This window comes from Myzus persicae, unplaced genomic scaffold (assembly GCF_001856785.1).
Source record: "Myzus persicae strain clone G006 unplaced genomic scaffold, MPER_G0061.0, whole genome shotgun sequence".
NCBI lineage: Eukaryota > Metazoa > Arthropoda > Insecta > Hemiptera > Aphididae > Myzus > Myzus persicae.
In genome coordinates this window covers 262,317-318,174 of record NW_019102926.1, presented here as the reverse complement: position 1 = coordinate 318,174, position 55,858 = coordinate 262,317, and the positions used below count along the sequence as shown (strand labels likewise).

The following is a 55,858-nucleotide window of genomic DNA, read 5'->3' as shown; positions in this document are numbered from 1 at the left end:
ATTATTAATAATTTGGATTTTCAAAAATAAAACCATTTTTAATAAAATGTAAAATATTAGTTGATACTTGATAATAAAATTTGTGACAATAATTGCTCAGGGGATAATACAATATTATATATTTAATGGAAGCTCATTCAACTCAATAAAAAAATTAATCAGGGTTTCTTTGGTCCACATAAATCTAGCACCCCCATAAATTTAGCCCAAATTGCGCCTATGGTGAGCACCTCCTTAAAATGAGAATTTTGGAAAACCTTACTTAGTGCATCTTTATAATATAGTGATCGGAGATACCTTGAACATTTCAAAAGGTCAAGACGTCAAGTGTTTAGCTATCATCGTTATTAGGCTCTACGTTGATTAGTCTTTCAGTCAGGACATGTCCGATTATACATAATTTGCCACTGTGGGTTGGCAGTATTATTAAGGGGTGAGTGATCAAAAACATAGAAGTCACTTCTGCTACATGAGTTTACGCTCACCTATATACAGAATATAAATATTGTCTAAATATTACTGCATAAAGATGTTAAGTGGCAAAAACGATAGAGCGCATAAGACACGATAATATGACAAAATTTTATTTGTTGACTCATAAATGTATTTTTTGTCACACCTGCACCGAAAGTTAAATTTTCGTTTTTTCGATGTCTGTTGAAACTTTGGTAAGCTACTTTTTTCCGGCCAGTGGGTGGTAAAGTGAGAATCCCATAGTGCTAGCCGCCAGGTCGTAAAATGGAAAACCTCAAAAGTTTTGGGCATATTCGTTGCACAACCAGACACCGAAAGATATACCACAGTAATTACAAAAATAAGCTTTTCATTATATATTAGGCTAAAATGCACTTTACCACCCAATGCAAATTTTTCAATTTTTTTTTTTTGGAACTTTTTTATATGAATGATCAGAATTTGTCAGTCATCGGACTTAGTTTTGAAGTTATGGAATTTGAAAATGATCAATTTTTGCGATTTTTACTCGTGAGCCCAACACTACGTTTATCACGTCTTTCACGTATTTTTTCTTTCTTTTCTTGAAACTTACGTTCATCAATGAGTATTGTTTATTTTTAAGTCTAGGTTGTTGTGGTTACCTAACCGCGTTGGTTACGCATGGCAACGCAAGTTATCCGAGAGGTCCGTAGAACCCCGGATATTGCGACCGGAGCCGGTAGGCGAAGAAAGCCACTATACATATACCTACTTATGTTACTTTAACTGACAATCAAGTCTGATGGCCGTCATATACAATAATATTCCCGGGAATTTGAACATCACTAGACTGTCCGGCTAACAAATACTGATTACATCACCATTATTTATTTTTTAACTCGTTGAAGTACATAAGTATAAAACATAAGTATAAAAAAAAAAAATCAATATTCGTAATACTCAGTAAACTAGAGTGATGTGTGAATGTGTAAAAAAACCGAAATTGATAACATCCAAAGGTCATACCTAACTTTAAAACAAAGTCCTACCGACAAATTCTGATTGCACCATTGTACTTAAATATTTGATATATGTAAGTTCCAAAAAAGAACAATTTGCATTGATTGGTAAAGTTCCATATCTTATATTCATATTTTAACCTCCTTGCGACCTTGCATGACGCGTAAACATTTTTCTTTCATCCTTCGCCGTGATCGAATAATCGATGAACACAGGCGAGTGACAAAAAATAGTGTGAATGGCTCGTGCAGGAAGGTAATTTTAGTCTTGGGCGAAGGAGGTACTCAGATTTCTAATTTGGAGAAATTGAATTTGATTCCAATCAGATTTAGAATCCACAAAATGTATTTTGTAGTTTGTTCGCCGACTGCCGAGATAATATGTGGTTGTAAACAAAACATCATTATTAAACTCTTCCACTCAGAATAAAAAAGTGTTGGGAGATGGGACAATAAATCATCACCTTGATAAATGAAGTATCCGCTACCAGGGTAAGGTTTCGGGTAGGTATTTTATTAAAAAAAAAATTAATATTCAATTAAAACTAAAATTTTTTGTATTAAATACATTCGTAACAATTTTCTACATACAAACTACTTACTACTGACTACTGACTACTGACTGAGTGACTTTGGGCCACCGGATATGCCTCTATTTTGGAAAGTGTAAGTTCTGATTCAGAATTTACTTGGACAACACACAGTCACTGAGTCACTTACAATGTTTTATCTAAAATAACATGTACCTATGCTATTAATAATAATAAAAAAAAACATACATTAGTGAGGTAATTATTCGAATAGTTAGGTAGGTACCTAGGTACCTACCTACTGGCTACTACAAGGTTGATGCTACTGCTACATAACCATTAACCACATAAGAATTATAAAATAGGTGTTAGGTAGGTAAGAATGCACAGTCATCACTCACCATCATGACATACCTATTGACTGATGAATTACATCATAAGGGTGTGTTTTACAGGCTACTACAGATAGTAAATTACAAATATTTTTTTACAACGGTATCTACCTACCTATATAATAGTATAGTGAGAATAATATTTTGGTGAAATAAATGATTATTAGGTATGTAGATATTTATTGATATACTTCAAGCCAATGAAGCAAATGTGCTGAGACAACAGAATTATAATTTGACAGTAGTAACAGTTAATAATAACAGTTAAATTTAAATAATGGAAGTTATATAAGAACATATAATAAAACAAAAGACGAATGAAGACACGCCATCACGTATTATATATTTATGGGTCCCGTACTTGACCGCGAAGCACACACGACACACCACTATTTCTCTCACCACTTTCATATACTGCAGCTACAATATTATGTTGTTTCAGCTCATTGGCTTCATGGGCCTATACTACTTATTATTTTGACTAACAAGTGACTACTAAGTACTAATATGTTATCAATTCCTACCATATGTAATATACTTCCGTATACCTACTATAGCATACTACAACTTATTTCCATGTATGCTTATATTTTCTTCTGTATCTTTCTAGTGATTCTACTCTCTGCATAAGCTGAACAAATAGCACGGAACTTGCTTAAATTTAAAACACGTTCAATCAAATCACGCCACTTCTATAGAAAATACAATTTAATGAACCAATATGTTAAATGTATCCTATATAGCCAATGGCGCACATAAGGGGGTGCTTAGCACTCTCAAGTCCTTAATTAGTACCCCCAGATTATTTTGAGTTAAAAATATTGTTTAAAGTGTAATTTTTAGTCTATAAGAAATAAGAATGAGTTTATTCCAGTTAGTATTGACAATGCACTAATGCCACTGGCATATATTTCTTGTTTATGTATGTTAAGTATATTTAAATTAAATACAACAAATAAAAAAACAAAATTAATGAAAGTACCTAGTGAAAATATGGATGACCTGATTGCATCCCTTGTTCATCGAAAACTAACTGTAATAGTCGTTGTAATAATTGTTTATAATTATAATATGTCGTCCAAAAAAAGATTCTTTATTGAAAATGAAGTTCACTACTTCGAATTACCTATAATGTAATAATTTATAATTGAATTTAAAATGAAGTTAATTTATGCCTGGTATGAATAACCTTATAGCTGTATGGGGGGCGAGGGAGCGAAGCACCCCCAAGGGTCACTTTGGGGTAAAACATTTGAACACTCCCAAGTTTAAGACTGAATGTGCGCCTATTTGCGGCTATAAGTATTCTTACTGTCACTATATGACCTGTATAAATTGGAAATATTGTATTCTTACTTTACACGGATTATAGTCATTTTCAGTTATTTTCAATAATGTTTCCAAAATAATTGGTTGTAAAATCACTGAATTCAATTCACAGTCTCCAAATACATGACGTATCAAAGTTAATATGGCGTCATTGACTAATTCATCATTTTTAGTGTAATTTTGTAGAACAGTTCCATACTTATACATTATGTCGGCAGTAGCAAATCTAGTATAGTTAGATAATATTAGATATAATTACATAACTTCTATACTGATAACTGACTATACTGAATGATCAATTTAATACAACAATTTAATGTAATAAATAGGTGATCATTATTTCAAAAACTATTAAAGTTATCGAAAAAATATGTACATAATTTTAAGACCTTAAAAAACTTTAATAAATATTTTTATTAATTTTTAATGTTATAATTTGTTTACTTTTTGTAACGAAAACGGGCATTTTTATTTCCTTTTTCTTAAGCAGACTATTTTTTGGAGTACTTCGATTACTAAAAATTGAATTTTAGACGTGTAGTTATGAGTTAAATCTTATAAGTTTTTAAAGTATATATATATTACCTATATAGATGGAGTGGAGTGATATAGGTATCCCGCAAAATATTGGTCCACTACTACTATTGATCTTTGGGTTATATAAAGTTAAATACCTCTGATAAGTTATAACTTATAAACTAATTCCCCGAAGTTTGATTTATAGGTTGAAATACTCCGAATAATATTCTAATTCTGAATATGAAATTAAAATGCATTTTTTATTTAAAATATTAAGAACTTAGTAGAAGTAAGACTTTTATTATACTGTTAGTATTTTCTGAAATAATGAGTGTCTTATGTTAAGCGAATCTCCAATACAGTAATTATTATGATTCTAGATTCATATAATATTTAATGTATGAGGTTACCTTTTGAAATGTTCAGTAGTATCATTTGAAGTCCAATAATCTAAATTATCTAACAATAATATCAACTTGTGATTTGTAATTATTAAATCTAGCAAGTATTCAAATGTCTGTAAGTCACTATTATAGAAATGAATTAGCATTGAGAATAATGACTTGATATCTTCTTTCCAAGTTGTAGATTCTGGTGAGTTATTACCTGAATACAAATAATAATTTTTAAGAAATTGACAAATTTACACAACATAATATTATAATAAGCAAATAAAATACATTCATTACTATAGTGCAGGTATCGAACACTACAGTATAAACCATCGGAGTAAATAATAATACGAACTGCGAAATGTAATAATGGAAAAACAATTACCCTACGGTTTCAAACTCTAAACCTTAGTTTAGTATAGTTATTTTTATTCTTACTATTTTATAATCATAATATTTTTATCATCCATCTGCCGATGTTTACCTATGTAACTAAGTAAGCAACTTCGGTACATGAATGTGTAGTAGCTGTTTCAAATTTAGTCTAGTCTCGATAACTCGAATCTCAAGAGGAATAAAAACAAATTCGACCAATGTATTTTTCGAGTTCTATACCTCAACAGCTAATACATAATTTAAAACATTCCAAGGTGCAAGATAAAAATTCCAGTTATTGAGACTCGACTATATATTATAAATTTATAAACCTAAAATATTTTATGGTGAATGTGCGCCGCCAGCTAATTCTGTCACATCAATGGTGTGTATCAAATTTGACATGGAGGCAAATTGATTAAATTAAATTGTACAATGTACATGTTATCATTCACTAGTGGTCAGTGGATAGCAAATTATTACAAATTTTAATATTGCATTATTAATAATTACTATAGAAGGTAAAATATGTTGGTAGTATCAATATTCTATTGACTATTTTTTGGTTTTGGTAAATGATGACCCCGGGGTCACTTTGACAACCCATTGTTTGATCAAAATCAAACGAAATCGTGTTCTCAAAAAGGTAAAAAGTACGGAATCATCCTTTATCGCTATAGAAAATGGTAATATACCAACATATTTCAAGTATCTTTATAGTTATTCATTTTTTAAAACAAATAATCAAAACTAGGGTATCCGGCAAAAATTCTTAAGAAGTATACCTATCAAAAACTAGTCACCAGGTTTAATACTAAAAATAGTTATTGTTACAAAAATAAAATAATATTGAAGTATTATGATTTGTAATATTTATATATTCAACTTACATTCAAGATCTTGTAATAGATCTATGTTGGTTAATGGCGTAACAGATATTTTTCGATATAATTCGATAGTCTCAACTACTTCTTTAATGGCCATGACTACCTTTCAGATGCACGAAAATAAATTTTAAAATAAAATAAATTAAAGATACGTAAAAATATATGCTAATACGTACTAAATACAATTGTCGGACATATATTTGAACATCATCAGATTTTTGCTGTTCTGCCATCGATAGTTGTTTTGCAATTTTATAACCTTCGTAAGCCATATTTTTAATCATTTTTATTGAAACAATCCCTCTATAATAAAATATTTGTACAATTAATATTTTAATGTTCTAAAATATTTATCAAGTATTCAAGTATATACATTAATCTACCTGATCATTTTCAATTCAATTCTGTTCAACTTGCAAAATCTACAAAGATATATTAAAAGCCAGAAAAAATGTGACAAATCAATGTTGTGCTGTGTATTAGATATTAGTATACTATAAACTTCATCAACTAATGTACTGAATCCATTTTGTAGAAAATGAATAGCGAATTTTCGAAGTTGAAGAAAGACTATGTTTCTATCCATACTTTCCTCATCGCGAGTTGGTAATGTTTTTAACCTTAACATTTAATTTTATAAGTTAAATTATATAAGTCCTAAAATAAAATTTAAAAATATATTTTAAATTGTATATTACTCACATATTTTTTGGCAATTTTTTTGTGTATTTTTTTTTTCGTAATGTGTCTGTATTTTTGTTGACAGCGTCAACTATAGTGGCATTATGACGAGTTCCATCATCGGATTTAAGTTTATGTGGTATTTCTCTAGGTTGTATTTCAGAAGTATTTACTTCTCTTTCTGTGTTACTGGAGTCACTGAAATAGTTGAGTTTTTATAACAAATAACAATCAAACATACATTTGTTTTTACTTTATTAAAAGCTTATAACTACACTGAACCTTAGGCCATAGGTCGTCTAAGTAAATTCGTATTACTTTAACCACCTGTTTATTATTTTCAATGTAAATCAAATCAAACTGTCCTATGTTTGTGGTCTTACATTTTTTTTTTCAATAACCATTTTTATTCTTTACTATTAATGATTGCTATTTTCGTCACAAGTGCACCACCTTATTAGTATTCATTTTGAAGTTTCATTTATACATTATATTGATACTTAAAATATCTCTTACTTTAGTTGGAAAATTCCTTATTTTTTATGGTACAACCCCTTTTGTAATCTTTATGCTTAGATATTTTCATGTTAGTTTTTACCCTTATTTACCGCTGTATATCTACAGCTTGGTCCTGGTACATACATTTTAAATTGTATCAATTTAATAAATCTTAGTTAATTTTACCTTTGTAAATTACATATCGATTCTCTGAACAAAAATTGTCTTTCAACTTCATCTTTTACAGCATGTATTCTTAAATTATATCCTAGATCGTCTAAAATAATGTGTCCTTGTTGTTTCATGTAATTGAATTCACGAAGATTATCCTTGAATGAAACATGAAAGTGAATATTTTTAGAAAAATATTAAAACCAGTACAGATAATAAATATACCTAGAATGAAAATTGTACCTATTTTGCTGTTGTACCGTACATGCTGAGATACTGAAATATGGTTTAAGTTGTATGTTTTATTAAATCTTATTTTGAAGGCGTTATCAATTGATGTTATTTTCAAGGCTGGGCAAGTTAATGATATTTTTTAACTCAGTTAAGTTAAGTTAAATTAAAATCTAAATCAAGTTAATAGTTAAAAGTTAATTCAAAATGTTCTATCAATTAAACTAAGTTAAGAGTTAACCAAAATGTAATATTAACTTTTTAACTCAAGTTAAGTTAAAAAAGTTTTTTTGTTTTCATATAGGAAAAATTAAAATATTCGTACCCAAAATTGTTCATGTTATTACACCAAAGAACTATTATTATTTTATGTGTTCAAAAAGCTAACAGTACTATACAGAAAATGTAGACTGATACCAGATTGTACAAACTCGAAAATGGTCGCGTTAGTTTAACCTAACCGCGTCTTTATATTTTAGTCGAAGTCGAAGTATAGGCGAGTACAATACTGAGTAGCGTATTTATTTTTATACTCATATAGTGATTACTGAATACTGAATACTTATTAGTAGTTATTACTAATACACGATAATTAGCGGTAGGCCTGTATGGGTTGTTAGATTATCAATGAGACAAGAACACGAACCGCGATTAAGATATTTTTCATTTTTTCATGGTGAGTCGTGACACAGACTAATTTTAATATTATAATAAAACCTGGAAATTACAGTATTAGTAGTTGTAACAGATATGTAATAATATGTATCGATATCGAATATGGAAACACTAATTATTACTGATTTTTTCACACCTTTTTACTTTCTTTTATTTTGAAGGCGTTATCAATTGATGTTATTCTTATTTTTATATAACGAATATTTTTTAAGCCGTTCACATTATATTTATTTTCTTACATAATTATTATAGATATCCGTATTTAATTCAAAATAATATAAGGTGCAAATAATTTTTCATCAAAAACGGAATAAAAATATAAATTATGTATAGGCTCTAGCTACCGTACAGTAAGTGTCAAGTGTATCTTTATTAAGTAAGTTCATTAATTTCTGTAATGTATGTGGAATTGAACTCAATGACAAATCGTTGCATTATTGTAAAAACACTAAAATCAAAAGTTTTGCGAAAAAAAACTGTCAGTCTATATTACTAAATATATTTTATGATATATTTGTATCATTATTAAAATAATTTATTTTTATTTTTTGATATCTTAGTTTCGCCGAAAACATTACATTTTAACATACTTTGTATTCAATATTCAAACCTTAGCTAGGCACGTATACGGACTTAATACTACAAAATACTACGCTTGTGTAAACAAAAGTCGATATTATGTATTTTTGATATTTTTAGTTTTTAAATCAAAAACTTATGTGGAACCTTGTATAACATTTTCAAGCTTCTTGACACAGTATAATATTTTTATTGAAAAAAACTTAAAGAAACTGATCATTCTGAATTTCTTAAAATAACTCAAAAGTAATTGAGTCAATATTTTGAATATTTGATCACGTATAGAAAATTCTAATACAACTTTTAGTAAAAATGTCAAGTATCTAATAATATTTGTTTTTGATTTACATCAAAAAACAACATTTTACGGAATAATGGTTGTGCTTAAAATTTTTTTTATTCATTCTTTTTTTTTGGTTTTCCGATTATTTTGTAAAGTTCTAGGGTCCAAGGACCAACTATATACAATGTGGTACCAAAAACCAACGCCAAATTTGAAAATCGAAACATTTTTACTGCCCCAAAATATGATAAAAAATAGAAGAAAAAACATTTAATTGTAAAATCAATACATTAACGCTCCGCTCAGAATCCAAAAATGATAATTTGTAGTGAGTAAAAACGCGATATACTTATATTTTAACGAGAATCGTCCATATCGTTCATAAAATGATAATGGTTTATGATTTATGGCCAGTGTTGTGGAGGCACATTAAAGTATTCAGTACATATACTATCTTAAAACTGGAAATACAAGTTATTACTGGATAATATGATGCCATATTGTTTTTACTATAATTGATAATAATTGTATTCATCTTTGCAGCAACTTCGTCATTTTGGAAAACCAGAGCAATTAATTCAATGACTTGTGCTGCCCATTTTCTTCTCAACGAATTATGAATCAAAACCATAAGTGTCTATAAATATTCAAAAATAAACAAGTTAAAATAGTTAATATTTGTATACATTTCAAATACCTTGTAGATAATATTACAAAGTTAATGAGAGATTTCACATAATTTAAATTGCTTGTAATATTGTACTCGCACGGTATCCCAACACTCGGTTAGGTACAAATGAACATTTAATCAACAATTATGTACAAATGAAATAACAATCATTGGTACCATTTTGGAGTCCATAAGTCGATTGCACAAAAAGTGGGGTGCTGGTGTAACGTTACGTTAGTACCGCTGAGGAAATACATTTTTTTGGGTGGTTGGGGTGGAGGGGGTGTACAAATGTTTATATTAGCAAAATACTAGATTTTCACAACAGTTTTTTACTTAACCAGTATTAAAATAAACTTCTAATATATTATCATCATTTTAAACAACTGCATTAACAATTACCTCTCCAAATTGTTCACAAAAAAGAATCAATAACATTCTCCTTTGGCACTGGTCGTCATCTACGATAAGAATATTTCTTATTAAAAGTAAACAATCACTTATAATTGGTACAGCATAAATACTGAAACAGCCGAGGGGTTTGGACAACTGAAAAAAACACAGCATAATAATAAATATTTTTTTTTTAAAATGTATTAAGGCTTTAACAACAAAGGTTTTTAGACTACATTAAATGAATGTAAACAAATAAACATTAAATCTTAATAAATATTGTAAATAAAGAAAATGAGAAACTAGGTGAATAAAAGGTTTTTAATGTATGTTTCAGTATCGAGTGAGTCAAAATACAACGAAAAATAGGTCAAATGGTAATCATACCGTTTGCTGTACCTATACCTATGTTCATTGCTCGACTATAGTGAGTGCCGGCATATGGCATAATATGTCACAGGTATGTTCTTTTATACTCAGACACTAATGAGTAGTAAGAACATATTGAGAAAATAGAGACAATTGAATTTAAAAGGAACCATTGTACTCGTATATTAATATAATATTATGAAAAACGATTCCTCTTTAAGGATATTTTGTTATTATATTGCTATGTGCAAAATGTTACTGTGTAAATTTTTGTACTGATACAGCCGTACAGAATAATAATATACGTGATGGCGAAAAATATTTAGCCCCTATGAATAATGTTTTTTTTTAATCACAACAAAATAACAAAAACCGTTTGGGGAAAAACCGTGCAATGCAATCGAACTTGTTTTAATCATAAGGAATATTTTGACTTTTCGCTAATTTTTTTATTATTTCAGTTAAAAAACTTATGAAAAACCACTATCAAAGTTGATACTTGGAGCAGTTTTACAGTTTAACATCAGCTCCAAAATGCGAAGACTCATAACAAAAATTCATCACATTCATTGTATTACCGATGCATTCGTAGCTCCACTTAGAATCTAAAAATAATTATTATGATGGATATATTTACTTCTTCAATATATTTTTTTATAATCTGTATAATACGTTTAATGGATCTTGAGTCAGTCCACCAGATTTTACTTTTCAGTAACAACTGTTTTAATTTAATTACATTTGAATGCTCAAATCTATTGACATGCTGTTTGGTATCCAGTATTATACATTCTATTGGAGTTATAAGATTAGTTAAAACTCTGCAAAAATTGATTTAAGACATATTGAAAAATAATTATAATACATATAATAGAAAATTACATACTTAATTAGCACGGATAATATTTTGCTGTCATTAACTGCGACTAACATTGGTATTAGGTCCTAAATATAAATTTATAGAAGTTAATATTGAAACATTTGTAATGTTATAGGTTACTAGGTTCTATACTTATAATCTATTATTTTTGGTAACCCTTAAACTTATCATTCATGATAGGTTGAAAACCATTGGGATATTATATCGACTAGGGACCGGCCGAATACAGTGTCTTATGCGGGAGCGTTTTGAGTGAGTTTTACTGTATTTGTATACCTCTTTACTGGCTTTGCATAATTTTTTTTTGTTTTTTTTTTTGTTACGCGTCGATATACCTTAGCGTTTCATATCATTTATTTATTAATTTTTCTATTTTTTAGTATTTAAAAAAAAATATTTTGTGCTAATGTGTTTCATTTCAAAAAATGTTCAATGTAATTCGAAAATATTATAATTGATCGACGACTAAAATAAGAATGATAACAAAAACAATATTATCTATGGCAAATAGATTTATTTTGTTATGATATTATTTATACCACGAACTTAGCCGTAAGAATATGAGTGTGTGGCGGTTCTCTCTAGATAATAGCTACGGATTTAGATCTAAAGCTGTGGTAATAGCCAAAACTCAAAAGTGCATAGATTGCCAGTCTGGGCAATAATGCAATATTAAAAATGTTGGCCTAGACACTTCTTGGTAAATAACTACTCGGCTTGTAGCACAGAACAATAATATATTAATTATGCTTTTAGACTGTAGTCCAGCGAGAAAACTCGCCGTTTTTACGCATGTTATTATTATTTACTCAGAGGTCTGGGAGGCTCCCTCGAAGATACCCTAACCTTCGCTCGTAGGTTGTTTTGAGACTTTATAATATTAGCTACTCGTTATATTGTGATAATAAGAAAGCTCATAAATAATATAATTGACAATATATATTAAATAAATGATACAATAATATCCTATAGTTTTTGTCCCCACTTACCCCCCCCCCCTAATGATTGTTGAAATGATGCCCCTGTGGTAGGTATCTATACTATAATATTATTTTTCATTATAACACTGATAACTTAAAAAAATTTATTTTTTTTTTATCTATAATCTACATTCTTAATTCTCGCCATAGTGTTGGTTTAATCATATTTGTATTATTTATATTTTTTTACATAAATTAGTATTCAATTTTATAAAATTCTACATTTCTAATATTTTCTATACCCAAAATAGTATTTTGTATTTTTGTTAATGACGTTAACAATATTTTTTTTATAATCATTATATTAATAATAATGTACACACTTTTTTTAGTACTTCTGAAGATCCAATAAGCTGCCTAAAATTGATGGAACTTTCTCCTGTTTTAATTAATTGCTTATATATATGCCAAAGTATTACTGAAAAAAAACATTACAAATTATAATTATGTAGGTTGTTTTATGTACATGAAAAAGGATACAAACAAGTGGTTGAAATTGTTATTTATTATGATTTAAATAATATACAAACTCATTGTACCAGTTCATAGCAGGAACAGTTTTTTTGAAGGGGGGAGGGGTAAAATTAAATCAAATGTTTGTATCAATACATCTAGTTCAGGTTTGCATGTTATAATGAATTTATATACAATTTTAAATTAAATATTTTTACAGTATAGAGTCTAGCAGTCTTTTTTTTTCGCAACGATCAATATCTGGATTGATTTAAATTTGTTATGTATCTACACTTAAAAGAGCTAGACCTTTAAGGCGTTCCTGGCCAAGTAAGTTTCTTAAACATTTTTTTAATCTTATCATGGTAGAAAATGTGCGTTCTGATATCGAAGTCGAAACTAGCAATAAAGCTAAGAATTTCAAAAGACAATATATAATATTTGGAAAAAATGCAGTTACATTTAGTATTATTATACTTCATTTGAATTTAAATTAAACCGAATCTAGCTAAGTTCGGACGCTATTTTTCAAGTTTGTCAGTCTATTTTTTCCTCTTCCTCAATTTAATTTCTGTTGGCAGTATACTTCGAAATCCGGAAATTCTGTATCTATTTTTTTAAGTCATCAGGCACTTATTGATGTTTTATAAGCATCTAGGTACTAAATCACTAAAAACTTATTCCATTCTTCTAATAAGTAAAAAACACATTTTTTTTTGTATATACAGTTTTTAATATTCCATGTTATTATTATTGATCAAATGCTTATATTACTACGTAATTCGAAAGAAAATAATTATAATTCAATATTATATTAAACTTACTGTAACAATTATCAGAAGGTAAATAATCGTTAGCAATGCATATTCGTAATTGATTAAGTAAGTTTTCTGTATTATGATGCTTCAATGAATCCTCCATTTCGATTATTTTCTTCGGTAAGACAGATGATAGTTATTCTAAGAAACAACATTATGATATATCAGAATAGCATTTTTTAGAAATATGAATTTAAATTCATAATAGTTTGACAAATTTTTAGAGCATCTTATCTATACTTAAGATTCGGAAAGTTATTTAAAATGTTTGGTATTATAATGATACCTACTATAAGCTACTCTGCCCAAGCATATGGTAGGTTTATTATACTTATCTTATGTACACAACTTAAATGAATAATATAACAAAGTTAACACATAATGATAGATATCTATAGAAATCCATTATATTACATTTTAGTATTTTACTGAGAAAAGGTTCGTTGGTCTTTTGGTCGCCGGGGGGAGGGAGTTGGGGGGAGATCGTATACCCCTTGTTAAGCATTAATGGAGGACACTACCAATGCATTTGTTGTCTCCGCCTTACGGCTTACACACGTATGAAATAGCAATTTTTTCGTTCACTAGTTTCAATAGTGTGTTATTCGTTTTCATATTAGACTGAATTGACCTACTATCAAACTTTTAGATAAGAACATTAAATGTGCTTAGGCGAATTTTCGATATTTTTAATTTTGAGCAAAATACACGGGTATGTGAAATATCACCAATTAGAAATGCTCATATCTCAGTTGAAAATTGAAATCGAATGAAAGCCGGCGCTTAAGCACAAATTTTGTTCTTACCTACAAGTTTGATGAATAAGTCCATTCGATCTAATATTTAAACTAACAGCACACTATTGAAATAAGGAAACGAACATTTGATATGTTTTAAAGTAAATTGCTTTCAAATAACATTGAAAATATTTTATAAAAATATATAGATGTGGACGCATAAAAATAATAACATAAAATATACCTATACAGAGTATATATGCGTATAAGTTATATAACTTATAAAGCTTATTGAAAACAATCAATATAATATAGGTACCATAATATGATGCACAATAGCCATGTGATTTTGATTTTGTTTTTTTTTCAGTTAGCCTTAGTTAACCTAAGGGTTGATGTACATGTTATACAATATACCTATAAGTTATTACCGTTATAGGTATTATATTATACTATAGTATTGTAGTTTAATTATAATTGTGTTAACTTTTCAACTTTTGAGTCAATATCTCCTTACTGTATAGAATTTGTAGAAGCGAGCGCATCAGCAATATTTTATCGACAAATTAAATGAATGTATTGGGCTGTATGGTGTACGTGTAACCTGGGTAACTCTAAATGAACTGGGACGCACTCGGACTATTCCAAAAATATGATTTTTTTTTTTAAGAACGCACTCGGGATATTAAATAATTAATAAGGGTAATTTTAGGACGTGTTCGGAAAACTACTCTGTAGCACGGTGTGAATAAATATAAATAAGCATTAGTTTAAAATGAATCTAAATATTTTGAAAATGTATTTAATTTATCCTCTAACTAATTTTGAGTAAAAATGTCATCACTGTTCCTTCATTTATTTATTTGTCTTTCTCGATTATTTTGAAAAGTACATTTTTATTTTTTAAGGCCATTTTTACTTTAAATCCATCTATAGTGCCAACTAGATCTAATTCGCTATCAGAAATCGTCTTCAAAGACCAAAGTTGAAAATCTAAGTACTTTTTCTGCTCCAAATGATGATGACAGACACAAAAACACACACATCATTGAAAATTGAACGTATTTTACCGTAAAATCCGTAAAATATATTTTATGTTGTACAGTAGTATCTACAATTGTTTTAAAATCGGCTTGGTTTTTAGAATGTGATAACTTTATTTTTGGCGATTATTGGGGTGTGAATAATAAAAAATTGAAAACAATATAATATTTATATGTTTATTGTTGAAAGAGATACATTTAATCAGTAGGTAGCTAGGTAAAGAAAACAATAGGTACTACAATAGATATTTTTATTTTAAATTAAAAAATGTACTGACGTTTAACAGTAAACCGTCGGCATTATATAATATTGTACCTTTTTACTGAAGTCACAATATTATTAAAACATAAACACAATTAAAATAGCTTCATCCTCAATATATAGGTATAGATATCGGTATTCAGTTTTAAATTTAAATTTTAATCATAATGTTAATGTTAATGAACAATATTGAACATACATGGATATAATTAATATTTATTTATAAAACCGTTTGTATTATTGAACCCTTCCCTTTCATAATATTTGTTATTACAACATGACTACAATATTGAAATGGCTTCACTGTTTAAATATAGATGCTTTTACATTAATATTTAATTCAATCGTTTAATTGAACAGTGAACACCGTAGTCACCTTACATTACCTATGTGGCTGTATTGTGTGAACTGTGAAGCCATTTCAACTGTAGTCACGTTGCGATAAGAAATATTAGGAAAAGTGTGGTCCCGAAGTGGGGCTCTGAGGGGTGTCCTACGCCCCAAGCATACAATATGTACATGTCAGTTGGCACATTGATACATTAAGTATTTGAGTTGGCACTCGGCAAATTATGATTTATTTTTTAAAGTTTTTAAATAGTTTTGTAAATTCTCAAAGTGCAAATATGGCATAGTAATATATTGTAATTTATAATAATATGAAGACATATAAGTTAATTTTCCGATTGCCAACTGTCCAACACAAATACTATAATAATATTTAAGTACCTAGCAATGTGCATATTATATAATATTATAACAGTATGTCAGTATAAAAGTTTTCCTATACATTCCTATAATCATTGAATTATTTTTAATAATACTGCTACGCTAACTGATGAGAAACTATTTCTAGTGAAACTTACCGAAACATCTATACATTACACAATATAACATGACAAAAAGTTCTAATACAATATATCAGAAACCTTATAGTAAATTTTCAAGCTTTTGACCCGACAAATACAATTTAAATAAAAAAAATCTAAACAAATTGAGGGCTGAAAATGCCAGTAAAAATCTCAAAGCGATAGGATAAAATTCAGTCTTATACTTGGGAATGCTAAAATGTTTTACCCCAAAGTCACCCACGGGGAGCTTGGCCGTTCGTCTCCTATACGGCTATATGTTGTACACACCATACATAAATTAATTTCATTTTAAATAATATAATTAATTACTACGTTGAAAAAAATAGTTTTTTTTATAGAAGGCATACAAAAATTACTACAGTGATAGACAGCACAAAAAACCTAATAAAAATAAAATAATTTTTAAGTGCAATTCAAACAAAAATGCCCACTTGTCCAACTTTTTATGGGTTATTTATCGGACTCAATGACATTATTTTTGGATACGATGGTCAAAAAAGCATAAATAATTTTGTTAATTTTAGCATCTAAGATTTGAACTTTTGATACAAATTTCCTCATGTTGTTACTAGAAATTAGAAAAAAAAATTCAACATAAAATCAAAATAATTTTTATAAATAATTCAAATAAAAGTTCAAATTTTTACGATATTGCTTATTCAAATTTCAAATGTATAGGTGCATAACGTTGATTTTTATCCTCGACCGATTTTGTTATTATTCGTGATCAAAAATTTTATTATAGAGACTATGACTATAATACCTATCTACTTAAAATATCTTATAATGTTGTATATACAATGAAATTTTCAAAATATGTTAAGACTATTTATAAGTTATATAGTACCTATAGAGGTTGTTCACTGTTCACTGTGTTCAACGATGGTGGTAACATGAAATATTTCGAACGCATGACACTGAATTTCATTTGAGGTTTTTTATAGTATAAAAGACTTAGGGCTCAAAAAAATGTCCACGTATGCTCAAAAAAACAAATTGTTTTTGTGTCGTACACCCATCCCCTTTTAAATTTGGATTTTGATTAATTAATTTTTTTTAAGCATCTTTGACTTGTAAAGTTATTTTTTATCTTAAAAATTAACTTCCTCATTTATAGTCATACAATTTTCAATATTATCTTATGAAATAAATAAAATAGTAATTACCAATGAACTCCTTGCTCTTGGATAAATGTAATTAATATCGGTACCTATTAAATTATTGAAATATGTGTGTAATCGTCGAACTGTGAAGAATGACTACTTCCCATTGAATAACACTGAATTAATAGGTTCAACCATGTTCGCCTATCTAAAATTAGACTTCATACATCGTATCCATACTTACTCTGCAGTTGACTTATTACACCTAAAACACGTTTTTGTCCAATGTGATTGTTGGTATAATTTTCACTCGAAAACGTGACGTTACATAATGATTTAAGACAAGTGCGTGCACGCGCGGGTGTCGGGTGCACATACATCACACGAAGTGTCGACCTGAGATCTAAAGGGCCTAAAAGCCAAGAGGCCTCTCAAGAGTACTCGTTTACCATTTTTTTTCCAGATTTTGTGTAGTAAGAAAGAAAATAGTTAAATATAAACAATAATTACAAGCTTTGAATCCCAAAAGCTGTCAAGAATTTATTCAATGAAAAAAAAAAATAATAATTACAGTATGCGTATATTTAAGTATGATAAATTTAAACGAATATTATACAGCAACAAAATTGATTGTTTGTTTGTTTGGGGTAATTTCTGGAACTACTTGACCGATTTTCAAAACTTTTTTACTATCAGAAAGCTACACTAACCCAAGAATCTAAGTGGCCCTTCATTTTAGATATTCTGACAATGACATATGTTTTTTTTTTGTTTGTTTTTTAACATATGGGGTGATAAATATGTTCCGATTTTTGCAATCAGCATTTTTTCGGAGAAAAGGGAAGTTGGGTTTTTTAACAGGTCAAAATGTAAAATTCCCAGTATTCTTTAAACCAATATAAAAAATAAAAACCTTTTTAATTTGCACACAAAACTAATCGATTTTATTTTTTAGTGCAACTCAAAAACTAACAATAGTAGACACTTGACAATTTCACGTAATGTTTATATTCTCAATTTCTATATATAGTAATATTTTTGAAATGTTTATACTTATTTGAGCTATTTATTGCAAATTTTGAAATTTGTTTTAAATGATCGCTGATAAAAACACTTTCAATTTGTAAAGAAGCTTGAAAATGTAACGAAATATCATTAATATCTTCATCTTATAAGATGCTTTAATAACTGATTAGAAATATTAAAGATACATATTCACGATTATTTGTTATATGCATTTTAATTTTTAAGTTCAAATTTAACAAAATTCATCAAAATCCCGAAAAATTATAAATTAATTTTTATTTAGAAATTCATAATAATTTTTCTTTTCAAAGCTCACATTGGAAATTTTAATAGAAGATTCCCCACACGTTTTTCTACTTTAATAAAAAAAAAAATCAACAGGAAAGTTATGCTATTTATGGCCATGAGATATTTTCGATTTTTGTTAATAACTTTTAGTACAAACACTATAGTATACATACTTTATGGTGGCCAGTAGAATTTGGAATTATGGATTCAGTGGTCCGTGAGATCCAATCGTCCAAAAGTTGGCGACTGATTAATGATTATATGCTTTATAACTACATTATATTTTAATAATTCATTGAGAGGATGAAGCCACAACTGAGTGTGTTATCTCTGTCTTACAAATGTACTACATAGCAAAATCTGTTTGGCGCAGAATAAAACCACTCAGTATGTAATTCTAGTAGAGGCACTAAAAATGTAGACAATATAGGTAGAAGACAATAGTTTCTGTGTCGTAGCGTTTTTATTCGTTTGATATCATTAATAAGTAAAAAGTTATAATACTTTTAAGAACCTGATATTTTTACGTTTTCCAAACTTAAATAATTGATGATATATTGATGTCATCGAAAAAATAAAAAACTCTACGACACAGTCGAAATTATCTTCCATTCATGGTGACAATTTGGTTTCTTAGTTAGGTATTTCTGTAATTGTCTCGGTCCTTTTCCGTGCGAGTCAGTTTTTTTTTTGTCCTCCATTAATTGTAAGACGGAGATAATACATGCGGGAGCGGAGTCCCTTCAATTATCACATGATCAAATCATATTATAATTTAATTTAATCCTCTCTAATTTTTCAGGAATTTAATCTATTTTGTAGTATTACTATAAAGTAACTTGACACTTGATCTAGTAAAATCCAGGAGTCTCCAATCATTTTAAATCAAGGGTTGTACGAAAATTTAAATTCTTTGTGGTCAAAAACATAAATTAACCGAAATATTCAGTAATTCCATTTATAATTTTCAGTTTTATAGAAAATGGAAACACAATAAATAAATTCTAGAGCTTAACAATAATTATTGTATTGGTCGTCGCTATTAAGATTTAAGGGCAATTTAAATGTGTACCTATTTGACCAGAACTTAAATGTGTTTTGTAGTTAAGTGTAACAATAAACAATTAAAATAATAAATAAATATATACCTAAGTGTAATATTCCTAGGATGTATTAATGTACGATGTTCGGAAGCGAATTTATACATTTTTAGTAATAAGTTTTTGGTAAATTGTATAGTACTATTGTAATATTGTATAGTATATTTATAAACCTCTTAACAAAACTAAATCATCCAAGATATTATCTACGTAGCAAGTCAAAAAAGAATAGAGATATCCTTTCTATGGATACCTAGACACTGTGGAATATACGAGAATGAACTAGCAGATCAAGAAGTATTCAAAGCAGCCTCATCTACCGACACCCAAATTTTAAATCTAAGTACTTTCATTGATTTAAAAAAACTCACTCAGAAGATTCTATACCATAAATGGCAAAATCACTGGACCAAACAAAACACCGAATCAAATACAATAAAAAACAATATCCAAGTAAAAAACTAAATTATAGAATATTTTTAATACCTAACCTAACAAATTTTATATTCGATTTTGAGCGATGATGAATGTATTGATTTTGAAATGTGTGTTTTTTTTTGTGTCTGTGTACTCGATAAGTAGTCAAAATAATATTCCGATCAGTAAGATTTAGTTTAAGATTCAGTATCTTTTCCGGTGGGAAAGTGAATCTAGTTGGTGCATTCAGGAGGTTGAAATATAAAATTCCCAGTAGTTTTCAAAAGCGCTGGCAAAAACAAAAATACTACGATAAGACAAAGATTATTATTTGTTGCTGCAGTAGACATTAGGAACTATAGTGTGGTGACGATTTATCATGAAGGGCAATATATTTTTTCGTCAGTACCCGGTGTAAAGAAGTTTCATTCCCCAAACCATGTGAACACACCTATAGTAGTACCTACCTAGGCATCTTTCAACTTGCATCAATAATATTAATAGCTGTTATTAATTTTTATATTTTATACACTTCCCAAAAGAAAATATTGAGTTTTAAATGGTACAGTAGATGTTGATAATTTTGCAGCTATACATGATGCACATATATAGAAGAAATCAAATCAACGGAGCTCTAAACTAGGCTTATGCTTGAGCCCTAAAATACGTTTTTAATGCAAACGTAAATGTGAGAAGGGGTAAACATATGAATAGTATCAACGTATGCATTATTATTGTATTACCATTTTATTAAAATGAATGCATTTTTTAAATTATTTATTAATACAAATTCAATATTTACAATATTAAATTAATTCTCTTGTTGGACATAGCAACATTATTAAGAGTTTGGTTGTCTCTACATTAATTAATAATACCTATGTTCTATATTGCAAAATCTTAGACCATTAATTGCAACATTGTTGATCTAATCCATGTTGTTAATCAATGCAAAATTTTTCAACGCTATTGCAGTTTTAAATACTTATATTTTATAATAATTTTACAACAGACAAGAATTGTGTCTTGTCAATGATTGTTTAAAGCTTTATTAAATTTTTTCATGTATTTGGAACATTAAGCGTAAGAAAAAAACATTATTCTCAAAGTTCAATTAAAAAAAAATACATTGCACATTGTACAATGCATGTATTATACATGGCTTTTCAGGAGACCAATTTGAGTATTTAATATTATATGTTTTGCTATAAAAACTCAAATTAATTAATTATATTATGATATAATTATTAATGTTATTATGGTTGTACCTTTCAAATGATTGTGGTGTATGATATTAAATTAAATGTAAAATCTATTAAAATAATATTTCTGTGTGACAAGCAAATTTAAAAAATAAGTTTAACTAAATATAATATTATTCATTATCAAACTATAACCATAATTAATTAATTGAACACATAATATGAACTATTATAGAACATATATAAATGAACTAAGTACTTAACGCCAATTACAAAAAAAAATATTATTTTTAATTGACCTAGTAGCTCATAAGTAATTAATAAATATGAATAATACACAGTCGATGAATTTGCTGTAATTTGGATACAATAAAAACATATAGAACTTTGGTAATGTATGTTTATCATTCTTCTTTTCGGTTTAAATTTGTCAACAACAGTATCAAACAAGTAATTAATTCCACATGAATTTTTCAATGCCGCTTAGTTTGAATTTATCAATTACTTACATATACCTGAAATTAGTTATAAGAAAACTATAGTTATATGTAATGTATTATTGTGTGAATTAAGCATTACTCTGTAGTTTTTGCACAACGAGTTTTCTGCAATAGACACAAATCACTAGTGGCAGCTTTACGGCCAGATGACCAATTCAAGTCATATAGGTTCAAAATTAAATCTACAGTAAACAATTCTGGAACGCAACGTATCAAATTTGGCAACTAGAAATAGAATGTACAAGTTACAAATTTATAATTAACGTAAAAGACATTAAAACATTCAGAATTTCTAACCAGAGTGGGTGGCAAATGCCTGAGAATAATCTGCGATGATCCTCGTCCACACATAACAAGTTGTTCAAGCAATCTCAACACAAAGTGGGTTTCTCGGCACAATTGTTCATGTCTTGAAGCAACTACAGCAATACGACGAAAAAGAGCCACAAGCGCTTTCAACAACACTCCATTTATTCCAGTACCACTAGGATCACAATCTCCATTATCCAAGCGCATTATTTTATTTGGTGGCCATGAATTGTCAATGTCCTAGAAATAAATAAATTAAAAAAAAATTCTGGTTTATTGAACATGCATTATTCTTACAATATCCATGTTGTTTGTTGTTTTATGAACATCGTTTTTCACTATACTGTTTTGCTGTAATTCAACCGATGCGTAAATGCAATATGAACACAATTTAGCCAGTGCTGTCTGTTGAGGCTCAATTAGTTCAATATTTCTGTAAGAATTACATTTTAAATGACTTTCAAATTTTTTTATAACATACAAAACTTACATATCTGGATTAAACAGGTACTGAGGCATCAGTTCTAGTAATGCAAGTGTACAGAACTCAATATCAAAATGAAAAATGGCAAACAATAAATCAACAGCTTTTTCTAATTCATCGCGGTACTGTAACTTCATCATTTCCTGCAGAAAATGCATTGGTCAATTGTATAAAATTATAAAGGTAAATATATTATTTCTTCTATAAAATAATATTAACCTTGATTAAATTGTTGACAAACCAATCTGATCCAGCTGTGAATAATGTTGTTTTTAATTTTTGAGCATTTTTCACATTTAACCAACCTTCTTCCAGAATACTCTCCCAAATGGGTATAAGTTGTTCAAGGATTGAGTCTTTTGATATAATACTACAAAAATTAAATAAAAAAATTTAATGTTATTAGGATGGAGAAAAATGTATGTTACCTATGAGAAGGTTTGGATGGCATTGTAGGTGGATTCAAATCTTGCTGCATTTTACGTATAATTTGACACATCAATACTTGACGGCTAAAAATTACCAATTTGTATGTAATAATGGACATTTTAACATTTATTATTTTTACCATTTAGAGTAGTTGTCTTGACTTTCTTCAGTGTCAGGAAGAACATTTAATAACTGTTGTACCATATTTAATGGCTTGAGCAAAGCATCTTGATGCAATACCTAAATCATTAAGTTATATTATAATAAAATATATTATAATTTATAATATATTAAATTATGTAAAATACATACCTGCATGTAAGAACAGAGCCATGCTGCTGCACAAATAGGCAAACAAAACATTGATGAACGCATTGAATCTAAAATACGCTTAACATCATTACTGCTTAATGTAGAATTTTCCCAAGCAACTAGAACATCGTGTGTGGCGCCAATTATAGATATGCAAATTTGGTCCCAACTTGTATCACTAAAAATATTTTACAATTTAATTAAATATAATTTAATATTTTGAAAATTTAAATTTAATTTTCGAACCAATTTATTAAATCTTCTCCATTATCAATAGCAGTTAATAGAGCTTCGACTTTACTTGGGTCACATTCACCCATAATAGTTTCATGAGATTTAGGATTTCCGAGTTCAACCATACACTGTCGACACCATTTCTCAAAAAATGTATCGTTACCACCATCAAGGAAAATTGACTATAAAAAAAAAAAGTTTATTCTTAATTTTTCCATTTATGCTAGGTTATAATATTTACTTGATATCCATATTTTTGAGTTATAAAACAGAGCATCAAGAATGTCATGTCAAACAATACTGCATTAGTGCGTACAGACTTAGCACCATCTTGTAAATTAATTTGCTTGCTGAATTCATTAAATTTTATCACTTTAGAGACAAACATGCGCAGTTTACCCTCAACTGAAGCTGCTGCCAGGATTAACTCTAAACTGTTACCAGATAGTACTTGACTGAGCACACTAACTAAAGCTTCCTAAAAATAAACAAACATTAGTATTATTAAGGAATAAATCAATAGTAATAAGTAATGTCTTACTTGAATTTTAGAGTAGTCAGAATCTAAAGTCCTAAGCATTCTTTGTAAAGTAGGTTCAGTTCTCATAATAATGGTCAAAACGTTTGAGGGGGGATTTGGGCTGCTAAGTGTTGAAACTACACTGGCTCTAAATAATAAAAATGATTAAAATTTTACATTGTTCAATTAAAAAATTGAAAATGAATACCTCCTAGCAATTATTGAACTACATTGATTTTCAGTGACAAAATCTAGTTTTACTAATTCGTTGAGTAAAAGTTCTATACAACTGCACGCTGTATGCGAGTCGATGAAATCTAGCAATGGAAACATCTCCAAAAGCATCTCAAAACCTTGAATTACTTCTTCAGACGCTTTGAAACTTTTGGAGTCTTCACACAGATGCTTTATGATGTGTGGCAGTTTTATGAATGTAAATGCACCCCATTGTGGTCCATGATCTTCTTTACTCAAGGAATCACGCAAACACATAAGACACGCCCGAATTAGTTCACAGTACAATCGAGGATTACTGTAACCCTTTAAAATTAAAGAATAATAGTTATTATAAAGTGCTTATTTTTATTACTACTAGTAGTACAAACTTTAATTTGACGAATCATTTTTAATTTATCCACTAATACTTGAGTCTCGGTCGTAGGGTTCAACATCACTCTAATGGCTAACAATGGTTGTAATACATAAGTAATTGGTTCATTGTAAGTTGTTACTGATTCCATTGCTGTAAGTTTTGTTGAATTTTTAAAGTCAATGTTGCATAATTGTCTGTGAAAGAAATAAAAGAATTAATAGATCTAATAATTTTGTTTTCATAATATATATATAATAAAATAAAAATGTAAAATACATCAAAACATTGTGCACGTGTGGTATATTTGTGTCCATTGAATTTTGCACATCTTGACTAATTTCTTGACACTTATTCACAATGACCAAGTATAGTTCTAGATTGACAAAAATTATTATTTATTTATTTTGAAGCAAGATGTATATTATTGTATACAGTACTATATTATCAGTTACTAATAATTATTATATAGTGACTTACCAGCATCGTCATGTTTGGCCAAATAAAGCATGGCAAATATAAAGTCATTGTTTAATAGATACTCTAAAATTTGAATAGATTTATTTGCAATACGATCTTCCAGACGATTGGTGGTACCGTCTTTAGGTACATGTCCACTACGAACACATGTCAACAGCCAATCAACCAATGATAATAGCGCTACAGCTAGTACACTCTCTTCTGGTTTCCCTCGACATGTTATGCCATGCTAAGAAAAAAAATTCAAAATTCAAATTCAAAATCTTAAATCAAGTACATTAATATGTAGATGTTGTGCATACAAGTGTAGATTCAAGAAAATCAAGCAAAATAATAACACATGATCTTTTTTGAAACTTATCATATTTGCTAATGCGCTGGAGAATAGCTGCATAAGATACGAGCTAAAAAAAAAATAAAAATATTAATACTGCTGCTTGATTAATATTTATAATTAACCTACTTGACAGTTTAGTGAATGTCTCAAATAAGAAAGTACAAGTTCGTTGGGATAAGAACCAACTAGCGCTTGTGATAATATTATGTCGGCCAAATTATAGACATCTCCACTAACTCCTCTGGGCAGAACCTGAATAACACATAAGTATTGGATTAAACTATTGAATAATTAGTATTGAGATATTAGATTATTGATAATTTAATTTCATATTTTTCTATAAAATTGCATTTAAAGAACCTATAGGGGATAAACAAAAATCAAATAATTTATATAAAGTGTAAATCGTAGATGGGTGTTCATTTTTTTCTTACTGCATTTAGTACTGGGTGAATATATATTTTATAGATGTACTAAGTACTATGATCAATAAAGTATAACTTTAAATGGACAGTTTTTTTTTTTAAATACACAGAGTACCTATTTAATGAGAAACATAAAACTGTATATCAATTCAAGTTGAAGTAGATTTCAGAAAATAAAACATTCAAAATTTAAATATACATTTAAGCAGTTAGCACTATTCAATATTTGTAATATTATTTGTTTTTTATATTAAAATATTTAATTCAAAATTGCTTAAAAGCTGTTATCATATTTTAGTTAATTTTTATTTGCTGTTTATTTTTTGCACAATATTACTAAATTGTTATTTATATTTCCACATTTTCTGATTTATAAAACTGTGTTAAACTGGGTAACTCAAGGTAGAATATTTATAGGTGTAAGTATGTCTTTATTTTATAAATGTCACACAGTTTAAAGGGTTTAGTAAATAACTAAAGAACTGAAAATGATACCTTGGAAGTTATTTATTTGGAAACAAAATGTTTTGTAGCAATAAAAAGTTTTCATAAACATGGGCACTCTGTACGTAATTTTATTATTATGATAAAAAAATATTTAACAAAATTCAATTAAAAAAAAAAAAAAATTTGATAATAATAATTAAAAAATATATATAAGTTACACACATATTTAAGCAGAAGGAAGTGTGATCACTGGATGGTTCCTTCCCTCACACTATTCATGTTTTTTTTTTAATACAAAGTAGCACATATTCTTATTATGCCTTTGAGTATAGATGGTATATTTTCTAAAAAATTTTTTTTAAATTTTTAGGATTGTTAAGAATTTGAATAAGTATAATAGAACACTACCCATTCCCTTGTGTCAGTCTTACACATGTACAACATACCAAATTTCCATTAATTTGTTTCAATAGTGTACTGTTGGTTTTGGTAATAGACTAATTGACTAATTATCAAACATTTAGGCAAGAATATTTTCAAGAATTTTCAAGTAAGGTATGGTTATGTGAAATCTCACAAATTAAAGACTATTATATCTGGGTTTAAAATTAAAATATTGAAAAATCTCTGACGCTTAAGCACAGATAATATTCTTACTTAAAAGTTTGATGATAGGTAAATTCACTCTAGTATCAAAACAAACAGTACACTATTCAAAAAAGTGAAAATAAATTTGGTTGTAAGATGTACACAACAAACACATAGGTAGCGTTGTTTTAATCTCATAAACATAGCTATTATAAAATATTATACTATGTAATAATATGTTAATTAAATAAAACAATTTATTGAGACTTAAGATATGCATTTATTTATTGTTGTTAGTTACAATTGATTGCTTAAATCTATTTTAATATCTTCTATTAAACAATATTACTAAATGATAGCCAAAACCAGTATCTATTTAATGAAACAAAAAAAAAAAAATACATAAGTTACACATTTTTATCAAACTTAATTTTTTCATAACGTTCATAGACAATGGGTAAGGTATTGGCAAAGCTTCCAGGATCAGTTAATGAGCCAGATTTTCCAACTGGTATTTCTGTAGTGTATAATTCTCTACGGCAAACTTCTCTCAGTACATAATCCCATTCTGATTCTTTATACAAACGTGTATCATGTATACGCATCATGACACCATCTACACGTAAAAAATATCGCAACAAAGCAAAAAAACCACTAGGCATACATCGAATTTTCACAGAACATACAGCAACACCATTATCATGTAATTCATCTTCAAATAAAGTCAAGTCTGAGTAGAAAAGTATCTCTTCTTGAACTTTGAGTTTCTCCATATTTATACGCTCATCAGTGGCTTCAGCAACAGAATATCCAAATAATGTGCCTTCATAGTATGTTGAATATGTCCAATCGAACATGTTAACATCTTTATCTACAAGACCACTATCGAGTCTAGATTCTTTCCATTCTTTTGAACAAGCAATTTTCACAGGTGCTCTACAAGGATCAACATCCCTGAGTGAATCCAAGGCGCAAAATCGTATTCCAGATTGACCATCATATTTTATTTCTAAAATATTATTAGGAAATACCATTTCAGGTAAATGATGAAGCTGCAATTCAATAGAAAAGCGACAGAAGTCACAACAAGATAACGATGGTACTTGATTACGTGACGAACATCCTGATCCTAGTATATGACTTTTGGAAGATATAATTGTCCATTTGTTGGTTTCAAATTGTTCACATTTGGCAGTCATTTTGAGTGGAAGTTATAACACCTGATTAACAAAACGGTTTAATCACTGTCACTTCACTGTAGATAATAGTTAATATAATAACAAATAAAAATAAATGGATACTTAAATAACTAAAAATTAAAGTTAGTACATATGAGTGGATTTGTAAACAATTGCATATTTTTTTTTAAATTTCTCAACAATTTATACAATTCACACTTATAAGAAACCATTGAAAAATGTTTGCTAGGTAAATTTATGAGTAAAATTTAATAATTTATTCTTAGTTTGGACAATTTAAACAGATATCTAGGTATATTATGTAGTTTAAGAACTAAAACAGTTAAATTTATTTATTTTTATGTTTTAGATACACAACACAAGTCATGATGTTATATATTTTTTCAGCTGATGGCTATTACACAAATAATGAAATTAATTTTACTACATACACATGTTACAAACGGAAAATTAACTATACCTGGACCACACAACCCCATCAGCAATTTACTCTACTACTCATAAATACTACCAGTATTGTATTTAAACAGTTAAATTTGTCGAAAAAGGAGGTTTCTTAAAAAAATACAGAAGTGCTAACTTCAAATTTTGTAAGAACACATACTATTATTTTATGAGAAACTTTTGAGTTTTTTCATTAATAAATAGTTTAAGGTCAGGTTTTAAATATTTCCAATTATACCTAATAAACAATAGTATAACATTAAAGACCAATCCCAATTTATTTATACCACTTTCATCAAAACTAAGTACCTAATTTCAAACAAATTATTTACATGAGTTTTGACTTAAAAAACTTTTTTTTAATTTTAAGTCGAAATACACAATCTATATCATAAGACATAATACGTGTATAGGTTAAAAGACATATGACACGAGGGCACAAAAGATAATACAGTGATTTAAGAAGCCACACAATGATGACACTTTAAGGCTTAAAAAACTAAATAAGCAATACAGTTTTCATCAATTATCTGCTAGCATACCCTACAAATGGTAACTTCAGTACCTAATGCAAACAAAACATAAATCTATGGTAGGGATACTTTTTTGTAGCATGAGTACATTGGTCAAACAATTTATCAAAAAAGCAAAATAATTACCGATTTAATAGATATGCCCCACTGGATTTCAGTCCAACGTTCACCCCACGCTTTCAGCACTAATGATTTCAGGCTACTGGTTTTACTCGTTACTTTGCTTGGCTCCATTTACAACAAATGTTCAGCAACCATTTCGATTCTGAGTAAAAAAAGTTATAATAAAATAAAATAAAAATATAATTTAATGTTTGACCCAATATTACAACGACGCTGTAACCCAAAACAATTACAAACGGCGATGTCATATTGTGCCCGTATGAGACTTTACCAAGTTTAATTGATTTTAGCGGCAGTCTAGAGCGACGTGTACGGAACAAAACGCAGTGGACAATCTACTTGCCGGCGATTTTGCTATGTCAGTAATCGTAATTTTTGATAAATGGATTCCGAATATTTGTTTTACAGTTCCGTTTCGCATCAAACGTAAGTGGTTAAATCAGCTAGATTCTACAAAGAAAAGAATACCTAATTAGTATTTAGTATTTACTATTTTACTGTTATTGTATAATTAATAATTAGCGTATTACTACATAAGAAAATAGAAATAAACGGTAAACTACGAACGCTATGACAAATTATCCTCAAGCCGAAACGTAAACAAACGACAACGAAATACTGATAACATTAATCGTATACCAAGGTAGTAAATATGAATAGCCGATGGTTACAGTGGTAGCACTGGTACACTAGAAATTCAACAGACCAAACCGGTGTGGTTTTAAGAAATTCGGTGTACTAAAACGATTTAAAAATGCATTACACCAGTTTGGTTTTTTTCAACCATCATAACGAGGCGGTCGAGTAATATTTATCGAGTTTGTCCCCACTTTATTTTATTAATATCTTCGTTTTTTTTGTCCTAGCGAGTGCGGCCATTCGGGCATCACTGTCTACTACGTGAATATCCAAATTTGTAATATTTTAATTCTGAGATACTTAAAGAAAGACAACTAAAAACATTTTTAAAAAAAATGTCTATTAAGAAATAATCTGAAATGTGACAAATTATTACATCAAGATCAAGAAGTAAAGTTGATTTCAAGTTTGAGTAAGTAGGAGTAAGTAGTATGTAGTAACCGACTACTTCCTACGATTAATTTATTATGCACGAGCTAAAAAATATAATCCAAACGCATAAGCTGTATTAATAACGGTCAGAATAATTCATAGCTTATAATTATTTTAAATTTATATATATATTGGCAAGTTTTTCATGTATAAAGTAGAGTGAATTAAAATACCCATAACTCACTTAAAAACTGAATTATCGTAAAATACCCATGAACTAACACAGATAATGATCTTACCATCAAATTATGTAAGAGGTTGTATAGGAGTAATTTCGTTAAAATTCAGGGGGTGCAACTGGTGCAAGTGCACCCTTTTGCACCACCTAGATTAAGCATACGAGAAGTTGATTCTCTCTAATTTTTAAATTAAAGAAGCTATACGTGATCTGCTGAGCGTAAATTTGCTATGTTACGCACTTGTAAGACGGAGACAACAAATCCCATTGTTACGCCCTCTTAAGCTACAATATTTAACCTTTTTAACCCATACTTTATGATTTGGACATTTTTTATGATTTAAACGAATTTCGTTAAAAATTGAACTTAGAAAAAGTTATAAAAAAAAAATTATACCTAAAAAATGCTTAACTTAATTAAATAACATAAATTGTAATTTTATGTTTGATTATAATATATGTATATACATAACACATATACAATTGTACTTCACATATAATTGATATTTATACAATAATATTTGATATATTTTGAGTATTATATAAATTGGTACCTTTGGTGCGAAATAATTAGATTCTCAAATTTATTATTAAAATCTATACACTATATTATACTTAGATAGGTAGGAAAATCAGAACTATGAAATATGATGGTCAATTATTACAAATAGAGTAAGAACTGAATTTACATTGATATGTAATATGAAATTGTATGATATTATTTGTTTATATTTTAGCCTTTTGGTATCCTATTATTTGTATTTTTATAATATTTTTTTTAAAAACGTATCATAACTTCTAGAAAGATCTTATACAGAGAATTAAATCAAAATATTTTAATTAACTATATAGTAAATAGTTAAATAATGCTACCATATAAAATAAGTTGCAAAAAAAGATAGGTACTATAAATAAAAATAAGTAATGTCGAGCAAAATGTCTTAACTTGTTAATTTAGTAGGATAGTAGGTATAGACAAATTTAAGTTATTTTAAAGTTATTCCTTAACTTGTAAAATTTACAAAAATGTCATTTTTTTTATTTCACCACCATAGACCATATAAAATAAAAATCAACTTGGTCTTAGACCATTACTTATTTATTGTAGAATATCGATTATATATACGCTGTGGGCAGTGCATATATATTGTACATTGTACATTATATTGTATTTATCATTACATTAGAAATTTAAACCTACTTATACCATTATTTATTTACTGTATTTAATAACCGCATAGCTGGTCATTGGGTATAGCCTATAGCGTCAGTGTCGAAAGGCGACGGAATCGTATAATGATGTAGAATGTATTTTTCACTGCAAATGATTTTTTGATATAAACTATTACATAATATCAGCCTAAAGGAGTCAATACTCTATGATAAAAAAATTATGAAACTTAATTCATTGTAGGTAGTGAGTATTGAAGCCATTGCTTGATATTTGATTTTGTTAAGTATACATAGACAATTTGATTTGCGTTTCTGTAGTAATTAACAAAGCGTTACAAAATTTTGGCTCGCGAAATCCGTGAGAAAAAAGTTGCAGCCATACCAAAAACAAATGTTACATAGAAATATGTGTAAAACTAGAAATCTATAACATAACTCGTTTGTATTGAATGAAAACATAAAACTTTTAATATTATCAAAATATTAGTTATTAATACACATTTTATCGTAATATAATTATTAGTGTGTTCTCGAGGGACGTCATTAGTGTGGTAGGTACTGTGTAGTGAATTCGTTGGCGTCAACAATACTGGGTCCATAGATAAGTATATATATAGTATATATAGTGACTGGGTCACTGGGACAACTGACAGAGGAGTGCGACGCCTCTCATGATCCAGTGATCGGGCGATTTGTCGATGGGCATGGATACGGCAATCACGAAGTTGGTGGAATGACCGGTGGTGGACAGCGTGCCCCTCCGCTCGGCTGTCTTGTACATCGGACACAGGTATATTGCGACGGATTGCGCTACGGATTTCATCGCCGGCAGCAAGTGAATCAACGGCATGGCGCAGAACAGCTGTTTTGGTTTCGATTCTTTCAAAACGGACTTCCGGTCGCTCCACCGGGCCCCATCCAAGTACAGACCGTACACGTAAACCCCGTCAACGGGCTCGACGTCCGTCGCTGCAGATTTCTTCAATATCTGCGGAAGTATAATAATATATTGTTATCATTATTCGCTTTATTTATTTGCATCTTTATCTTATAAGACTGCAACGGGATGGAGCAGGTATTATTCGAGGAGGGAGAAATATGTGGATGTTATTCTCATCCCTCAGGAGTTGAGAATTGTATTTTTTTACGTAGGTGCCTATTAATTAATAACAAAATGATTATCAAACTATTTAATTGGCGCCCTCCCCCATTACTTCTGGACGAGCATCATATCCTTTAACTTGTTAGATATTTTCACGAATGGCTGAATTATAGTATATACCAGTATATATATTATATTATAATATATAACTGCTATAATTGACCAAAAAAATGTTCGACCTAACCAGAATTTATTTATTTGTTTTATAAGATAACGTTTGTTTCATTATTCATTTAGGGTTTATGCTTTAGTCTTGCACACTATTTTTTATTATTTACTATTTTATTGTGCTATTTTTAACTGTGGCTATTCTTTAAACAATTTTTTTTATGAGCTGTGATACACTATGTATAGGTCCCTCGGGTAGTCATTATTTTAAAAATGTTTGACGTTATGTTATTATACAGTTGTCTTATTATGATGATATTATCTGGCATCTTTCCCGCCGACTGTGGACTATAGTACACCATCTGAATTTTCCCTAACGTACTCATCAACGTTATATTTAAGTATAAATTCAGACTTCCAAAATCCAATCACGAAATAATACATTTCATCGATTCATTTCAAATTTTGATTTGTCAGAAAATCCTAAATAAAATAGGACCTTGATGTATATTTTGTAATTATTGGGGTTTTCTTATAACAGTATTTCAACTTTAATTTCGCTGTGATAAATATATTATCTTTGAATTTATTTTGTTTATAATCATAGACGGATTAATGATCTATCTCTCAACCATTTTTCTTGTGAAGATGATATTTTATTTTAAAAATATTGTTTAGGTACATTTTTAACTAACAAAGTTAAAAATATACATATTTTACTACATACTGCTTGATTTTTTTAAATTTTGTTTTATATTTTGTTACACTTTACAAATTAAATAAATTAAAGTCCAATGCAAATTGATAATTTACCAATAGATCTAATAAACTGTGTTTTGGTATAACAATTATCCTCATACTATTTTTCCAAAAAAATGTAAAACACAATATTCTTTACAAAAAAAAAAACCTTAATTAAGTTTCAACTAAAAGTTATAGACCTTAAGTTTTTTATGTATACATAGTTGAAAATATTTAATTTCGTAAAAAAATACATGATTTATAAAGCATTGAAAGCTTAACTTTACGGTATGGCCCGCTTTCCATCATATAATTACAATAAGGGGGCTGCATTACTTTTCGACGAAATAAGTGGAGGGATGGAAAATGTGAATTACAAAAAGTGGAGGGGTGAAATCCCATTGTATCCCCTCCCCTCATTTCGACCATTGGCTACACGTCGATAACTCTAAAATATTATTTAGAATGTAATTATATTATCAATATAAGATGACATACTTTATAATCAAATGTTAGTAAATCGATCGGTATTTTATACTTTCTGGCAAAGTTCTGTTGCGTTCCGGTTAAAAAAGCTTGGGTGAAATAAAATCCGGACAGCCAGAACAGTTTTGGAGCATCGTTATCGTACCATTTCTAAATAATACAATAATGAATAATAACAAATAATAATAATAATAATAATGATAATAATAATTCTATATTTAAAATATGGAAATATGAACAACTATAATTTGTTATTTATACATAGTACCTATTTTAAAACTGTGTAAAGTAAATTTTTTTAGCTAATGGCTGTAAATGTAGTATTAGACATTTAGACATTGTATGCCTATACCCAGCGGTTCTCAAACTGTGTTCCGCGGAGCCCTGGGGCTCCTCGAGAGTAATCTAGGGCTCCGTGGCTCCCATATATTATCTGTATTAATTAAATTCAAATTATTAAATTATTATTATATTTCTTAGTTACATTTTAAATTCTTATACTTGTATTCATTCTTATTTGGACCGTACCAATATGTATTATTTTAAAGCTTAAAACTGTAAACTATTTATAAATCCACAAATTTTTTTATAATCAACATCATTTTCTATGAATTATCGTTCTCTCAAATAGACATTTCTGAATTTTGAGGGCTCCGTAATTTTTTTTTTAGGCACATAAGGGCTCCGCGAACAAAAAAGTATGAGAACCGCTGCCTATACCTATAATAGCCGGTATCCAGGTATATTTAGGTACCTATACACAATTCTGAGTGATTAGGAGTAATGTGTGATATATTGATATGAAATGATGATGATAGTGATTAGTAATTATATATTATTATCACCGTAAAATGTAATGGTCGTACCATACACGCATTTGTGTTGCACTGTTAGACAATGTGGTTGTCAAGTGCTAATAGTATCCTGTATTCATGTTAATAAAGTTACCAAGTTAAAATATGTGATGTATAAATATTTGTATATTGAGTCCTTTTTCTGTCCGGTTGAATCCAAGAAGTAATAGCAACAAATAGTACCTACATTAGGTGCCTATTTTATTCAAATTTTATGAAATATAAGTAATATAATTAATTAAATTTATTATGACCGTTATTGGTTTAGAGTTATACCGTGTGTTTAGGTAAATAGGTTTAATTATATTAAATTATAACATTTTCAAATATTTAAACTTAGATTAGAATTATTAGACATAGGTAATATTTTAGACTGATCAGTGTTATTTGTTCTTTGTTTTAAATTAATTGTTTTATCTAATTTATATGGTCGACTGACTCATTGATAAGAAGTCAGATTTATACAACACGAAAGCTCTAACTTGCAAAAACGCCATTCTCTGTAAGAAATCTTTTACATAACTGCCCAATGGTTTTAAAGACGGATAAGAATTTCTTGCCCAAGTTGTCGGAATTTTTCCATTTATGATGCTCTGACACAGTTCTTCCAGTTCATTAGATATTAATATTAGACCTAATAACAAAATTACACACATACTATTACTCATGCAATTTTGGAGTAAGCATTTTCATTGTATTTTGTGTTGTTTCATAATACCAATTTTTGTTGAGTGTGATGTGTTCACAGAAATATTGTTATGAGCAGATTATTAAATTTATCTTGATTAATAAAGAAGACGTGAGTATATGTATATAAACATCATGGTTTGGTAAATATCATAAGAAATGAGTCGTTAAGATGAATAGATCGTTAGAATATTTGATTTAAGTATTTTTCAGTAGGTACCAAAGATGCGTTTTAAATTTTGATTTAATTAACGTTATAACGTACCTTTGATAGCTTTTTGAACATTAATTAGACTAGTAGTTATTACGCTCAAAAGGTTATTGAATCGTCCCATTTCTTGAACCAAAACTGTGTTCATAGACTGATTGTAGGTAGTAGGGTATTTTTCTAATGCAAGGACTGTATCAAAAGGAATCGGAAGTTTGTTTAAAACATCTACAGCAAATATAATGATAAGTTCTTCTGACGATACTCCTTTTCCTTCCTTTGAACTTTCCATATTCTAGATATAGTATGCGTTTAACAAATAAATAATATTATAATATTATAATTATCATGTATAGTAATTTAAGATTAAATATATGTGGTATTTATAGGTCATTTTTTCATAATAATATTATATTATTTTCTATAGTAATAATATAGAATATTAAAATATAATTACAGATTTCGAGATTAAATAACCTAAATTTGGTAAAAAAATATTAAAGAATTAGGCGAGTAAATAATTTTTTATTTTTATTTATTTTAAAAATATTATAATTATAACTTATAACTTAGTACACACAGTTATGACTTATGGAATACAATTGTTTTGACTGAGATAATGCTTGCTGCATTTATTTGTACCACTTCGAATAAGTGTTATCAATTATGGGGGTTTCCATTTTCCACCAAAATGATCCTCGTTATGTTATTACCATCACCGTTTTTGGTCAAAGGTTATATTCCGATTTCTACCAAAAACTGACAGGTTCAGACTGACAGCGAACAAAAGTTAATAACCCGGCAATTATCCACAGATAATTCCGCAATGAAATAATCATAATAATATTAATAACGCGGGATACAACAGATTTAAGTTCAGGGGTTCTCAAAATATATTTTTAATAATTTGTTAATTTATTAGGTGGAAATCGAACTGCAACTTTTGGTGAAAAAAGGTCATGGTGATTGGTAATAAAGGGTGAGGGTCAATTTGGAGGAAAACTGTTACATCCATAAATTATGATGTTGTATTAAGTACCTACTACCTTCTTATCTACAAGAACACAAAGATAAAAATTAAACAACAATTTATAACCAGGACACCCACCCACCATTTGAAATTGAAGTATTTAATAGTTAATAACAAACTGTTGTAAAAATATTTTTCTGATAATTATTTTTGCTATGATCAATATTGAATGTTTGCAAATTACATGATGGATACTATTGATGTATAATGTACATTGTACATACTTGAGTACTAAGCACAGAAGTAAGAAGAATGTCAGTTTCTTGTTGTTCTTTAATGAGATCTGCGTTTTCGTTCATACCAAATATGCTTGGTCTAGTGATTGAAGGTAGTTCTTGAATGTAATCCACGAATTGATCGTATTTTTTCAAATTTGGGCAATAGTAAATTCCTGATTGCGAATGATAATGAGTTGAGCGAGACAACAAGTGAAATATATAAATTATTTTCTTAAATTTACCAGATTTGTCAAATTTATAATTCTTGTATTTGACAATTTCTTGCGTATAGAACTTGTTTAGAAACGTAACTAGACACCTTCGGTCCCAGTCATCGGTCACACGCCCGCCGTAGTTGCATTCACCAGTTAAATAACGCAATGCTTCAAATTGAATCTTTGAATATTCATTAAGGAAGTTTTGTAACTGAACGACGCTAATTCTGAGGTCGGTCTCGTTGAATTCGTATGGCCGATTCCACCCGATTGGACCAAAATGACGCCGCTCTTGTATTAGAGCATGGAAGAAGCACAGCCCGAAAAGCATCTTCTTGAAATTACTGCCTTGCTTACAGCCTTCAAAGAATTCCTCATTTACAATAGGGTCACTTGTAAACGATCTACTCCGAAAGGTAGATAGTAAATTATGATATTTATTAAATCAATTTAATAAAATATAAATACGGTAATACCTGTAAATGTTGGCTCGAAGTCCTTTTGGAGGTTCATTTGTTATTTTTATACTATTTTGTAAGACCGATACAGGAAAGTACTCTACGGGATATGACGTCAACCAAAGTCTAAACTCGGGATGAGTGTGCTCACTAGTGAAGCTTTCGCATATCTAATAAAATAAAACAACTTTTCCAGTCAAATAATATGTTTTATGTTCTATTTTATTCGTAACTCTACTTAGAATCTAAGATATGTAAATAATTTATAAAATGACAAAAAAGTTATTTTTTATAATATTACTATTAATATTTTACATAATAATACATAACTTTGCTAAAAAAAAATCCTTTTACAAGTATTAGAATATTAATAATGTACTTTAAATTGAAGTAGTAATTACTAGTATTAACAACCAATTATTATTTTTGTCAATATGTTTTTTGCTTTTTAAATAATTAAATTCAATGAAAATAATAGTTTACTAGACAGCAGTTAATTTTGATTAATTAAGTTAAAACAATTACCATTTCAAGTTGTGACATCCAACTTTTAGCTAAATGACAATTTTGTAACAACACCCAGTTACCCATTCTTGTAGCTTCGGTAATAAGTCTTGAGGCAATTGGCCCTTGCCCCTGACCTAATGATAAAGCCGATAAACGGGTTGCAAATCCCTGAGTAAAAAATGGAAAACTATAATACATTTCATCACGTTTATAAAATATGTATTGAAAATACCAGTTTCTCTGAAAATTTTAACAACATTGCTGTTGGATCTGCTCCAGGAGTCAAAACAAAAACTAATGGAGTCAAACAATTGGAGTCATTAAAAATTGTTGATAAATCAAATGGCAGGGGAACTGTGAATTTATGATCCAATACTGATTCGTCTGTTATAAAATATGTAAATTATATCAGATAATTAGAAAACCATTTAGCATCCATGATTGGTAATAATAATAATCTTACAAGCAACGAAATATTGAACAGCTGGTACAATTTTATCATATCGAAGTAAACGTAATATGAGACATTTTTGAAAATAGTTTAGATGTTTATCCCATGGATCAGGAAAAGTTGCCAAATGCGGTTCTAACGAATCATAAATTTCTTTCCATTCATTCGTGTTAGTTTCGAAATCCACTTTTATGTTCTTTAAAATAATGTTCATTTTTTCAGTGCAATTTATTTAAAAAAAATATATTCAGGTATTATTTAAAATAAGATTTAATAAAATATAACCTTGAACTTTGGAAGATTTTCAAGTCTACATAATTCGTCCCAGCTTTTATTTGGTAACCAACTGATCTGATTTTTGAACGGATTATCTAAACCAATTCCACCTGTGAGGAAGAATATCCATTCATCCGAGTCAAATTCTTCAGATAAATTAATAGCCATAATCAACGATAGTAATAGCTTGTCCTAATAATAATTAATGATTATTAAAACAATATGAAATATGATGTATTAAAGATATAATATCTTAAACACAATTTGATGCATTAAATATTTTAATATGGTATTTATGTGACAACAATTAAATTGTATACCTTTATGAAAAAAAAATATATTAATTTTATAATCAATACATTTTAGATTATTAAGTTATGAAATGTTTTAATTATACTGTTATAATTAAACTATATTAGTTTAAACATGACCATTTTATGATATTTAATTTGCTTGTATATATTTTGGTTGTAAAACTAAAATATTAAGATATCCGTAAAAATTACTTTTTCAAATAAACTTCTGCATATGTTAACATACAAGGAATATGTAAAATATTTAATTAATTCATATGTTCGCTCTTCGATGTTTATACGCTTAGGGCTATTTTTGATGGCTACACTGAATAAATGTATAAACCACGCTAGAGAATATTGATACATGGGGTCAATATTTGCCAACGTATCAATAGTGAAAAATAATTTCGTTGAATGTGTGGCAACAATACGGTATTGTTGCCTAGTTCTATCTATTATTCGTTCAGTGATCTCAGACTCTGCTTGTTTTTCTTTTATTTCGTTTGCTAAAATTTTTGAAGAACTTAATATGGTTACAGCATCTTCATCCTCCAAAATATTTCCTTCAGTTGAACTCAGGACTTCCAATATTTTATCTTCAATATCTTTTAAGGATCTAAAAAAAAATGTTTTTTTTTAAGTATAATATATACGATGTATTAATGTAGTTTTATAAGTTTGATCTTAGAACTTAGTAAATTGGTATGCTTATGATCTGGTTAATCTTTTAATTTTGGACAATTTTTAAATTTAAAAAGCTTTGTGCATAAAATATTTAAATAGAAAGTTGATCACAAATCGCACTGAATTATGTTATTTTAAATATTTAATAGTTTATAGAAAAATAAAAGTAGTAATGAAGTGTCCTTTTCTTTCAGAGTCTTAAATATTTCTGGCCGTTTTATAAATTACTTAGACAAATTTTTATACAGTGTTAAATATTATAATACATGGACCTTATACATTGCTGTGAAAAATTTGTTTTGATTGATTGTCAAATTTAATAATATACAAGATTTGAATTGCTTACTTGGCATTTTTAGCACCCTGGATGATCAATTCATTCTTTACAGTTTCTAAATCAGGTCTATCTTTAGCTACTACTTCACCTAGTAACTGATCTTCTAGCCCAATAGGTGTTATCATAAAATTCAATAACACCACTTTTACAGCTACTTCTGGTAAGTAATGTGGGTTTTTCAGTTTAGTTGTTATATAAAACCTTAAAAGACATAGGTAACATTATTAAAAAAAGTCATGTATATTTATATTAAAAAAATGAATACAAAATAGGGATACCTGAAATTGTGGTTATATTCAATGATGGTATCGCCTAATGTTAGGCAGTAAGTTCCACCCGTTAAGAATATTTGATTTAATAATATAGGGTCTAATATAGGATCTAATTCTTCATAAATGTTTTCTAATAAAACCTGAAATATATTTGATATTGAAATATTTTTTTAATGGTATGATATATTTTATACCTACTATAACAAGGTGCTAAATGTAGTAATTTTATTTTATACTCGAAAAGTAGGAAGTGTGGAGTTTTTAAAAAGGAGTTTGTTTAAATATGGATGAAATGTTGAGATAGTGAGAAGAATACCAGCAAATGACTATATTGTAATAATTGGTGACATGAATGGACATTGAGGAAGTGATAGGACAGAGAATGAGAGGATACATGGTGGTTATGGTTTTGAAGACAGAAATGAGATAGGGGATAGACGGAGTATAAAATAATTTTGGAGGAGCACATCAAATGTTATTAAAACTGTGGCAGTTGATACTGTTGGTAATGGTAAAGGTAGTTATACAAACTAAATAAGCTGCAGAATAAAGACATGTGGTTATGGGAAGATTGGGCACAGAAAATAATACTTAGGAAGTAAATTCAGTTTAAAAAATGGCAGAAAGTTTGGGGCACAGAGTTAAAAAAATTAAATAATGATGTGAAAAGTGCAGAAAGAATGGTGAAAAGTGAAGAAGAAGTGTATTATATCATATACTGGTTGGCCACTGGTGATGGCATGCTCCAAGACAGTAATATAGTTGGGTGAACTGAAGCGTATTGTGTTTAAAGAGTTTTCCATTTCCATTGTCTTAATCCATTTATTTGCCTGTCCTTGCGGATCAATCATTAAAGCCGACCGTCTTGCATTCCTGAAGAAAAATAATTAGAAATTAAGGACACTTATGAGTTTAAATTTATTTGCTTGAATCAAATTATGTAGTTTTTTTACATCACAATAATGCCATTATCTATTGAAAATAAATCCGTTGGTAACCCAGCTACATTCCAAGCTCTGATTACAACAGGCTGTCCAAGTATTGCACTTAATTGAAAATCTTTAGAACATACAATTTCATTTTCGAGGATTTCTTTCACCCAATCTTTGATTTGATTGCTTCTGAAGTCCATTGTGAATGGACCTAAGTATGCAATAATACCAGAACTTATTAACAAGTCACCTGAAATGGAACATATTTTTTTATTTTTATACTGGTTGAGCTTTTTGGGATTATGTCAATACACCTGTAAGGTTTAAATATCTTTCACCGAGATCCATAGCCATTTGCCCCCATCGTTGTTTTTCCCCTCCTAATCCACCTATTAAATCTTCAGCTCGTATCATTTTTGTCTGTACTTCATTAGCATTATCTTGTAACTTTGCCATTTTTCGTTCATTTTCTTCAAGGTTTTCTTGGACGAGCTTTAGTTTCATTTCAACCTCCTTAAGCTGAGAACGTTTTTCTTTAAGTTCATCCATCGCACTGTTATACATAGATTCTGCTTCAGCTAGAGCAATTCTTTTTGGTCTTATCTCTTTTGCCACTTTGTCATAACTAGACATTGCTGTTACCCATTTGCATAAGCCTTCTGCAGCAGTCGAAGCTTTTTTAATTAGTCTTGGTTCGAAATCTGGATTTGTAAGATACTTTTCATTGATAACTTTCATTACTGCACTTGGTATATTATCCTTATCGAAATTAATGAGATGTTCGAGAAACTTCATGTCGTTAAGTAATTTTTTCGAAGGTCCCCAATAATCTTCCACCATTTTTCCAGTTAACGGGTCAGGAACTTTAACAGGTTTTACTTCCTTTATAATGCATATAGTTTCCATGACCAATTTAACCCCGTTAGGAGGATTTTTCATGGATTTTACGAATGTTATATCACCAGGAGTCAACGTATTTAATGCAGCAAGAGCAGCGTTCAATACAGGTTTTGCAGCTTCCATGTGAGCTTCACACTCGTCCTTTATTTCTTGTGCTTCAGCTGCAGTTATCTGTGCCTTTTCTTCATCTATTTCAATGTTTTGTTTCACTTTCGATATTTCTATATTTTCCTTTGCTATTTTCTGCATGATTATTTTTACCTTTTTAGAAGCAGCTATAATTTCAGGCTCTAAATATTTCAGTTCTTTTTGCAAAATTTCTATATCATCAGCTGCATTCTGCAATCTTTCTAATCCAACTTCGTACCGACGTTTTGCAGTTATTATTTCTCTGTTATGAAATGATACATTATATATTACTATAATATTATTTTAAGACTATTAACTTACAGTCGTTTTTTACTTAAAACATCTTTAAAAGTGTTAATCATTTCTAAGTAAGAAGTTGGCGTTACATAAGTTTTTCGTTGTAATTTAGCATTAAACTCGACAGACAGATTTATAGTTGTTATATGAAATTGTTGACACATTTTAATACTGACATTGCGTTCATGATCTGTTAGTTCAACGTCACTTAAAAAACTTTTAGCCACAGCGATTAAAGCATCCGATGGCCAAGTCTAAGATGAAATAAATAATTTGTATGCATATAAGTACGGTATTAGATATAAGTATAAACAATAACATTTTCAAAGGAACATCTGAATATTATTTTGATATGAATAGCCAAGGTATATATTATGACAAAAATAATAAGACACTTATAAACAACACTATAGCAAACTTTTTTGCTTACTTGAAACCAATCAATAGTACAACATTGCACAAGTGATGGAAATTGTCTTATCCTTGTTCTAAGGCCATTGCCAATTGGACTAAATGCTAACGATACGTGCAGTTGGTCTCTTACAGTTTGAATAAATAAATTAAACAATCCAGTTAAACTACCATCAGTCTAATTGGACGTAGAATTTTCACTATACATTTATTATTTAATGTCTTATAATCATTAATTACTTGTAAAGTTTTATCACGTTGTTTATCTAGTTCACGCATTTTATCACAGATCTCTATTTTTTCGTCCATTACAAATAGATTAGGTACTTCTCCTGAATTTAGTAAATTATTTATATCTTCAACCATTCCTTCATTTTTTATCTATATCACAATCATAAATATATATATCCGTATTATATTTTATTGTAATTTATTTACTTCTGAATCCGTAAACAAAAATATAACATTTTGGTCAAACGCTACAGTAGCTTGTTTAAATATGTTTTTCAAATCTTCATGCCATTCATTTACTCCATATAAGCGAGTCAATTTTATCTAAGTACAACAGTATGATATTTCAACGAAGAAGAAGAACTTAATTATTGTTTTCAATACCTGAAATAGTTCGTATTGTGAAATATGTGCAGCTAGTCTTGTTAACGACTGGCGACCTGATCCTCCCAAACCAATAAGTAAAGCATGCCCTCGTGGCTGATTCATGATACGACAAATTCGGGATAAATGTTCTAGAGCGAATCTAAAAAGCACTAAATGCATAGGTTTTTTGCTCATTTGATTGAATTCATTGAGGAATTCTTCAACTGTCAATCGAAGACTGTCTAAATCACGTATTTCTTTATAATTTCTATCTTGAGAATGTGGATTAGAGAAGTCACAATAAATTAACTGACGCAACTCATCTTGAGTTACCTAATTATTTATAAAAAAAATAATAGTTTAATTTTCTTATTTGTTAATTGAAAAAAAATAAAACATAATTACTATTTTGCTTTCCGTTGCGATAAGATGAATGAACATTTGATTTATGTCTTCGTCTAGAAATTCTTTACAGACAAAACGTAAATTATCGAAAAACCAATCACGATCAGATTCATCTACTAAACGGTCATAGTATACTCTAAGTATTTCATGTACCCAAAGACGTTTCATGGAAATTACATCGGTAATAGTATCAGGAACAGAAAACATAATTCCCTAATAAAAAATAAATTGTAACAAATTGAAAATAAAAATGATTGATACCTTTCATTTAAATATAATCATCCTTACATTAATCATACAAATATGCATAAACATTTCTGGGAATGTAAATTAGGATGCAAATTTTACTTATATAGTATTTATTCAAAACGTTTTGCTTAAGTTATTCAAATATAACAATTAATACTCATAATATTATTCTAAAATAAATATTTTATATCTAATAATATTATTAAACTATGTTTGGAAAATATTTACTTGTATGACTTTGGAGAAATCTCTTAAATTGAATAAGTAATGTGATTTAGCTGGAGTTGGCATTAAATATCCAATGCTCTTTTTATGTACCTCTAATGTTGAATTAACTAACTGATCAACAGAAGAATCAAATTTTCTGCCAAAACCTCTGTACGATAGTTAAAAATTAGTTATAAAAACAATTATAACGTATTTTTTTTTAAACTACTAAACTTGTTTTTTAAATGCCAAAATAAAATTTTGCTAAAAATTGAAACCATTGTAATATCGTCGAATGTGTTTGTCACGATTATGTTAAAATGACGACTAAACCTAGGAGTCACGGTATTCCCTGACGACGGAGGACCCATCGCACATAATATTAGAACGTCTTGAAGGTGTATTGCCTCCAATTCTTTACGGTCGTACCATGGGAATTTGTCCATGCATTGGCGCAGCAGCTCAATAGGCGGCTGAGCACCATAGTACTCCTTTAATGGCATACTCAAATCATCGATAAATATTATGCACTTAGTACCGGTCGGAGGACCAAACACACCGCGTCTTCTCTTAACAAGTTTGCTCATTATTATGTCCTGTGTAATATTTGACGAAGTCTGCGCGGAAAAATTAATACACGACGAGCTGTTAAATTCTTTATCAATTTTCGTAAAAATGTAATTCTGTAATAGAAAAAGTATAAAATTTTTTTTTAATATGATAGCTACAGGGACACGAGAATTCCATCATACCATAGTGTAAGCCGATTTTCCCGTTCCAGTTTTACCTACCATCAGTATCGGCTTATTATTTTCTAACAACAATGACATTAGTGCATGGTTTCTTATTGTATCTACTGTTGGAACTATAATTTCATTGAATGGAATGTCTTGCGGTATCGGTGGTTCATAGTCTATATAATCTGTCCATAGTTTCCATTCTCCTTTACCTTTTTTATTTAGAACATATCTGTAGTCAAAAACCAAGCCATCTTTGGGAATTACATTCGTATATGGTTTATTTGGTGACGGACATAGTTCAAGTGGTATGTTTAATGCATAAGCGACTTTTTTAGGAAATTTGTTTTCTAACAATGCTCGAAACAGGAGATTGAATTTAATTCTGCTCTTTATATCCAATGTAGCTCCCATTGACCATATACAAGAAAAGAAACATATGCACTGTAGAAAAATAAAGTTAGATACAATAATAGTCATTATATTAGTTTGGAAACAAAAAAAAAATATTAAATTATAATATACTTCTAATTGTGATCTCATATCAGTCTGTGAGATTGTTTTTAAATGTTCTTCATCATCGTATGGTTTTAAATAGGTATCGCAAATATTTGTTAGTGATCTAACCAAGTTCATATCACTAGTTGGAAACACTTCCTATAGTAAAATTAATTGAAATTACAAACAGTTCTTTTCTTATTCTATTATATAATATGTTGTAGGTATACGTTAATATTACAACGTCTTAACATGAACAATATTGACCGAGTGAAACGTATGATATGCTTATGTAATGTCTCTTTATGTTTCGTGGGTAAGTAAGGAGACAATTGATTTATCCACGAAGTCACTAAACACTCCCAGCCTAATGAAACTGGTTCCATGTAAATCATGCCACACCTTGAAACCTTAAACAACAGAATATAATATGTTAATAGTTATGCTAAAAATATTGAAAATCTTAGTAAATTCAAATCGGTATCATTCAATTACCGTGGCGGGCGATGCAACATCTAAGTCCATAGGCTCAAAGATCAAATTAGTTGTGTTTGCAAGTTGTATAATTTCTCCTGATATTAAACATAATTTTTTGTTATCGTCCAATACGGTATTCATACTTTCAATCCAAATGGCATCTACTGGACCATCAAAGATCAACCACTTTCTATTAAGATTAGTTGAAGAAGCAAATTTTCTGAACCCGACAGCTAAGATTCCGTCCGACCATTCGTGTGATGTTAGATCAAATTGACCATAAAGTTGGCCCAATGTTATAGACTTAGGGTTTATTACCATAATTTCAACTTTGTGTTCATTCATTAATTTCTTTTATTAAAATAAAAATAAATTATTACAAGATAGTATAATATGTTTCATATTGATGTAAGAGTTCTACATCGTTTAATAAGATATGAATTGAAAAATATGAAATTATATTTTTATGTTTATCCATTTGTTTTTGTCATTGTAACTAGTTTCTTAAAATCATTTTTTCTCTTGCTATTTTATTTACTTCACATGAAATATCGGTATAAATAACAATACATTTATCTTCTATAACTTATAATCAATTAATTCAATACCTTTAAAATCACTTTTGTTACCAAATTTAATGTATTTACTTTTTTAGTGGGATTTTTTACTCAGACAAAAAATTTAACAACATAATATAATATTTAGTAGAGTAAAATATCAAAATAAAATATTTAGAAGATACAGATGATTTATTTTGCTAAAATGGGTATTTATCAGTTTGATTTATAATATGAAAATATCAAATTGCATGAGATATAATATGGTCCGAAGTTCGTAGTCAAAATTCTAAAATAACAACTTGAATGCCAATATTCAAAATTAAAATTATTGTTCTTGAAAATTTTATTTTGGGGGGGGGGGGGGCGGGCCCACCCTCTGGATCTGCGCCTGGTCCGAACAATATTTGTTATAGTGTTTTAAGAGAATGGTTGAGCGATTTATTTATAGGATCAGAAGATCAACTATTCATAATCTGTGAAAGTTTTGACAAAAGTTAATTTTAATTTTTTATTATTATGGAATGATTATGTGCGTATCTAATCGTTTTATTATTTTTCACTAATATTGTCGTTATTGTGGTTTTTTAGTCATTGATATACATTTTTAATTTCTAAAATAGAATGTTGTTTTGAATATGTTGGTGCATTCAACTATCGAAAAAAAATGTATTACTTTTAAGCAATTGGGGATTATATAGTTATAGAAATAGAGTAGTAGTGCACTAACATTTTAGAAAGTTTTATTTGAAGTTTGAATTCCTATTAATTGTTATTTAAATATCTGAACATTTGAGCAGGTTTATGTCAACCGTGCAAAAAAACTGGTGTATACTGGTCCAACTTCATGATTATAATTGATGATTAATGGCTTACAGGTCGTGTTAAAATATTCAAATAATTAGATATGTTAGTCAAGACTCAAGAAGTCGAGCATGTGGAAAGCGTCTTTGCTCTTGGATCTTTATACTTTCGTTCGGTGCGTCATCATAATATATATATATTGACTGGCATAATGGAGAAAGGGCTATTATTTGTTGATATTAGTTTACCAATATGTCAGATTAAAAAAGAAAATAACTGAAGGTTAAAACGATTAATATGATTATCCTTACTTTAGTTTCAATTATTTTCAAAGCACCACTGAGTACTTTATAGGCTGATGTTTTACCACTAAACGGCAAACCCACAATCATAAATCCATGTCTAACGATCATCATTTCATAGATTTGTTGAATTTTTTCAACAAAGAACAACGTACACTGTAAATTCATTATTTTACATTGCTCTTCTATTGCAGCGTTCAGAATTTTATAATCTGGTGTTGGCAATTCAATCCCAGGAAACAAATCTGAAGTTAATCCCTATGAGCAAGAGCGATCACCAATGTTATTATCATTAATTATGTGAATCTTCAACAGGTAATTGTATCATGTGTGGAAAAGCCCATATTACTTTAAACAGCGGGATATCATGTTTAAGAAACTTTGGTAAATTAACGTCGTTGATAGAACGCAACATGAGTATATTTTCATCTTCTTCGGGGTATTTCAGTTTTAGATTACCGGCTGCTGTCAGCACAGTTTTAACCGCTCTCATTCCTGTGAAGAATGAATCTCGTGTAATTATGAATTTGTGTTATGTACATTGTATATGTGTTTTAACCATAGTCATAATGGTTTTGCGACGAAAGCTGTTCGGAACATAATTTATACGTTGCTACAATTTTTACCGACAGCGAACGAGCTAAGCTAAAGCCTTGAGAATACAAAACTATTTCAGATATCAAAGCATAATCGGGTACCATCATCGCTACTGAACGAAATAAAGCCTGAAAAAAAAATTGTATTTAAATGTATTAAAACAGTTTTTGATAGAACATTAAGACATAATGTTTTAAAAATAATAGATACATGTATTCGAAAAAAATATTATAAATATCACCTTAAAAAAAAAATCTTAATCATTTTAATATTATGGTTTATATTTGTTAATTACTTTCAAATTATCCGGTAGCTCTGAACGCCCAGCATAACCAGGATTCATAGTTATAAATATAGCGCAAGTATTATCTAATGTTAAATTTGAACCTTCAAAAAATATTTTCATCAACCCAGCCTGTATACCTCGTTGAATAGTCAATATTTGTTGTGCGACTACTGATAAAACTTCTAAATCTATGCGATTAAATTCATCAAAACATGCCCATGCACCACATGACAATAAACCCTATAAATAAAAAACTCCTGTTAGAACGATATTAAGACGTCAGCAGAATTAAAATTAAATAACTTTGAAAAATTTCCCAAGACCAATGTAGTCCATACTATCTGAGCAATTGAAAACGACACATTGTTTAGCAATCGCTTTTGCCAAGTCTTTGGTAGTTTCTGTTTTGCCGGTTCCAGCTGGCCCTTCAGGCGCACCGCCCAAATTTAATTGAAGAGCACAAAACAGTGTTCGATAACAACGGTCAGTGAGTGGAGTAATAACTAATCTTGCCGAATTACCTAGATATTCGTAACCATAATTCAATGATGCATTGATCATTGAGGTGAATAAATTGTCTTCCTAAAAAAAAACATTTTTGAGACCAACTTATTGTCTGCATATATTTTTATTTACCGTCCAATAATATCGCAATTGGCTAATCCATCCAAAATCATTTGTTTTATGAATATTTTTGCTTGCCAAGTCATCAACAACATCTCTTGCATGAACGTCGATTACAATCAAGGCTCCTGTTTTAGTGTATATGATTTATTTAGAGATCACTTATAAGTTACAGTCGAATAAAACCTTATACCTAATGTTAATCGCGTTTGAACTGATAATACACCTCGAACCAATGTCACAATTTTATCGATCTGCCTATTACATTTATTTAAATATACTGAAAGACCATCAGGATGTTGTTTAATTGCTTGTGTCATCTCGACAGTCCAATATGTACACGAAACAGCTAAGACTGCTTGTCCGGGCCATTGCACTACCCATTCATGTCTGATGGTATTCTGATAAGCTATCAAAGCCTTTCCAATTACTGCACGTACAGTAGTCTTCATCGATAGTTCCAAGTCTAATAGCCATCTCTCAACTTGACCTCTAGCTTTTGCTGTATTAATTGTTATCGATAAATTTACGATTTCTGCTTCACTAGATACCATAGATATAACATCTAGTTTTTCAGTAAAAATAAGTGTAGCTATTCCTTCGAAACATTTTTTTAAATGTGGCTGCACTCTCTTCGGGTCTTTGGTTTCTGATATGATTTCAAGAAGTTCGTCATTTGATAAAAAAAACAACCTTGTAAAATACAGTCGTTTGGTTTCCAAATAATTATTTAAGCCTTTTTGCACCAAATCCAAAAGCATATAACCTTTTTTTAAATTTTGCAAGATGTTTTCTATATTAACTGTTTGTAAAATATTCATTGATTTTTTAATATCTTTCATCATGTCTCTCCATATCTAAAAAATAAATGTGATCATTTCAAATTAAAACTTTATTGATATTTTAATATACTATAAAGAAAACATGATTGCCATCTCAGATTTTTGCGAGGATTCAGAAACGCTAGCAAAAAATGTACATTTTGATTTAAATATTATTATTAAATATTGATCTTTTTTTTCTTTAATACGAATATCAAACAGTAGTTTTAAATTACTTAGGTAATTCAAGATGATCAATATTAAAGAATTTTATAACAAATTTGTAAAACATAAATAGTGTCTGAGGGATACAAATGCAAACCTCTAAATCTCACAAATAACGAAAAAAATATATGTTGAAATGAGTATATAATTTATACTCAAAATGTATGCTTTAAGCAAATAATAATAAATAATTGACAATGTTTTTTACCTTATCAACTGCGTTAAACTTTTGAGATTCGTCTGGCATCTGTCTCTGTATATCTGGAGACAAAAAAATTGATTCTAAGTACATCCATGTCATTTGAACTTTGACCAACAACTCTATTATTTCATTCAAAGTAATTATTTGAGCTTCCCATTCTCTGGTATAAAAATGAAAAATCAATTAATGTACACTATTCAATGATGTAAATTAAAATGAAATACAGTAATTTGTTTTCAAAAGGTTTAATAAATGGAGACGATTTCATCGTAGTTGTTTTTAATATGTGATCATCTAGCAATAATTGTACATCATCAATGCCCGATAAAATATATGTTCCTGAATCTCTATAACATAAAATAAAATTACTTTTGCCATACAACTATTACGTTTTTAAATTATGTATATTATACTTGTAGTCTAATATGGTAAAGTTTAAATCTTTCCATTCCTCCACCATAGTATTTAGCCTCTTATCCAAATTATTTTCTTTAGAAGCTCCATCACTGATTATTTCAAATTCAGGTACAAATTTACCGAGATTGAGATTTAAAACTTTTGCCAACGTTAGATTTTGATCGGGGTACATTACAAAACCGACTACATTGGAAATGTCTTCCCAGTGACGTCGTTTAAGACCTAAATTGCCCAATGTCAATACTTCCGGGATTCTTTTTTTAAATGTTTCGATCAACGACCGCACCTGAATACACATTATATTTAATAGTAATCATGTTTAATATTTACCATTAAAATACATATATTGTTTAATTGTATGTTTATTATATAAAAATTAGTTTGTTGATGTTTATGTAACTCAATAGTAAAATACAAAATAAATAATATTTATTTGATTTACCGTAATGATATGTTTGTTGTTTTTATCGTTTAAATGAGATACTAACGTTTATGAGACAATAAGTACGATTGTACCAAACATTTTTATGATTATTTACTTGTAATGATTTATGTCTGATGAGATTTAAATATTTTATGTTAGGTTAAACTTTCAATGAGCAAAGTAACATAGTACGTTTCTGACTTCTGAGTATGTTTAAAACTAACTTTGACTTTCGTCAGTATTAGATAAAAATACAATATTGTAGGTACGCCCTTCATGGACATCTGTTAGAGTTAAAATTAAATTAAATAAAACTTTGATTAACATTCTTAAACTGATTTAAACTAGGTATTTTTTACTTTTAAATTACTACATTTCTTATGATATAATATAATGTAATATATATATTGTTAAAAAAAAACCCTTAACTACTGACGAAAATAGGAGTTATTGGTTTTTATATAAATACAATATTTTTTACTATTGAATCCAATTCTAATGAAGTCTTATATAAATATTAAAATAAAGCGTTATGATTGCGTTAGATCAATTGTATGAAATATCTTCCCATTCAATATAATTATATAAATAATTTACTTGATATAGCGCAATATTCCACAGAATAAAACCGCCACCTCATTTTTTTATTTCAAACTAAAAATAGTAGGTTTGTGTCGATATTTTATGTTAGTTATCGGTGTAAAAATTCACTTAAATAACTCAAAAGATTCATAAAGTCATTGCGCATACCTATAAATTATTTTTTATCTATTAAATAATATTAGTAGGATTTGTAGTATAGTTATTATTGTTTATTAAGAATGATGTATTCATTGGATGACTAACCAATTGAAACTTAAGTTTGTTTTAACCAAAGTTATAAAATTTGATATAATATTTTTACATTTTATATTGTAATGATTAAATAAACCGAGCACTTGGACTAGTGGACCAACGTATGACGAACAATTTGTGTGCGACCTTGTAACTATAACACACGAACACTGATTGCTGTCAAAACTAAAGGGATACCTACGAACTACCAGGATCGTTCTTATTTGTAAAAAAAACGAATCATTGTCTATATTATACAATATGATGTTCATAATATTACTTTAATTGCAATAGCCAATGGGGCAGGGGTTTTCATGAATGTTCGTTCTAGTTTTGTTATGTTACGATAGTAGTTGGTTACATTTTGATCGATCTGCTCTGGGTCGTATGTTCCGATGGTAGCATTCATCCATTTTTCATAATTTACGATAAACTCTGAACAGTTATCATAAAGCAGTTTGTACGGCGCTAAAGAATCTGCAACCTTAAATACACATTTGTTGCTAAAATAAATTATTCGTACAACAATTATCGTTTGCGAGCAATAAAGGTATATTTACGAATTTTCGAATTGGATATGCACTTTCTTCCATCTGAAAGTATTTTTCTTGTTTGTTGAATTCATCAATTGTCTCCAAAGCTTCGTTTAATTTATCATCTAAGTTTTGAGATTTCTCCGCATATATCTTTATATCATTTATGTCCCCCAATTTCCGAAACTCGTCCAATTCAGATTTATAGATGTTCAGGTCGATATTGAACTTTTCAATACGATCCTGTAAAACTTCTTTAAATTCTTTTGTTTTTTTTGTAATCATTATAGAACTCATAGAAATAGTATCGTTAACGTATTTGACCCAACGGAATGTACTAGTCTTTTGTTTCAGCTCTTCCTTTGTAAATTCTATGAAATCCATCAAAAATATTTCGCATGATAACACTTCGATTGTTTGTTTCATTAGCTTAGGTAATATATTGTCTCTTACGTCAGCGATAAAGCTGATTAGTTTTATTAGTTCATCGGTATTTTCTGGTGGTGTTAATATTACGTCAACAAAATATGAATATTGTTCATTTAATCTAAAATAATTAATGAAAAATAATTTTAATATTATGACTAGGTTTAGGTTAAATTAGGTCCTATTTTAATATAACATATTCCTCAGTATTTAAATTTGAATTCTATACTTTTTTTCAATAGCTGAGTAGGCTGACTTCATATGAACGATAATGTTGTTCTTAAGTGTATTTGCTTGTTTGTAGAAGATATTGATAATTTCAGAGAAATCAATTTGAAATGCCCCTATATTTGCTGTTGGGAGTATGTCAGCCAATATAGCGGAAGAAATGTCATGATATTTAATTATAGCATTTTTACATTCTTCGAAAGTATGACTTTTGGATAAAAATATTTCCTCTTCTTTTTTGGCTTTTCCGTTTACTAAATAAAGGTATCTTACAACATTTTCTTTAAAATCTTTTCTCTGTTCCCAACAATTATCCAAGTATATTCTTAGATTTTTAATATTTTCACAAATAATGTCACAATCTAAATCCACCTGAGTTATGAAAACTATAATTAATTACTGTTTTTATTCAAAAAGAGTTTCGAGGAACCAGCGAGAATTCAGTCAACGATTATAAGTAGTATAAGTAGTAAGTAGTTTTTTTACAGCACTACCGGAATTAGAATTAACCATTTTAGTTTGGTTGATGAGAAATAATATTAATACATAATTACTTCCAAAAATCTATCTGTTTGATAACCTTCGTACAAGGAATGTTCAATACGTATCAAATTTGACGACATTTCTTCTATCTCTTCACAAATTGACATAATGAAATCCCGTAAACGCGCATAAGATGGCAGATATCGTAACGAATTGTTTCTGTACACCAAACTTGTCTTCAAAACTGGATTTTTCTTTTACGGTGAAATAATTATCAAATACAAATTACACGAATTATACTAACAAAAAAAAACTATACAACTAGTAAAATTAAATGGGTAACATGCAGCTAACAATAGGTAGTATGTTCCAATTTAAATTATATGGTATATGTTTTCAACAATAATTACAGTTGAATTACTTACTACGTTTCAAACAATAATATTAATTATAATATTTTTTAATTATTTTGTTGAAATTAGAATTTATTATCAATAAAAATACAAACCTATTTCACTGTTTTAAATATTATATAACATCTAGTATAATGAAGCAAGTATAAAAGTTAATACTAAATACATTATTATTTGCTATAAAAATTTGTATAAAATAAAATATGAGTATTTGGTACTTTTGATATTTCCAGTAACTATCACGCTATAATTTACCTATTCCGGGGGACGAGGTGACCGAGTGGTCTGACGCGTCCGCTGCGGTCGCGGTTCGATCCTCGGCCACCGGGCGGCATTTTTCTCCGGACAAGTCACGGTGACCGGAGAACAAGTGCTGCCATCCCCCACCCCCGGGGCATGGCAGAAACCAACGGATGCCCCATTCAAAATTCTGCCAAATCAAACACACACGTGTTCCCCCCTACCGTCCCAAAAAACCTACAATACAAACCTATACAACACAAAAAAACCCAATGGCCTATGTCGCCGAGGGCGCTCTCCTTGAAATTAAAAAAAAAAAAAAATTTACCTATTCCACCCATTATTTTTAAAAATAAGAATAATTATTTATCTGTGATTATTTAATTTTTAATATTTAGTTATTTTTTTTTATAAATTGTTCTATTTATAATAAATATAATAAATATTTAAAATGTAAAGTAATATAGTTTTAAAAAATCTTAAATAAATTGAAATTAGTTTTAAGACATTAAATATTAATAACTTTTATTTTTTCCATAGATTATTAATTGAAAGAATAACATTTTTAATTGATATGAGTAAACCGATAAATATTCTTATTTATTTATTTTTTCACTTGTATAATATAA

General features: G+C 28.8%; 4 protein-coding genes across 4 annotated transcripts; all 4 read right to left on the bottom strand.

The window, feature by feature from the left end:
• Positions 1-2,036: 2,036 nt before the first annotated feature.
• Positions 2,037-6,150, bottom strand: LOC111033438 (protein timeless-like). The gene is made up of 5 exons (XM_022314169.1): positions 6,055-6,150; positions 5,882-5,981; positions 4,635-4,830; positions 3,733-3,931; positions 2,037-3,068 (listed from the first exon to the last, which is right to left on the bottom strand). Exons 1-5 carry the CDS (start codon positions 6,148-6,150, stop codon positions 2,961-2,963), a joined length of 699 nt encoding a protein of 232 aa, XP_022169861.1. The 3' UTR covers positions 2,037-2,960.
• A 117-nt stretch (positions 6,151-6,267) lies between these two features.
• On the bottom strand, positions 6,268-13,662 carry LOC111033437 (protein timeless-like). Its single transcript, XM_022314168.1, has 8 exons — positions 13,566-13,662; positions 12,612-12,706; positions 11,315-11,373; positions 11,066-11,249; positions 10,069-10,215; positions 9,478-9,633; positions 6,581-6,757; positions 6,268-6,498 (listed from the first exon to the last, which is right to left on the bottom strand). The coding sequence occupies exons 1-7, from the start codon at positions 13,660-13,662 to the stop codon at positions 6,755-6,757; spliced, it is 741 nt and encodes a 246-aa protein (XP_022169860.1). The 3' UTR covers positions 6,268-6,498; positions 6,581-6,754.
• A 7,714-nt stretch (positions 13,663-21,376) lies between these two features.
• Positions 21,377-30,161, bottom strand: LOC111033440 (mediator of RNA polymerase II transcription subunit 24). Its single transcript, XM_022314171.1, has 20 exons — positions 29,834-30,161; positions 29,566-29,704; positions 25,930-26,055; positions 25,769-25,870; positions 25,467-25,695; positions 25,266-25,362; positions 25,003-25,183; positions 24,606-24,937; positions 24,419-24,545; positions 24,119-24,355; positions 23,890-24,059; positions 23,644-23,821; positions 23,471-23,571; positions 23,331-23,414; positions 23,122-23,272; positions 22,909-23,045; positions 22,716-22,851; positions 22,407-22,658; positions 22,189-22,334; positions 21,377-22,124 (listed from the first exon to the last, which is right to left on the bottom strand). Exons 2-20 carry the CDS (start codon positions 29,671-29,673, stop codon positions 22,115-22,117), a joined length of 2,904 nt encoding a protein of 967 aa, XP_022169863.1. The 5' UTR covers positions 29,674-29,704; positions 29,834-30,161; the 3' UTR covers positions 21,377-22,114.
• A 2,370-nt stretch (positions 30,162-32,531) lies between these two features.
• Positions 32,532-53,724, bottom strand: LOC111033444 (dynein heavy chain 7, axonemal-like). The gene is made up of 41 exons (XM_022314179.1): positions 53,467-53,724; positions 53,187-53,390; positions 51,645-51,934; positions 51,456-51,578; positions 51,238-51,391; positions 50,177-50,840; positions 49,996-50,111; positions 49,663-49,941; positions 49,369-49,599; positions 49,036-49,201; positions 48,826-48,971; positions 48,486-48,734; positions 46,832-47,164; positions 46,567-46,746; positions 46,364-46,495; positions 45,854-46,282; positions 45,336-45,784; positions 45,123-45,270; positions 44,646-44,858; positions 44,259-44,573; positions 44,082-44,198; positions 43,884-44,024; positions 43,663-43,821; positions 43,257-43,486; positions 42,221-43,197; positions 41,928-42,156; positions 41,694-41,847; positions 40,981-41,114; positions 40,712-40,903; positions 39,892-40,297; positions 39,395-39,577; positions 39,122-39,305; positions 38,891-39,042; positions 38,677-38,826; positions 38,170-38,321; positions 37,721-38,097; positions 37,485-37,651; positions 36,288-36,525; positions 35,818-35,969; positions 34,494-34,631; positions 32,532-32,972 (listed from the first exon to the last, which is right to left on the bottom strand). Exons 1-41 carry the CDS (start codon positions 53,722-53,724, stop codon positions 32,619-32,621), a joined length of 10,065 nt encoding a protein of 3,354 aa, XP_022169871.1. The 3' UTR covers positions 32,532-32,618.
• Between the last annotated feature and the right edge of the window lie 2,134 nt (positions 53,725-55,858).

Coding starts and splice junctions, on each gene's coding strand:
- LOC111033437 (XM_022314168.1), bottom strand. CDS start 13,662: ATGGAGGATTCATTGAAGCATCATAATACAGAAAACTTACTTAATCAA. Junction 12,707..13,565: donor ACCTTCTGATAATTGTTACA/GTAAGTTTAATA, acceptor GTTTTTTTTCAG/TAATACTTTGGCATATATAT. Junction 9,634..10,068: donor TTTGTGAACAATTTGGAGAG/GTAATTGTTAAT, acceptor GAATATTTATAG/ACACTTATGGTTTTGATTCA.
- LOC111033444 (XM_022314179.1), bottom strand. CDS start 53,724: ATGATTACAAAAAAAACAAAAGAATTTAAAGAAGTTTTACAGGATCGT. Junction 53,391..53,466: donor CATATCCAATTCGAAAATTC/GTAAATATACCT, acceptor TGTGTATTTAAG/GTTGCAGATTCTTTAGCGCC. Junction 46,283..46,363: donor ATATGAGATCACAATTAGAA/GTATATTATAAT, acceptor ATTTTTCTACAG/TGCATATGTTTCTTTTCTTG.
- LOC111033440 (XM_022314171.1), bottom strand. CDS start 29,673: ATGGAGCCAAGCAAAGTAACGAGTAAAACCAGTAGCCTGAAATCATTA. Junction 23,046..23,121: donor TTGTCAACAATTTAATCAAG/GTTAATATTATT, acceptor CATTTTCTGCAG/GAAATGATGAAGTTACAGTA. Junction 22,852..22,908: donor TACCTGTTTAATCCAGATAT/GTAAGTTTTGTA, acceptor TAATTCTTACAG/AAATATTGAACTAATTGAGC.
- LOC111033438 (XM_022314169.1), bottom strand. CDS start 6,150: ATGGCTTACGAAGGTTATAAAATTGCAAAACAACTATCGATGGCAGAA. Junction 3,932..4,634: donor ACTACTGAACATTTCAAAAG/GTAACCTCATAC, acceptor TAACTATACTAG/ATTTGCTACTGCCGACATAA. Junction 3,069..3,732: donor ATGACTATAATCCGTGTAAA/GTAAGAATACAA, acceptor TATTTTCTATAG/AAGTGGCGTGATTTGATTGA.